The sequence below is a fragment of the Argopecten irradians genome, chromosome 14, assembly GCF_041381155.1.
Source record: "Argopecten irradians isolate NY chromosome 14, Ai_NY, whole genome shotgun sequence".
Lineage (NCBI taxonomy): Eukaryota > Metazoa > Mollusca > Bivalvia > Pectinida > Pectinidae > Argopecten > Argopecten irradians.
This window is the reverse complement of record NC_091147.1, coordinates 30,909,688-30,981,776: the sequence shown is the minus strand read 5'-3', so window position 1 is coordinate 30,981,776 and position 72,089 is coordinate 30,909,688. Positions and strand designations below refer to the sequence as shown.

General features: G+C 37.9%; 2 protein-coding genes and 2 long non-coding RNA genes across 4 annotated transcripts in view; 1 reads left to right on the top strand and 3 right to left on the bottom strand.

Moving 5' to 3' along the window:
- LOC138307158 (uncharacterized) overlaps window positions 1–23,211 on the bottom strand; it is a 24,801-nt gene extending 1,590 nt beyond the window's left edge. Inside the window, exons 1-2 of the mRNA XM_069247788.1 lie at window positions 22,764–23,211; window positions 21,379–21,524 (exon numbers count right to left, since the gene is read on the bottom strand). Coding sequence (XP_069103889.1) covers window positions 21,379–21,524; window positions 22,764–23,211 — 594 coding nt within the window. The remainder of the gene's footprint in view (window positions 1–21,378; window positions 21,525–22,763) is intronic.
- Window positions 23,212–48,854: 25,643 nt separating this feature from the next.
- On the top strand, window positions 48,855–50,189 carry LOC138307394 (uncharacterized). Its single transcript, XR_011205983.1, has 2 exons — window positions 48,855–49,558; window positions 49,927–50,189. It is a non-coding gene; the product is annotated as an uncharacterized lncRNA (long non-coding RNA).
- Window positions 50,190–56,052: 5,863 nt separating this feature from the next.
- LOC138307393 (uncharacterized) lies at window positions 56,053–59,349 on the bottom strand. Its single transcript, XR_011205982.1, has 3 exons — window positions 59,249–59,349; window positions 56,802–56,879; window positions 56,053–56,156 (listed from the first exon to the last, which is right to left on the bottom strand). It is a non-coding gene; the product is annotated as an uncharacterized lncRNA (long non-coding RNA).
- Window positions 59,350–59,767: 418 nt separating this feature from the next.
- LOC138307157 (neprilysin-4-like) lies at window positions 59,768–70,332 on the bottom strand. Its single transcript, XM_069247786.1, has 7 exons — window positions 70,296–70,332; window positions 69,675–69,880; window positions 63,356–63,529; window positions 62,713–62,796; window positions 61,516–61,655; window positions 60,412–60,505; window positions 59,768–59,953 (listed from the first exon to the last, which is right to left on the bottom strand). The coding sequence occupies exons 1-7, from the start codon at window positions 70,330–70,332 to the stop codon at window positions 59,768–59,770; spliced, it is 921 nt and encodes a 306-aa protein (XP_069103887.1).
- Window positions 70,333–72,089: the final 1,757 nt, after the last annotated feature.

Genomic DNA, 72,089 nt, shown 5'->3' with positions numbered 1-72,089 from the left:
ATGTCTATTGTCTTCATTATGTAAATTTCTATTGTCTTCATTGTGTTAATTTCTATTGTCTTCATTGTGTTAATTTCTATTGTCTTCATTGTGTTAATATCTATTGTCTTCATTGTGTTAATTTCTATTGTCTCCATTGTGTTAATTTCTATTGTCTTCATTGTGTTAATTTCTATTGTCTTCATTGTGTTAATTTCTATTGTCTCTATTGTGTTAATTTCTATTGTCTTCATTTTGTTAATTTCTATTGTCTCCATTTTGTTAATTTCTATTGTCTCCATTTTGTTAATTTCTATTGTCTTTATTGTGTTAATTTCTATTGTCTTCATTGTGTTAATTTCTATTGTCTTCATTGTGTTAATTTCTATTGTCTTCATTGTGTTAATTTCTATTGTCTCCATTTTGTTAATTTCTATTGTCTTTATTGTGTTAATTTCTATTGTCTTCATTGTGTTAATTTCTATTGTCTTCATTTTGTTAATTTCTATTGTCTTCATTGTGTTAATTTCTATTGTCTTCATTGTGTTAATTTCTATTGTCTTGATAGTGTTAATTTCTATTGTCTTCATTGTGTTAATTTCTATTGTCTTCATTCAGTTAATGTCTATTGTCTTCATTCAGTTTATGTCTATTGTCTTCATTGTGTTAATTTCTATTGTCTTCATTGAGTTAATTTCTATTGTCTTCATTGTGTTAATTTCTATTGTCTTCATTGTGTTAATTTCTATTGTCTTCATTGTGTTAATTTCTATTGTCTTCATTGTGTTAATTTCTATTGTCTTCATTGTGTTAATTTCTATTGTCTTCATTGTGTTAATTTCTATTGTCTTCATTGTGTTAATTTCTATTGTCTTCATTCAGTTAATTTCTATTGTCTTCATTGTGTTAATTTCTATTGTCTTCATTGTGTTAATTTCTATTGTCTTCATTGTGTTAATTTCTATTGTCTTCATTGTGTTAATTTCCATTGTCTATTGTATTTATATATAATGTCTTCATTGTGTTAATTTCTATAGTCTTCATTTAGTTAATGTCTATTGTCTTCATTGAGTTAGTTTCCATTGTCTTCATTGTGTGAATGTCTATTGTCTTCATAGTTTTAATTTCTATTGTCTTCATCGAGTTAGTTTCCATTGTCTTCATTGTTTTAATTTCTATTGTCTTCATTGTGTTAATTTCTAATGTCTTCATTGTGTTAATTTCTATTGTTAATTTCTGTTGTCTTTATTGTGTTAATTTCTATTGTCTTCATTGTGTTAATTTATATTGTCTTCATAGTGACAATGGAAATTAACTGAATGAAGATAATAGAAATTAACACAATGAAGACAATGAAACAATAGAAATTATCAAAATGAAGACAATAGAAATTAACACAATGAAGACAATAGAAGTTAACACAATGAAGACAACAGAAATTAACACAATGAAGACAATGGAAATTAACTGAATGAAGACAATAGACATTAACACAATGAAGACAATAGAAATTAACACTATGAAGACAATAGAAATTAACACAATAAAGACAATAGAAATTAACACAATGGAGACAATAGAAATTAACACAATGAAGACAATAGAAATTAACACAATGAAGACAATAGAAATTAACAAAATGGAGACAATAGAAATTAACAAAATGGAGACAATAGAAATTAAAACTATGAAGACAATAGACATTCACACAATGAAGACAATGGAAACTAACTCAATGAAGACAATAGAAATTAAAACTATGAAGACAATAGACATTAACTAAATGAAGACAATAGAAATTAACACAATGAAGACATTATATATAAACACAATGGAGACAATGGAAATTAACACAATGAAGACAATAGAATATTTCTATTGTCTTCATTTACTTAATGTCTTTTGTCTTCATTGTGTGAATGTCTATTGTCTTCATAGTTTTAATTTCTATTGTCTTCATTGAGTTAGTTTCCATTGTTTTCATTGTGTGAATGTCTATTGTCTTCATAGTTTTAATTTCTATTGTCTTCATGGAGTTAGGTTCCATTGTCTTAATAGTGTTAATTTCTATTGTCTTCATTGTGTTAATTTCTATATTGTCTCCATTTTGTGAATTTCTATTATCTCCATTTTGTTAATTTCTATTGTTTTCATTGTGTTAATTTCTATTGTCTTCATTGTGTTAATTTCTATTGTCTCCATTTTGTTAATTTCTATTGTCTTTATTGTGTTAATTTCTATTGTCTCCATTTTGTTAATTTCTATTGTCTTTATTGTGTTAATTTATATTGTCTTGATAGTGTTAATTTCTATTGTCTTCATTGTGTTAATTTCTATTGTCTTCATTCAGTTAATGTCTATTGTCTTCATTCAGTTTATGTCTATTGTCTTCATTGTGTTAATGTCTATTGTCTTCATTGAGTTAATTTCCATTGTCTTCATTGTGTTAATTTCTATTGTCTTCATTATTGTGTTAACTTCTATTGTCTTCATTGTGTTAATTTCTTTTGTCTTCATTTTGTTAATTTATTAAGTCTTCATAGTGTTAATTTCTATTGTCTTCATTCATTTAATTTCCATTGTTTTCATTGTGTTAACTTCTATTGTCTTCATTGTGTTAACTTCTATTGTCATCATTGTGTTTATTTCTATTGTCTACCTTGTGTTATTTTCTTTTGTCTTCATTTTGTCAATATCTATTGTCTTCATTGAGTTAGTTTCCATTGTCTTCATAGTGTTAATTTCTATTGTCCTCATTGTGTTAATTTCTATTGTCTCCAATGTGTTAATTTCCATTGTCTCCATTGTGTTTAAATATAATGTCTTCATTGTGTTAATTTCTATTGTCTTCATTTAGTTAATGTCTATTGCCTTCATTGTGTGAATGTCTATTGTCTTCATAGTTTTAATTCCTATTGTCTTCATTGAGTTAGTTTCCATTGTCTTCATAGTGTTAATTTCTATTGTCTTCATTGTGTTCATTTCTACTGTCTTCATTCAGTTAATGTCTATTGTCTTCATTCATTTAATTTCTATTGTCTTCATTGTGTTAACTTCTATTGTCTTCATTGTGTTAACTTCTATTGTCATCATTGTGTTTATTTCTATTGTCTACATAGTGTTATTTTCTTTTGTCTTCATTTTGACAATATCTATTGTCTTCATTGAGTTAGTTTCCATTGTCTTCATAGTGTTAATTTCTATTGTCTTCATTGTGTTAATTTCTATTATCTCCATTGTGTTAATTTCCATTATCTCCATTATGTTTATATATAAGGTCGTCATTGTGTTAATTTCTATTGTCTTCATTTAGTTAATATCTATTGTCTTCATTGTGTGAATGTCTATTGTCTTCATAGTTTAATTTCTATTGTCTTCATTGAGTTAGTTTCCATTGTCTTCATTGTGTGAATGTCTATTGTCTTCATAGTTTTAATTTCTATTGTCTTCATTGAGTTAGTTTCTATTGTTTTCATAGTGTTAATTTCTATTGTCTTCATTGTGTTAATTTCTATTGTCTCCGTTGTGTTTATATCTATTGTTTTCATTGTTTTAATTTCTGTTGTCTTCATTGTGTTAATTTCTATTGTCTTCATTGTGTTAATTTCTATTGTCTACATTGTTTTAATATCTATTGTCTTCATTGTGTTAATTTCTATTGTCTTCATTGTGTTAATTTCTATTGTCTTCATTGTGTTAATTTCTATTGTCTTCATTGTGTTAATTTCTATTGTCTTCTTGTGTTAATTTCTATTTCTTCATTTTGTAAATTTCTATTGTCTTCATTGTGTTAATTTCTATTGTCTCATTGTGTTAATTTCTATTGTCTTCATTGAGTTAATTTCATTGTCTTCATGTGTAAATTTCTATTGTCTTCATTATGTTAATTTCTATTGTCTTCATTGTGTTAATTCTATTGTTTTCATTGTTTTAATTTCTTTGTCTTCATTGTGTTAATTTTTATTGTCTTCATTTTGTTAATTTCTATTGTCTTCATTGTGTTAATTTCTATTGTCTTCATTGTGTTAATTTCCATTGTCTTCATTGAGTTAATTTCTATTGTCTTCATTCAGTTAATTTCCATTGTCTTCATTGTGTTAATTTCTATTGTCTTCATTGTGTTAATTTCTATTGTCTTCATTGTGTTAATTTCTATTGTCTTCATTTTTTTAATTTCTATTGTCTTCATTGAGTTAGTTTCTATTGTCTTCATTGTGTTAATTTTCTATTGTCTTCATTGTGTTAATTCTATTGTCTTCATTGTGTTAATTCTATTGTCTTCATTGTGTTAATTTCTATTGTCTTCATTGTTTAATTCTATTGTCTTCATTTGTTAATTTCTATTGTCTTCATTGTTTAATTCTTTGTATTTATATTGTGTTAATTCTATTGTCTGTTGTATTCTATTGTCTTATTGTGTTAATTTCTATTGTCTTCATTGTGTTAATTTCTATTGTCTTCATTGTGTTAATTTCTATTGTCTTCATTGAGTTAATTTCCATTGTCTTCATTGTGTTAATTTCTATTGTCTTCATTGTTTAATTTCTATTGTCTTCATTTTATTTCATTGTTTTCATTGTGTTAATTTCTATTGTCTTCATTGTGTTAATTTCTATTGTCTTCATTGTGTTAATTTCTATTGTCTTCATTGTGTTAATTTCTATTGTCTTCATTGTGTTAATTTCTATTGTCTTCATTGTGTTAATTTCTATTGTCTCCATTGTGTTAATTTCTATTGTCTTTATTGTGTTAATTTCTATTGTCTTCATTGTGTTAATTTCTATTGTCTTCATTGTGTTAATTTCTATTGTCTTCATTTTGTTAATTTCTATTGTCTTCATTGTGTTAATTTCTATTGTCTTCATTGAGTTAATTTCTATTGTCTTCATTGTGTTTAATTTCTATTGTCTTCATTGTGTTTATTTCTATTGTCTTATTGTGTTAATTTCTATTGTCTTCATTGTGTTAATTTCTATTGTCTTCATTGTGTTAATTTCTATTGTCTTCATTTGTTAATTCTATTGTCTTCATTGTGTTAATTTCTATTGTCTTCATTGTGTTAATTTCTATTGTCTTCATTGTGTTAATTTCTATTGTCTTCATTGTGTTAATTTCTATTGTCTCCATTGTGTTAATTTCTATTGTCTTCATTGTGTTAATTTCTATTGTCTTCATTGTGTTAATTTCTATTGTCTTCATTGTGTTAATTTCTATTGTCTCCATTTTGTTAATTTCTATTGTCTTTATTGTGTTAAATTCTATTGTCTTGATAGTGTTAATTTCTATTGTCTTCCTTGTGTTAATTTCTATTGTCTTCATTCAGTTAATGTCTATTGTCTTCATTCAGTTTATGTCTATTGTCTTCATTGTGTTAATATCTATTGTCTTCATTGTTTATGTCTATTGTCTTCATTGTGTTAATGTCTATTGTCTTCATTGAGTGTTAATTTCTATTGTCTTCATTGTGTTAATTTCTATTGTCTTCATTGTGTTAATTCTATTGTCTCCATTTTGTTAATTTCTATTGTCTTCATTGTGTTAATATCTATTGTCTTCATTGTGTTAATTTCTATTGTCTTCATTGTGTTAATTTCTATTGTCTTCATTGTGTTAATTTCTATTGTCTTCATTGTGTTAATTTCTATTGTCTTCATTGTGTTAATTCTATTGTCTTCATTGTGTTAATTTCTATTGTCTTCATTGTGTTTAATTCTATTGTCTTCATTGTGTTAATTTCTATTGTCTTCATTGTGTTAATTTCTATTGTCTTCATTGAGTTAATTTCCATTGTCTTCATTGTGTTAATTTCTATTGTCTTCATTTGTTAATTTCTATTGTCTTTATTGTGTTAATTTCTATTGTCTTCATTGTGTTAATTTCTATTGTCTTCATTGTGTTAATTTCTATTGTCTTCCATTTTCTATTGTCTCATTTCTATTGTCTTTATTGTGTTAATTTCTATTGTCCTCATTGTGTTAATTTCTATTGTCTCCATTTTGTTAATTTCTATTGTCTTTATTGTGTTAAATTCTATTGTCTTGATTGTGTTAATTTCTATTGTCTTTCTTGTGTTAATTTCTATTGTCTTCATTCAGTTAATGTCTATTGTCTTCATTGTGTTAATTTATATTGTCTTCATTGAGTTTATTTATATTGTCTTCATTGTGTTAATTTCTTTTGTCTTCATTGAGTTATTTCCATTGTCTTCATTGAGTTAATTTCTATTGTCTTCATTCAGTTAATGTCTATTGTCTTCATTCATTTAATTTCCATTGTTTTCATTGTGTTAACTTCTATTGTCTTCATTGTGTTAACTTCTATTGTCATCATTGTGTTTATTTCTATTGTCTACCTTGTGTTATTTTCTTTTGTCTTCATTTTGTCAATATCTTTTGTCTTCATTGAGTTAATTTCCATTGTGTTCATTGTGTTAATTTCCATTGTCTTCATTGTGTTAATTCTATTGTCTTCGTTGTGTTAATTTCTATTGTCTTCATTGAGTTAATTTCCATTGTCTTCATTGTGTTTATTTTTATTGTCTTCATTGTGTTAATTCTATTGTCTTTATTGTGTTAATTTCTAATGTCTTCATTGTGTTAATTTCTATTGTCTTCATTGTGTTAATTTCTATTGTCTCCATTTTGTTAATATCTATTGTCTTTATTGTGTTAATTTATATTGTCTCCATTTTGTTAATTTCTATTGTCTTTATTGTGTTAATTTCTAATGTCTTCATTGTGTTAATTTCTATTGTCTTCATTGTGTTAATTTCTATTGTCTCCATTTTGTTAATTTTGATTGTCTCCATTTCGTTAATTTCTATTGTCTTCATTGTGTTAATTTCTATTGTCTCCATTTTTTTAATTTTTCTATTGTCTTTATTGTGTTAAATTCTATTGTCTTGATAGTGTTAATTTCTGTTTTCTTCCTTGTGTTAATTTCTATTGTCTTCATTCAGTTAATGTCTATTGTCTTTATTCAGTTTATGTCTATTGTCTTCATTGTGTTAATGTCTATAATCTTCATTCAGTTTATGTCTATTGTCTTCATTGTGTTAATGTCTATTGTCCTCGTTGTGTTAATATCTATTGTCTCCATTGTGTTAATATCTATTGTCTTCATGTGTTAATTTCTATTGTCTTCATTGTGTTAATTTCTATTGTCTTCATTGTTTTAATATCTATTGTCTCCATTTTGTTAATTTCTATTGTTTTTATTGTGTTAAATTCTATTGTCTTGATAGTGTTAATTTCTATTGTCTTCATTCAGTTAATGTCTATTGTCTTTATTCAGTTTATGTCTATTGTTTTCATTGTGTTAATGTCTATTATCTTCATTCAGTTTATGTCTATTGTCTTCATTGTGTTAATGTCTATTGTCTTCGTTGTGTTAATATCTATTGTCTCCATTGTGTTAATATCTATTGTCTTCATGTGTTAATTTCTATTGTCTTCATTGTGTTAATTTCTATTGTCTTCATTGTGTTAATATCTATTGTCTCCATTGTGTTAATATCTATTGTTTTCATTGTTTTCTTTTCTGTTGTCTTCATTGTGTTAATTTCTATTGTCTTCATTGAGTTAATTTCCATTGTCTCCATTGTGTTAATGTCTATTGTCTTCATTGTGTTATGTCTATTTCTCATTGTGTTAATGTTCTTCTATTGTCTTCATTGTGTTAATTTCATTGTCCATTGTGTTAATTTCTATTGTCTTCATTGTGTTAATTTCTATTGTCTTCATTGTGTTAATTTCTATTGTCTTCATTGTGTTAATTTTATTGTCTCATTGTGTTAATTTCTATTGTCTTCATTCAGTTAATTTTTATTGTCTTCATTGTGTTAATTTCTATTGTCTTCATTGAGTTAATTTCTATTGTCTTCATTGTGTTAATGTCTATTGTCTTCATGTACCACCATGTCGTAACAGCGCTCTGCCACCATAATAACATGTACCACCATGTCGATACAGCGCTCTGCCACCGTAATAACATGTACCACCATGTCGATACAGCGCTCTGCCACCATAATAACATGTACCACCATGTCGATACAGCGCTCTGCCACCGTAATAACATGTACCACCATGTCGATACAGCGCTCTTGCCACCGTAATAACATGTAAACCCATGTCGATACAGCGCTCTGCCACCATAATAATAAACATGTACTCCCATGTCGATACAGCGCTCTGTCACCGTAATAACATGTACCACCATGTCGATACAGCGCTCTTTGCCACCATAATAACATGTACCACCATGTCGATACAGTGCTCTGCCACCGTAATAACATGTACAATCATGTAGATACAGCGCTCTGTCCACCGTAATAACATGTACACCATGTCGATACAGCGCTCTGCCACCGTAATAACATGTACCACCATGTCGATACAGCGCTCTGCCACCGTAATTAAACATGTACCACCCATGTCGATACATCGCTCTGTCACCATAATAACATGTACCACCATGTCGGTATAAGCGCTCTGTCACCATAATAACATGTACCACCATGTCGTTACAGCGCTCTGCCACCGTAATAACATGTACCACCATGTCGATACATCGCTCTGTCACCATAATAACATGTACCACCATGTCGGTACAGCGCTCTGCCACCGAAATAACATGTACCTCCATGTCGATACAGCGCTCTGCCACCATAATAACATGTACCACCATGTCGATACAGCGCTCTGCCACCATAATAACATGTACCACCATGTCGATACAGCGCTCTGCCACCATAATAACATGTACCACCATGTCGATACAGCGCTCTGCCACCATAATAACATGTACCACCATGTCGATACAGCGCTCTGCCACCGTAATAACATGTAACCCCATGTCGATACAGCGCTCTGCCACCATAATAACATGTACCACCATGTCGATACAGCGCTCTGCCACCGTAATAACATGTACCACCATGTCGATACAGCGCTCTGCCACCGTAATAACATGTACCACCATGTCGATACAGCGCTCTGCCACCGTAATAACATGTACCACCATGTCGGTACAGCGCTCTGCCACAGTAATAACATGTACCACCATGTCGATACAGCGCTCTGCCACCATAATAACATGTACCACCATGTCGATACAGCGCTCTGTCACCATAATAACATGTACCACCATGTCGATACAGCGCTCTGCCACCGTAATAACATGTACCACCATGTCGATACAGCGCTCTGTCACCATAATAACATGTACCACCATGTCGATACAGCGCTCTGCCACCGTAATAACATGTACCACCATGTCGATACAGCGCTCTGTCACCATAATAACATGTACCACCATGTCGATACAGCGCTCTGCCACCGTAATAACATGTACCACCATGTCGATACAGCGCTCTGTCACCGTAATAACATGTAACCCCATGTCGATACTGCGCTCTGCCACCGTAATAACATGTACCACCATGTCGATACAGCGCTCTGTCACCATAATAACATGTACCACCATGTCGATACAGCGCTCTGCCACCATAATAACATGTACCACCATGTCGATACAGCGCTCTGCCACCATAATAACATGTACCACCATGTCGGTACAGCGCTCTGTCACCGTAATAACATGTAACCCCATGTCGATACAGCGCTCTGCCACCGTAATAACATGTACCACCATGTCGATACAGCGCTCTGCCACCGTAATAACATGTACCACCATGTCGATACAGCGCTCTGCCACCGTAATAACATGTACCACCATGTCGATACAGCGCTCTGTCACCATAATAACATGTACCACCATGTCGTACAGCGCTCTGTCACCATAATAACATGTACCACCATGTCGTTACAGCGCTCTGCCACCGTAATAACATGTACCACCATGTCGATACAGCGCTTGCCACCATAATAACATGTACCACATGTCGATACAGCGCTCTGCCACCGTAATAACATGTACCACCATGTCGATACAGCGCTTTGCCACCGTAATAACATGTAACACCATGTCGATACATCGCTCTGTAACCATAATAACATGTACCACCATGTCGGTACAGCGCTCTGCCACCGTAATAACATGTAACCCCATGTCGATACATCGCTCTGTAACCATAATAACATGTACCACCATGTCGGTACAGCGCTCTGTCACCGTAATAACATGTACCACCATGTCGATACAGCGCTCTGCCACCGTAATAACATGTAACCCCATGTCGATACAGCGCTCTGTCACCGTAATAACATGTACCACCATGTCGATACAGCGCTCTGCCACCGTAATAACATGTACCACCATGTCGATACAGCGCTCTGCCACCGTAATAACATGTACCACCATGTCGATACAGCGCTATGCCACCGTAATAACATGTAACCCCCATGTCGATACAGCGCTCTGTCACCATAATAACATGTACCACCATGTCGATACAGAGCTCTGCCACCGTAATAACATGTACCACCATGTCGATACAGCGCTCTGCCACCGTAATAACATGTACCACCATGTCGATACAGCGCTCTGCCACTATAATAACATGTACCACCATGTCGATACAGCGCTCTGCCACCGTAATAACATGTACCACCATGTCGATACAGCGCTCTGCCACCTAATAACATGTACCACCATGTCGATACAGCGCTCTGCCACCATAATAACATGTACCACCATGTCGATACAGTGCTCTGTCACCGTAATAACATGTACCACCATGTCGATACAGCGCTCTTGCCACCGTAATAACATGTACCACCATGTCGATACAGCGCTCTGTCACCGTAATAACATGTACCACCATGTCGATACAGCGCTCTGTCACCTTACTAACATGTACCACAATGTCGATACAGCGCTCTGCCACAGTAATAACATGTACCACCATGTCGATACAGTGCTCTGTCACCGTAATAACATGTAACACCATGTCGATACAGCGCTCTGCCACCATAATAACATGTACCACCATGTCGATACAGCGCTCTGCCACCGTAATAACATGTACCACCATGTCGATACAGCGCTCTGCCACCGTAATAACATGTACCACCATGTCGATACAGCGCTCTGCCACCGTAATAACATGTACCACCATGTCGATACAGCGCTCTGTCACCGTAATAACATGTACCACCATGTCGATACAGCGCTCTGCCACCGTAATAACATGTACCACCATGTCGATACAGCGCTCTGTCACCATAATAACATGTACCACCATGTCGATACAGCGCTCTGCCACCGTAATAACATGTACCACCATGTCGATACAGCGCTCTGCCACCGTAATAACATGTACCACCATGTCGATACAGCGCTCTGTCACCGTAATAACATGTATCACCATGTCGATACAGCGCTCTGCCACCGTAATAACATGTACCACCATGTCGATACAGCGCTCTGCCACCATAATAACATGTACCACCATGTCGATACAGCGCTCTGTCACCATAATAACATGTACCACCATGTCGATACAGCGCTCTGCCACCGTAATAACATGTACCACCATGTCGATACAGCGCTCTGCCACCATAATAACATGTACCACCATGTCGATACAGCGCTCTGCCACCGTAATAACATGTACCACCATGTCGATACAGCGCTCTGCCACCGTAATAACATGTACCACCATGTCGATACAGCGCTCTGCCACCGTAATAACATGTACCACCATGTCGATACAGCGCTCTGTCACCAATAACATGTACCACCATGTCGATACAGCGCTCTGCCACCGTAATAACATGTAACCACCATGTCGATACATCGCTCTGTCACCATAATAACATGTACCACCATGTCGATACAGCGCTCTGCCACCATAATAACATGTACCACCATGTCGATACAGCGCTCTGCCACCATAATAACATGTACCACCATGTCGGTACAGCGCTCTGTTCACCGTAATAACATGTACCACCATGTCGATACAGCGCTCTGTAACCATAATAACATGTACCACCATGTCGATACAGCGCTCTGCCACCATAATAACATGTACCACCATGTCGATACAGCGCTCTGCCACCGTAATAACATGTAACCCCATGTCGATACATCGCTCTGTCACCATAATAACATGTACCACCATGTCGGTACAGCGCTCTGTCACCGTAATAACATGTACCACCATGTCGATACAGCGCTCTGCCACCATAATAACATGTACCACCATGTCGATACAGCGCTCTGCCACCGTAATAACATGTACCACCATGTCGATACAGCGCTCTGTCACCGTAATAACATGTACCACCATGTCGATACAGCGCTCTGCCACCGTAATAACATGTACCACCATGTCGATACAGCGCTCTGCCACCGTAATAACATGTAACCCCCCATGTCGATACATCGCTCTGCAACCGTAATAACATGTACCACCATGTCGATACAGCGCTTTGTGCCACCGTAATAACATGTACCACCATGTCGATACAGCGCTCTGCCACCGTAATAACATGTACCACCATGTCGATACAGCGCTCTGCCACCGTAATAACATGTACCACCATGTCGATACAGCGCTCTGCCACCATAATAACATGTACCACCATGTCGATACAGCGCTCTGCCACCGTAATAACATGTACCACCATGTCGATACAGCGCTCTGCCACCATAATAACATGTACCACCATGTCGATACAGCGCTCTGTCACCGTAATAACATGTACCACCATGTCGATACAGCGCTCTGCCACCGTAATAACATGTAACCCCATGTCGATACATCGCTCTGTCACCATAATAACATGTACCACCATGTCGGTACAGCGCTCTGCCACCGTAATAACATGTACCACCATGTCGATACAGCGCTCTGCCACCGTAATAACATGTACCACCATGTCGATACAGCGCTCTGCCACCATAATAACATGTACCACCATGTCGGTACAGCGCTCTGCCACCATAATAACATGTACCAGCATGTCGGTACAGCGCTCTGCCACCGTAATAACATGTACCACCATGTCGATACAGCGCTCTGCCACCGTAATAACATGTACCACCATGTCGATACAGCGCTCTGCCACCATAATAACATGTACCACCATGTCGGTACAGCGCTCTGTCACCGTAATAACATGTACCACCATGTCGATACAGCGCTCTGCCACCGTAATAACATGTACCACCATGTCGATACAGCGCTCTGTCCACCATAATAACATGTACCACCATGTCGATACAGCGCTCTGTCACCGTAATAACATGTACCACCATGTCGATACAGCGCTCTGCCACCATAATAACATGTACCACCATGTCGATACAGCGCTCTGCCACCGTAATAACATGTACCACCATGTCGATACAGCGCTCTGCCACCATAATAACATGTACCACCATGTCGATACAGCGCTCTGTCACCATAATAACATGTACCACCATGTCGATACAGCGCTCTGCCACCGTAATAACATGTACCACCATGTCGATACAGCGCTCTGTCACCATAATAACATGTACCACCATGTCGATACAGCGCTCTGCCACCGTAATAACATGTACCACCATGTCGATACAGCGCTCTGTCCACCATAATAACATGTACCACCATGTCGATACAGCGCTCTGCCACCATAATAACATGTACCACCATGTCGATACAGCGCTCTGTCACCGTAATAACATGTACCACCATGTCGATACAGCGCTCTGTCACCGTAATAACATGTACCACCATGTCGATACAGCGCTCTGCCACCGTAATAACATGTACCCCATGTCGATACAGCGCTCTGCCACCGTAATAACATGTACCCCCATGTCGATACAGCGCTCTGCCACAGTAATAACATGTACCACCATGTCGATACAGCGCTCTGCCACCGTAATAACATGTAACACCATGTCGATACAGCGCTCTGCCACCGTAATAACATGTACCACCATGTCGATACAGCGCTCTGCCACCGTAATAACATGTACCACCATGTCGATACAGCGCTCTGCCACCGTAATAACATGTACCACCATGTCGATACAGCGCTCTGCCACCGTAATAACATGTACCACCATGTCGATACAGCGCTCTGCCACCGTAATAACATGTACCACCATGTCGATACAGCGCTCTGTCACCGTAATAACATGTACCACCATGTCGATACAGCGCTCTGCCACCATAATAACATGTACCACCATGTCGATACAGCGCTCTGTCACCATAATAACATGTACCACCATGTCGGTACAGCGCTCTGTCACCATAATAACATGTACCACCATGTCGATACAGCGCTCTGCCACCGTAATAACATGTACCACCATGTCGATACAGCGCTCTGCCACCATAATAACATGTACCACCATGTCGGTACAGCGCTCTGCCACCGTAATAACATGTACCACCATGTCGATACAGCGCTCTGCCACCGTAATAACATGTAACACCATGTCGATACATCGCTCTGTAACCATAATAACATGTACCACCATGTCGATACAGCGCTCTGCCACCGTAATAACATGTACCCCCATGTCGATACAGCGCTCTGTCACCATAATAACATGTACCACCATGTCGATACAGCGCTCTGCCACCGTAATAACATGTACCACCATGTCGATACAGCGCTCTGCCACCGTAATAACATGTAACCCCATGTCGATACAGCGCTCTGTCACACCGTAATAACATGTACCACCATGTCGATACAGCGCTCTGCCACCGTAATAACATGTACCACCATGTCGATACAGCGCTCTGTCACCATAATAACATGTACCACCATGTCGATACAGCGCTCTGTCACCGTAATAACATGTACCACCATGTCGATACAGCGCTCTGTCACCATAATAACATGTATACCCATGTCGATACAGAGCTCTGTCACCGTAATAACATGTACCACCATGTCGATACAGCGCTCTGTCACCACAGTAATAACATGTACCACCAAGTCGATACAGCGCTCTGCCACCGTAATAACATGTACCACCATGTCGATACAGCGCTCTGCCACCATAATAACATGTACCACCATGTCGATACAGCGCTCTGCCACCGTAATAACATGTACCACCATGTCGATACAGCGCTCTGCCACCGTAATAACATGTACCACCATGTCGATACAGCGCTCTGCCACCATAATAACATGTACCACCATGTCGATACAGCGCTCTGCCACCGTAATAACATGTAACCACCATGTCGATACAGCGCTCTGCCACCATAATAACATGTACCACCATGTCGATACAGCGCTCTGCCACCGTAATAACATGTACCACCATGTCGATACAGCGCTCTGCCACCGTAATAACATGTACCACCATGTCGATACAGTGCTCTGTCACCATAATAACATGTACCACCATGTCGATACAGCGCTCTGCCACCGTAATAACATGTACCACCATGTCGATACAGCGCTCTGCCACCATAATAACATGTACCACCATGTCGATACAGCGCTCTGCCACCGTAATAACATGTACCACCATGTCGATACAGCGCTCTGTCACCATAATAACATGTACCACCATGTCGGTACAGCGCTCTGTCACCGTAATAACATGTACCACCATGTCGATACAGCGCTCTGCCACCGTAATAACATGTACCACCATGTCGATACAGCGCTCTGCCACCGTAATAACATGTACCACCATGTCGATACAGCGCTCTGCCACCGTAATAACATGTACCCCATGTCGATACAGCGCTCTGCCACCATAATAACATGTACCACCATGTCGATACAGCGCTCTGCCACCGTAATAACATGTACCACCATGTCGATACAGCGCTCTGTCACCGTAATAACATGTACCACCATGTCGATACAGCGCTCTGCCACCGTAATAACATGTACCACCATGTCGATACAGCGCTCTGCCACCGTAATAACATGTACCACCATGTCGATACAGCGCTCTGTCACCGTAATAACATGTACCACCATGTCGATACAGCGCTCTGCCACCGTAATAACATGTAACCCCCATGTCGATACAGCGCTCTGTCACCATAATAACATGTACCACCATGTCGATACAGCGCTCTGTCACCGTAATAACATGTACCACCATGTCGATACAGCGCTCTGCCACCGTAATAACATGTAACCCCATGTCGATACATCGCTCTGTCACCATAATAACATGTACCACCATGTCGATACAGCGCTCTGCCACCGTAATAACATGTACCACCATGTCGATACAGCGCTCTGCCACCGTAATAACATGTACCACCATGTCGATACAGCGCTCTGCCACCGTAATAACATGTACCACCATGTCGATACAGCGCTCTGCCACCATAATAACATGTACCACCATGTCGATACAGCGCTCTGCCACCGTAATAACATGTACCACCATGTCGATACAGCGCTCTGCCACCGTAATAACATGTACCCCCATGTCGATACAGCGCTCTGTCACCATAATAACATGTACCACCATGTCGATACAGCGCTCTGTCACCGTAATAACATGTACCACCATGTCGATACAGCGCTCTGCCATAGTAATAACATGTACCACCATGTCGATACAGTGCTCTGTCACCATAATAACATGTACCACCATGTCGGTACAGCGCTCTGTCACCGTAATAACATGTACCACCATGTCGATACAGCGCTCTGCCACCGTAATAACATGTACCACCATGTCGATACAGCGCTCTGCCACCGTAATAACATGTACCACCATGTCGATACAGCGCTCTGTCACCGTAATAACATGTACCACCATGTCGATACAGCGCTCTGTCACCATAATAACATGTACCACCATGTCGATACAGCGCTCTGCCACCTCATAATAACATGTACCACCATGTCGATACAGCGCTCTGCCACCATAATAACATGTACCACCATGTCGATACAGCGCTCTGCCACCGTAATAACATGTACCACCATGTCGATACAGCGCTCTGCCACCGTAATAACATGTAACCCCCATGTCGATACAGCGCTCTGTCACCATAATAACATGTACCACCATGTCGATACAGCGCTCTGCCACCGTAATAACATGTACCACCATGTCGATACAGCGCTCTGTCACCGTAATAACATGTACCACCATGTCGATACAGCGCTCTGCCACCGTAATAACATGTAACCCCCATGTCAACACAGCGCTCTGTCACCATAATAACATGTATCACCATGTCGATACAGAGCTCTGTCGCCGTAATAACATTTACCACCATGTCGGTACAGCGCTCTGCCACAGTAATAACATGTACCCCCGTGTCGATACAGCGCTCTGCCACCGTAATAACATGTACCACCATGTCGATACAAAGCTGTGCCCCCGTAATAACATGTACCACCATGTCGATACAGCGCTCTGCCACCGTAATAACATGTACCACCATGTCGATACAGCGCTGTGCCACCGTAATAACATGTACCACCATGTCGATACAGCGCTCTGCCACCGTAATAACATGTACCACCATGTCGATACAGCGCTCTGTCACCATAATAACATGTACCACCATGTCGGTACAGCGCTCTGCCACAGTAATAACATATACCACCATGTCGATACAGCGCTCCGTAACATACATATGCCACCGTAATAACATAGAACCCTATGTCGATACATCGCTCTGTCACCATAATAACATGTACCACCAAGTCGATACAGCGCTCTGTCACCATAATAACATGTACCACCATGTCGTTACAGCGCTATGCCACCGTAATAACATGTATCACCATGTCGATACAGCGCTCTGCCACCGTAATAACATGTAACCCCCCATGTCAACACAGCGCTCTGTCACCATAATAACATGTACCACCCATGTCGATACAGCGCTCTGTCACCATAATAACATGTACCACCATGTCGATACAGCGCTCTGCCACAGTAATAACATGTACCACCATGTCGATACAGCGCTCTGCCACCGTAATAACATGTACCACCATGTCGATACAGCGCTCTGCCACCGTAATAACATGTACCACCATGTCGATACAGCGCTCTGCCACCGTAATAACATGTAACCCCCCATGTCGACACAGCGCTCTGTCACCATAATAACATGTACCACCATGTCGATACAGCGCTCTGCCACCGTAATAACATGTACCACCATGTCGATACAGCGCTTTGCCACCGTAATAACATGTACCACCATGTCGATACAGCGCTCTGCCACCGTAATAACATGTACCACCATGTCGATACAGCGCTCTGTCACCATAATAACATGTACCACCATGTCGATACAGCGCTCTGCCACCGTAATAACATGTAACCCCATGTCGATACATCGCTCTGTCACCATAATAACATGTACCACCATGTCGGTACAGCGCTCTGTCACCGTAATAACATGTACCACCATGTCGATACAGCGCTCTGCCACCGTAATAACATGTAACACCATGTCGATACAGCGCTCTGCCACCATAATAACATGTACCACCATGTCGATACAGCGCTCTGCCACCGTAATAACATGTACCACCATGTCGATACAGCGCTCTGCCACCGTAATAACATGTACCACCATGTCGATACAGCGCTCTGCCACCGTAATAACATGTAACCCCATGTCGATACAGCGCTCTGTCACCATAATAACATGTACCACCATGTCGATACAGCGCTCTGCCACCGTAATAACATGTACCACCATGTCGATACAGCGCTTTGCCACCGTAATAACATGTACCACCATGTCGATACAGCGCTCTGTCACCGTAATAACATGTACCACCATGTCGATACAGTGCTCTGCCACCGTAATAACATGTACCATCATGTCGATACAGCGCTCTGCCACCATACTAACATGTACCACCATGTCGATACAGCGCTCTGCCACCGTAATAACATGTAACCCCATGTCGATACAGCGCTCTGTCACCATAATAACATGTACCACCATGTCGATACAGCGCTCTACCACCGTAATAACATGTAACCCCATGTCGATACAGCGTTCTGCCACCATAATAATATGCACTCCCAAATCGATACAGCGCTCTGCCACCGTAATAACATGTACCACCATGTCGATACAGCGCTCTGTCACCGTAATAACATGTACCGCCATGTCGATACAGCGCTCTGCCACCGTAATAACATGTAACCCCCCATGTCGATACAGCGCTCTGCCACCATAATAACATGTACCACCATGTCGATACAGCGCTCTGCCACCGTAATAACATGTACCACCATGTCGATACAGCGCTCTGCCACCGTAATAACATGTACCACCATGTCGATACAGCGCTCTGCCACCGTAATAACATGTACCACCATGTCGATACAGCGCTCTGCCACCGTAATAACATGTAACCCCATGTCGATACATCGCTCTGTCACCATAATAACATGTACCACCATGTCGGTACAGCGCTCTGCCACCGTAATAACATGTACCACCATGTCGATACAGCGCTCTGCCACCGTAATAACATGTAACCCCATGTCGATACATCGCTCTGCCACCGTAATAACATGTACCACCATGTCGATACAGCGCTCTGCCACCATAATAACATGTACCACCATGTCGATACAGCGCTCTGTCACCGTAATAACATGTACCACCATGTCGATACAGCGCTCTGCCATCGTAATAACATGTAACCCCATGTCGATACAGCGCTCTGCCACCATAATAACATGTACCACCATGTCGATACAGCGCTCTGTCACCGTAATAACATGTACCATCATGTCGATACAGCGCTCTGCCGAAGTAATAACATGTACCATCATGTCGATACAGCGCTCTGCCACCGTAATAACATGTACCACCATGTCGATACAGCGCTCTGCCATTGTAATAACATGTACCACCATGTCGATACAGCGCTCTGTCACCGTAATAACATGTACCACCATGTCGATACAGCGCTCTGCCACCGTAATAACATGTAACCCCATGTCGATACAGCGTTCTGACACCATAATAATATGTACTCCCATGTCGATACAGCGCTCTGCCACCGTAATAACATGTACCACCATGTCGATACAGCGCTCTGTCACCGTAATAACATGTACCGCCATGTCGATACAGCGCTCTGCCATCGTAATAGCATGTAACCCCCATGTCGACACGGCGCTCTACCACTGTAATAACATGTACCATTATGTCGATACAGCGCTCTGCCACCGTAATAAAATGTACCCCCATGTCGATACAGCGTTCTGCTACCGTAATAACATGTACCACCATGTCGATACAGCGCTCTGCCACCGTAATAACATGTACCACCATGTCGATACAGCGCTCTGCCACCGTAATAACATGTACCACCATGTCGATACAGCGCTCTGCCACCATAATAACATGTACCACCATGTCGATACAGCGCTCTGCCACCATAATAACATGTACCACCATGTCGATACAGCGCTCTGCCACCGTAATAACATGTACCACCATGTCGATACAGCGCTCTGTCACCATAATAACATGTACCACCATGTCGATACAGCGCTCTGCCACCGTAATAACATGTACCACCATGTCGATACAGCGCTCTGTCACCGTAATAACATGTACCACCATGTCGATACAGCGCTCTGCCACCATAATAACATGTACCACCATGTCGGTACACAGCGCTCTGCCACCATAATAACATGTACCACCATGTCGATACATCGCTCTGTCACCATAATAACATGTACCACCATGTCGGTACAGCGCTCTGTCACCATAATAACATGTACCACCATGTCGATACAGCGCTCTGTCACCATAATAACATGTACCACCATGTCGATACAGCGCTCTGTCACCATAATAACATGTACCACCATGTCGATACAGCGCTCTGTCACCATAATAACATGTACCACCATGTCGATACAGCGCTCTGTCACCATAATAACATGTACCACCATGTCGGTACAGCGCTCTGTCACCGTAATAACATGTACCACCATGTCGATACAGCGCTCTGCCACCGTAATAACATGTACCACCATGTCGATACAGCGCTCTGTCACCATAATAACATGTACCACCATGTCGGTACAGCGCTCTGTCACCATAATAACATGTACCACCATGTCGGTACAGCGCTCTGTCACCGTAATAACATGTACCACCATGTCGATACAGCGCTTTGCCACCGTAATAACATGTACCACCATGTCGATACAGCGCTCTGCCACCGTAATAACATGTAACCCAATGTCGATACAGCGCTCTGTCACCGTAATAACATGTACCATCATGTCGATACAGCGCTCTGCCACCGTAATAACATGTACCACCATGTCGATACAGCGCTCTGCCACCTTAATAACATGTACCACCATGTAGATACAGCGCTCTGCCACCGTAATAACATGTAACCCCATGTCGATACAGTGCTCTGCCACCATAATAACATGTATCACCATGTCGATACAGAGCTCTGTCGCCGTAATAACATTTACCACCATGTCGATACAGCGCTCTGCCACAGTAATAACACGTACCCCCGTGCCGATACAGCGCTCTGCCACCGTAATAACATGTACGACCATGTCGGTACAGCGCTCTGCCACAGTAATAACATGAACCCCCGTGTCGATACAGCGCTCTGAAACCGTAATAACATGTACCACCATGTCGATAGAGATGTGCCACCGTAATAACATGTACCACCATGTCGATACAGCGCTCTGCCACCATAATAACATGTACCACCATGTCGATACAGCGCTCTGCCACCGTAATAACATGTACCACCATGTCGATACAGCGCTCTGCCACCGTAATAACATGTACCACCATGTCGATACAGCGCTCTGCCACCGTAATAACATTTACCACCATGTCGATATAGTGCTCTGCACCATAATAACATATACCACCATGTCGATACAGCGCTCTGTCACCATAATAACATGTACCACCATGTCGATACAGCGCTCTGTCACCATAATAACATGTACCACCATGTCGATACAGCGCTCTGCCACCATAATAACATGTACCACCATGTCGATACAGCGCTATGCCACCGTAATAACATGTAACCCCATGTCGATACATCGCTCTGTCACCATAATAACATGTACCACCATGTCGGTACAGCGCTCTGTCACCATAATAACATGTACCACCATGTCGTTACAGCGCTCTGCCACCGTAATAACATGTACCACCATGTCGATACAGCGCTTTGCCACCGTAATAACATGTACCACCATGTCGATACAGCGCTCTGCCACCGTAATAACATGTACCACCATGTCGATACAGCGCTCTGCCACCGTAATAACATGTACCCCCATGTCGATACAGCGCTCTGTCACCGTAATAACATGTACCACCATGTCGATACAGCGCTCTGCCACCGTAATAACATGTACCACCATGTCGATACAGCGCTCTGCCACCGTAATAACATGTACCACCATGTCGATACAGCGCTCTGCCACCGTAATAACATGTAACCCCATGTCGATACATCGCTCTGTCACCATAATAACATGTACCACCATGTCGATACAGCGCTCTGTCACCGTAATAAACATGTAACCCAATGTCGATACAGCGCTCTGCCACCATAATAACATGTACCACCATGTCGATACAGCGCTCTGTCACCGTAATAACATGTACCACCATGTCGATACAGCGCTCTGCCACCGTAATAACATGTAACCCCATGTCGATACAGCGCTCTGCCACCATAATAACATGTACCACCATGTCGATACAGCGCTCTGCCACCGTAATAACATGTACCACCATGTCGATACAGCGCTCTGCCACCGTAATAACATGTACCGCCATGTCGATACAGCGCTCTGCCATCGTAATAACATGTAACCCCCCATGTCGACACAGCGCTCTGTCACCATAATAACATGTATCACCATGTCGATACAGCGCTTTGCCACCGTAATAACATGTACCACCATGTCGATACAGCGCTCTGCCACCGTAATAACATGTACCACCATGTCGATACAGCGCTCTGTCACCGTACTAACATGTACCATCATGTCGAAACAGCGCTCTGCCATCGTAATAACATGTACCATCATGTCGATACAGCGATCTGCCATTGTAATAACATGTACCACCATGTCGATACAGCGCTCTGTCACCGTAATAACATGTACCACCATGTCGGTACATCGCTCTGTCACCGTAATAACATGTACCACCATGTCGATACAGCGCTCTGTCACCGTAATAACATGTACCACCATGTCGATACAGCGCTCTGCCACCATAATAACATGTACCATCATGTCGATACAGCGATCTGCCATTGTAATAACATGTACTCCCATGTCGATACAGCACTCTGTCACCGTAATAACATGTACCACCATGTCGATACAGCGCTCTGCCACCGTAATAACATGTAACCCCCCATGTCAACACAGCGCTCTGTCACCACTGTAATGACATGTACCATCATGTCGATACAGCGCTCTGTCACCATCCTAAAAATGTACCACCATGTCGATACAGCGCTCTGCCACAGTAATAACATGTACCACCATGTCGATACAGCGCTCTGCCACCGTAATAACATGTAACCCCATGTCGATACATCGCTCTGTCACCATAATAACATGTACCACCATGTCGATACAGCGCTCTGCCACCGTAATAACATGTACCACCATGTCGATACAGCGCTCTGCCACCGTAATAACATGTACCACCATGTCGATACAGCGCTCTGCCACCGTAATAACATGTAACCCCATGTCGATACAGCGTTCTGACACCATAATAACATGTACCACCATGTCGATACAGCGCTCTGCCACCGTAATAACATGTACCACCATGTCGATACAGCGCTCTGTCACCGTAATAACATGTACCACCATGTCGATACAGCGCTCTGCCATCGTAATAACATGTAACCCCCATGTCGATACATCGCTCTGTCACCATAATAACATGTACCACCATGTCGGTACAGCGCTCTTTCACCGTAAAAACATGTACCATCATGTCGATACAGCGCTATGCCATTGAAATAACATGTACCACCAAGTCGGTACAGCGCTCTGTCACCATAATAACATGTACCACCATGTCGATACAGCGCTCTGTCACCTTTATAACATGTAAACCCATGTCGATACATCGCTCTGTCATCGTAATAACATGTACCACCATGTCGATACAGCGCTATGCCACCGTAATAACATGTAACCCCATGTCGATACAGCGCTCTGCCACCATAATAACATGTACCACCATGTCGATACAGCGCTCTGCCACCGTAATAACATGTACCACCATGTCGATACAGCGCTCTGCCACCGTAATAACATGTACCACCATGTCGATACAGCGCTCTGCCACCGTAATAACATGTACCACCATGTCGATACAGCGCTCTGCCACCGTAATAACATGTACCACCATGTCGATACATCGCTCTGTCACCATAATAACATGTACCACCATGTCGGTACAGCGCTCTGCCACCATAATAACATGTACCACCATGTCGATACAGCGCTCTGTCACCATAATAACATGTACCACCATGTCGGTACAGCGCTCTGTCACCATAATAACATGTACCACCATGTCGGTACAGCGCTCTGTCACCATAATAACATGTACCACCAAGTCGGTACAGCGCTCTGCCACCATAATAACATGTACCATCATGTCGATACAGCGCTCTGTCACCATAATAACATGTACCACCATGTCGGTACAGCGCTCTGTCACCGTAATAACATGTACCACCATGTCGATACAGCGCTCTGTCACCATAATAACATGTACCACCATGTCGATACAGCGCTCTGTCACCATAATAACATGTACCACCATGTCGGTACAGCGCTCTGTCACCGTAATAACATGTACAATCATGTAGATACAGCGCTTTGCCACCGTAATAACATGTACCACCATGTCGATACAGCGCTCTGCCACCATAATAACATGTACCACCATGTCGATACAGCGCTTTGTCATCGTACTAACATGTACCATCATGTCGAAACAGCGCTCTGCCATCGTAATAACATGTACCACCATGTCGATACAGCGCTCTGTCACCATAATAACATGTACCACCATGTCGATACAGCGCTCTGTCACCATAATAACATGTACCACCATGTCGATACAGCGCTCTGTCACCATAATAACATGTACCACCATGTCGGTACAGCGCTCTGTCACCGTAATAACATGTACCACCATGTCGATACAGCGCTTTGCCACCGTAATAACATGTACCACCATGTCGATACAGCGCTCTGCCACCGTAATAACATGTAACCCAATGTCGATACAGCGCTCTGCCACCGTAATAACATGTACCACCATGTCGATACAGCGCTCTGCCACCGTAATAACATGTACCCCATGTCGATACAGCGCTCTGTCACCGTAATAACATGTACCACCATGTCGATACAGCGCTCTGCCACCGTAATAACATGTAACACCATGTCGATACAGCGTTCTGCCACCATAATAATATGTACTCCCATGTCGATACAGCGCTCTGCCACCGTAATAACATGTATCACCATGTCGATACAGCGCTCTGCCACCGTAATAACATGTAACCCCATGTCGATACAGCGTTCTGACACCATAATAAGATGTACTCCCATGTCGATACAGCGCTCTGCCACCGTAATAACATGTACCACTATGTCGATACAGCGCTTGGCACCGTAATAACATGTACCGCCATGTCGATACAGCGCTATGCCATCGTAATAACATGTAACCCCCATGTCGACACAGCGCTCTATCACCATAATAACATGTATCACCATGTCGATACAGAACTCTGCCGCCGTAATAACATGTACCACCATGTCGATACACCGCTTTGCCACCGTAATAACATGTACCACCATGTCGATACAGCGCTCTGTCACCGTACTAACATGTACCATCATGTCGAAACAGCGCTCTGCCATCATAATAACATGTTCCATCATGTCGATACAGCGATCTGCCATTGTAATAACATGTACTCCCATGTCGATACAGCGCTCTGTCACCGTAATAACATGTAACCCCATGTCGATACATCGCTCTGTCACCATAATAACATGTACCACCATGTCGGTACAGCGCTCTGCCACCGTAATAACATGTAACCCCATGTCGATACAGCGCTCTGCCACCATAATAACATGTACCATCATGTCGATACAGCGCTCTGCCATTGTAATAACATGTACCACCATGTCGATACAGCGCTCTGTCACCGTAATAACATGTACCACCATGTCGATACAGCGCTCTGCCACCGTAATAACATGTAACCCCCCATGTCGACACAGCGCTCTGTCACCATAATAACATGTACCATTATGTCGATACAGCGCTCTGCCACCGTAATAACATGTACCACCATGTCGATACAGCGCTCTGCCACCGTAATAACATGTACCCCCATGTCGATACAGCGCTCTGCCACCGTAATACCATGTAACCCCATGTCGATACAGCGCTCTGCCACCGTAATAACATGTAACCCCATGTCGGTACAGCGCTCTGCCACCATAATAACATGTACCACCATGTCGATACAGCGCTCTGCCACCGTAATAACATGTACCACCATGTCGATACAGCGCTCTGCCACCGTAATAACATGTAACCCCATGTCGATACAGCGTTCTGACACCATAATAATATGTACTCCCATGTCGATACAGCGCTCTGCCACCGTAATAACATGTACCACCATGTCGATACAGCGCTCTGTCACCGTAATAACATGTACCACCATGTCGATACAGCGCTCTGCCACCGTAATAGCATGTAACCCCCCATGTCGACACAGCGCTCTGTCACCATAATAACATGTACCACCATGTCGATACAGCGCTCTGTCACCGTACTAACATGTACCATCATGTCGAAACAGCGCTCTGCCACTGTAATCGTAACATGTACCATCATGTCGATACAGCGATCTGCCATTGTAATAACATGTACCACCATGTCGATACAGCGCTCTGTCACCTTAATAACATGTACCCCATGTCGATACAGCGCTCTGTCACCGTAATAACATGTACCACCATGTCGATACAGCGCTCTGCCACCGTAATAACATGTAACCCCATGTCGATACAGCGTTCTGCCACCATAATAATATGTACTCCCATGTCGATACAGCGCTCTGCCACCGTAATAACATGTACCACCATGTCGATACAGCGCTCTGTCACCGTAATAACATGTACCGCCATGTCGATACAGCGCTCTGCCATCGTAATAGCATGTAACCCCCCATGTCGACACGGCGCTCTCCCACTGTAATAACATGTACCATTATGTCGATACATCGCTCTGTCACCATAATTATATGTACCACCATGTCGGTACAGCGCTCTATCACCATAATAACATGTACCACCATGTCGATACAGCGCTCTGTCACCATAATAACATGTACCACCAAGTCGGTACATCGCTCTATCACCATTATAACATGTACCACCATGTCGGTACAGCGCTCTGTCACCATAATAACATGTACCACCAAGTCGGTACAGCGCTCTATCACCATAATAACATGTACCATTATGTCGGTACAGCGCTCTGTCACCGTAATAACATGTACCACCATGTCGGTACAGCGCTCTGTCACCGTAATAACATGTACCACCATGTCGATACAGCGCTCTGTCACCATAATAACATGTACCACCAAGTTGGTACAGCGCTCTGTCACCATAAGAACATGTACCACCATGTAGGTACAGCGCTCTGTCACCGTAATAACATTTACAATCATGTAGATACAGCGCTTTGCCACCGTAATAACATGTACCACCATGTCGATACAGCGCTCTGCCACCGTAATAACATGTAACCCAATGTCGATACAGCGCTTTGTCATCGTACTAACATGTACCATCATGTCGAAACAGCGCTCTGCCATCGTAATAACATGTACCATCATGTTGATACAGCTATCTGCCACCTTAATAACATGTACCACCATGTAGATACAGCGCTCTGCCACCGTAATAACATGTAACCCCATGTCGATACAGTGCTCTGCCACCATAATAACATGTATCACCATGTCAATACAGAGCTCTGTCACCGTAATAATATTTACCACCATGTCGATTCAGTGCTCTGCCACAGTAATAACACGTACCCCCGTGCCGATACAGCGCTCTGCCACCGTAATAACATGTACGACCATGTCGGTACAGCGCTCTGCCACAGTAATAACATGAACCCCCGTGTCGATACAGCGCTCTGAAACCGTAATAACATGTACCACCATGTCGATAGAGATGTGCCACCGTAATAACATATACCACCATGTCGATACAGCGCTCTGCCACTGTAATAACATGTACCACCATGTCGATACAGCGCTCTGCCACCGTAATAACATGTACCACGAAGTCGGTACAGCGCTCTGAAACAGTAATAACATATACCACCATGTCGATAGAGATGTGCCACCGTAATAACATTTACCACCATGTCGATATAGTGTTCTGCACCATAATAACATATACCACCATGTCGATACATCGCTCTGTCACCATAATAAGATGTATCACCATGTCGGTACAGCGCTCTGTCACCATAACAACATGTACCACCATGTCGTTACAGCGCTATGCCGCCATTATAACATGTACCACCATGTCGATACAACGCTATGCCACCGTAATTACATGTACCACCATGTCGATACATCGCTCTGTCACCATAATAACATGTACCACCAAGTCGGTACAGCGCTCTGTCACCATAATAACATGTACCACCATGTCGTTACAGCGCTATGCCACCGTAATAACATGTACCACCATGTCGATACAGCGCTTTGCCACCGTAATAACATGTACCACCATGTCGATACAGCGCTTTGCCACCGTAATAACATGTACCACCATGTCGATACAGCGCTCTGCCACCGTAATAACATGTAACCCCATGTCGATACAGCGCTCTGTCATTGTAATAACATGTACCACCATGTCGATACAGCGCTCTACCACCGTTATAACATGTAACCCAATGTCGATACAGCGCTTTGCCACCGTAATAACATGTACCACCATGCCGATACAGCGCTCTGCCACCGTAATAACATGTAACCCCATGTCGATACAGCGCTCTGTCATTGTAATAACATGTACCACCATGTCGATACAGCGCTCTACCACCGTTATAATATGTAACCCAATGTCGATACAGCGTTCTGCCACCATAATAATATGTACTCCCAAGTCGATACAGCGCTCTGTCATTGTAATAACATGTAACACCATGTCGATACAGCGCTCTACCACCGTTATAACATGTAACCCAATGTCGATACAGCGTTCTGCCACCATAATAATATGTACTCCCAAGTCGATACAGCGCTCTGCCACCGTAATAACATGTAACACCAATTCGATACGGCGCTCTGCCACCGTAATAACATGTACTGCCATGTCGATACAGCGCTTTGCCATCGTAATAACATGTAACCCCCATGTCGACACGGCGCTCTTTCACCATAATAACATGTATCTCCATGTCGATACAGCGCTTTGCCACCGTAATAACGTGTACCACCATGTCGATACAGCGCTTTGCCACCGTATTAACATGTACTACCATGTCGATACAGCGCTCTGTCACCGTACTAACATGTACCATCATGTCGAAACAGCGCTCTGCCATCGAAATAAGATGTACCATCATGTCGATACAGCGATCTGCCATTGTAATAACATGTACCACCATGTCGATACAGCGCTCTGTCACCTTTATAACATGTAACCCCATGTCGATACATCGCTCTGTCATCGTAATAACATGTACCACCATGTCGATACAGCGCTCTACCACCGTAATAACATGTAACCCCATGTCGATACAGCGTTCTGCCACCATAATAATATGTACTCCCAAATCGATACAGCGCTCTGCCACCGTAATAACATGTACCACCATGTCGATACAGCGCTCTGTCACCGTAATAACATGTACCGCCATGTCGATACAGCGCTCTGCCATCGTAATAGCATGTAACCCCCCATGTCGACACGGCGCTCTGCCACTGTAATAACATGTACCATTATGTCGATACAGCGCTCTGCCACCGTAATAAAATGTACCCCCATATCGATACAGCGTTCTGCTACCGTATTAACATGTACCCCAATGTCGATACAGCACTCTGCCACCGTAATACCATGTAACCCCATGTCGATACAGCGCTCTGCCACCGTAATAACATGAAACCCCATGTCGGTACAGCGCTCTGCCACTATAATAACATGTACCACCATGTCGATACAGCGCTATGCCACAGTAATAACATGTACCACCAAGTCGATACAGCGCTCTACCACCGTAATAACATGTAACCCCATGTCGATACAGCGTTCTGCCACCATAATAATATGTACTCCCAAATCAATACAGCGCTCTGCCACTGTAATAACATGTACCACCATGTCGATACAGCGCTCTGTCACCGTAATAACATGTACCGCCATGTCAATACAGCGCTCTGCCATCGTAATAGCATGTAACCCCCCATGTCGACACGGCGCTCTCCCACTGTAATAACATGTACCACCATGTCGATACAGCGCTCTGTCACCGTACTAACATGTACCATCATGTCGAAACAGCGCTCTGCCATCGAAATAACATGTACCATCATGTCGATACAGCGATCTGCCATTGTAATAACATGTACCACCATGTCGATACAGCGCTCTGTCACCTTTATAACATGTAAACCCATGTCGATACATCGCTCTGTCATCGTAATAACATGTACCACCATGTCGATACAGCGCTCTACCACCGTAATAACATGTAACCCTATGTCGATACAGCGTTCTGCCACCATAATAATATGTACTCCCAAATCGATACAGCGCTCTGCCACCGTAATAACATGTACCACCATGTCGATACAGCGCTCTGTCACCGTAATAACATGTACCGCCATGTCGATACAGCGCTCTGCCATCGTAATAGCATGTAACCCCCATGTCGACACGGCGCTCTGCCACTGTAATAACATGTACCATTATGTCGATACAGCGCTCTGCCACCGTAATAAAATGTACCCCCATGTCGATACAGCGTTCTGCTACCGTATTAACATGTACCCCAATGTCGATACAGCACTCTGCCACCGTAATACCATGTAACCCCATGTCGATACAGCGCTCTGCCACCGTAATAACATGAAACCCCATGTCGGTACAGCGCTCTGCCACTATAATAATATGTACCACCATGTCGATACAGCGCTAGGCCACCATAATAACATGTACCACCAAGTCGATACAGCGCTCTACCACCGTAATAACATGTAACCCCATGTCGATACAGCGCTCTGCCACCGTAATAACATGAAACCCCATGTCGGTACAGCGCTCTGCCACTATAATAATATGTACCACCATGTCGATACAGCGCTAGGCCACCATAATAACATGTACCACCAAGTCGATACAGCGCTCTACCACCGTAATAACATGTAACCCCATGTCGATATAGCGTTCTGCCACCATAATAATATGTACTCCCAAATCGATACAGCGCTCTGCCACCGTAATAACATGTACCACCATGTCGATACAGCGCTCTGTCACCGTAATAACATGTACCGCCATGTCAATACAGCGCTCTGCCATCGTAATAGCATGTAACCCCCCATGTCGACACGGCGCTCTCCCACTGTAATAACATGTACCATTATGTCGATACAGCGCTCTGTCACCGTAATAACATGTACCCCCATGTCGATACAGCGTTCTGCTACCGTATTAACATGTACCCCAATGTCGATACAGCACTCTGCCACCGTAATACCATGTAACCCCATGTCGATATAGCGCTCTGCCACCGTAATAACATGAAACCCTATGTCGATACAGCGCTCTGCCACTATAATAACATGTACCACCATGTCGATACAGTGCTCTGCCAACATAATAACATGTACTACCATGTCAATACAGCGCTATGCTACCGTAATAACATGTACTGCCATGTCAATACAGCGCTCTGTCACCGTAATAACACGTACCACCATGTCGATACCGCGCTCTGCCACTATAATAACATGTACCACCATGTCGATACAGCGCTCTGCCACCATACTAACATGTACCACCATGTCGATACAGCGCTCTGCCACAGTAATAACATGTACCACCATGTCGATACAGCGCTCTGCCACCTTAATAACATGTAACCCCATATCGATATAGCGTTCTGCCATCATAAAAATATGTACTCCCATGTCGATACACCCGCTGCCACCGTAATAACATGTACCGCCATGTCGATACAGCGCTCTGCCACCGTAATAACATGTAACCCCCCATGTCAACACAGCGCTCTGTCACCATAATAACATGTATCACCATGTCGATACAGAGCTCTGTCGCCGTAATAACATTTACCACCATGTCGATACAGTGCTCTGCCACAGTAATAACACGTACCCCCGTGTCGATACAGCGCTCTGCCACCGTAATAACATGTACCACCATGTCGGTACAGCGCTCTGCCACAGTAATAACATGAACCTCCGTGTCGATACAGCGCTCTGCCAAGGTAATTACATGTACCACCTTGTCGATACAGAGATGTGCCACCGTAATAACATTTACCACCATGTCGATATAGTGCTCTGCCACCGTAATAACATATACCACCATGTCGATACAGCGCTATGCCACTGTAATAACATGTACCATTATGTCGATACAGCGCTCTGCCACCGTAATAAAATGTACCCCCATGTCGATACAGCGTTCTGCTACCGTATTAACATGTACCCCAATGTCGATACAGCACTCTGCCATCGTAATACCATGTAACCTCATGTCGATACAGCGCTCTGCCACCGTAATAACATGAAACCCCATGTCGATACAGCGCTCTGCCACTATAATAACATGTACCACCATATCGATACAGCGCTATGCCACCGTAATAACATGTTCCACCAAGTCGATACAGTGCTCTGCCACCATAATAACATGCATCACCATGTCGATACAGCGCTCTGCCACCGTAATAACATGTACCACCATGTCGATACAGTGCTCTGCCACCATAATAACATGTACCACCATGTCGATACAGCGCTATGCTACCGTAATAACATGTACTGCCATGTCAATACAGCGCTCTGTCACCGTAATAACATGTACCACCATGTCGATACCGCGCTCTGCCACTATAATAACATGTACCACCATGTCGATATACAGCGCTCTGGCACCATACTAACATGTACCACCATGTCGATACAGCGCTCTGCCACAGTTATAAAATGTATCACCATGTCGATACAGCGCTCTATCACCGTAATAACATGTACCACCATGTCGATACAGCGCTCTGCCACCGTAATAACATGTAACCCAATGTCGATACAGCGCTCTGTCACCGTACTAACATGTACCATCATGTCGAAACAGCGCTCTGCCATCGTAATAACATGTACCATCATGTCGATACAGCGATCTGCCATTGTAATAACATGTACCACCATGTCGATACAGCGCTCTGCCACCTTAATAACATGTAACCCCATGTCGATACAGCGCTCTGTCACCGTAATAACATGTACCACCATGTCGATACAGCGCTCTGCCACCGTAATAACATGTAACCCCATGTCGATACAGCGTTCTGCCACCATAATAATATGTACTCCCATGTCGATACAGCGCTCTGCCACCGTAATAACATGTACCACCATGTCGATACAGCGCTCTGTCACCGTAATAACATGTACCGCCATGTCGACACAGCACTCTGCCACCGTAATAACATGTATCACCATGTCGATACAGAGCTCTGTCGCCGTAATAACATTTACCACCATGTCGATACAGTGCTCTGCCACAGTAATAACACGTACCCCCGTGTCGATACAGCGCTCTGCCACCGTAATAACATGTACCACCATGTCGGTACAGCGCTCTGCCACAGTAATAACATGTACCCCCGTGTCGATACAGCGCTCTGCCACCGTAATAACATGTACCACCATGTCGATACAAAGATGTGCCCGCGTAATAACATTTACCACCATGTCGATATAGTGCTCTGCCACCGTAATAACATATACCACCATGTCGATACAGCGCTCTGCCACCGTAATAACATGTACCACCATGTCGATACAGCGCTCTGCCACCGTAATAACATGTACCACCATGTCGGTACAGCGCTCTGCCACAGTAATAACATATACCACCATGTCGATACAGCGCTATGCCACCGTAATAACATGTACCACCATGTCGATACATCGCTCTGTCACCATAATAACATGTACCACCATGTCGGTACAGCGCTCTGCCACCGTAATAACATGTACCACCATGTCGATACATCGCTCTGTCACCATAATAACATGTACCACCATGTCGGTACAGCGCTCTGCCACAGTAATAACATATACCACCATGTCGATACAGCGCTATGCCACCGTAATAACATGTAACCCAATGTCGATACAGCGCTCTGTCACCGTACTAACATGTACCATCATGTCGAAACAGCGCTCTGCCATCGTAATAACATGTACCATCATGTCGATACAGCGATCTGCCATTGTAATAACATGTACCACCATGTCGATACAGCGCTCTGCCACCTTAATAACATGTAACCCCTTGTCGATACAGCGCTCTGTCACCGTAATAACATGTACCACCATGTCGATACAGCGCTCTACCACCGTAATAACATGTAACCCCATGTCGATACAGCTTTCTGCCACCATAATAATATGTACTCTCAAGTCGATACAGCGCTCTGCCACCGTAATAACATGTACCACCATGTCGATACAGCGCTCTGTCACCGTAATAACATGTACCGCCATGTCGATACAGCGCTCTGCCATCGTAATAATATGTAACCCCCCCATGTCGACACAGCGCTCTGTCACCATAATAACATGTATCACCATGTCGATACAGAGCTCTGCCGCTGTAATAACAGTTACCACCATGTCGATACAGTGCTCTGCCACAGTAATAACTTGTACCCCCGTGTCGATACAGCGCTCTGCCACCGTAATAACATGTACCACCATGTCGATACAGAGATGTGCCACCGTAATAACATTTACCACCATGTCGATATAGTGCTCTGCCACCGTAATAACATATACCACCATGTCGATACAGCGCTCTGCCACTGTAATAACATGTACCATTATGTCGGTACAGCGCTCTGCCACCGTAATAAAATGTACCCCCATGTCGATACAGCGTTCTGCTACCGTATTATCATGTACCCCCAAGTCGATACAGTGCTCTGTCACCATAATAACATGTATCACCATGTCGATACAGCGCTATGCTACCGTAATAACATGTACCGCCATGTCAATATAGCGCTCTGTCACCGTAATAACATGTACCACCATGTCGATACAGCGCTCTGCCACTATAATAACATGTACCACCATGTCGATACAGCGCTCTGCCACCATACTAACATGTACCACCATGTCGATACAGCGCTCTGCCCACAGTAATAACATGTACCACCATGTCAATACAGCGCTCTGTCACCGTAATTATATTGGATGTTTATTGTTTACTTACGATATTATCGCAATGGTACTAAAGTCTTTTGTGTTTACTTTACCGTTATCATCGAATGGTACCTGGTGTTTATCTGTTTACTTACCGACTATCACGATTGGTATTGTTTTTTTATTGTTTACTTACCTGATATTTATCGAAATTGCATTGTGTTTATTGTTTACTTACAGATATTCTGATTGTTTAACTTACCGATATCATCAAATCCGAATTGGTATTCTGATGTTTATTGTTTATGGTGTTACTTACCGGGATCATCGATTGGTAATGGTTACTTGTTTTCTTACTCGATATCATCGAATGGTACAAGTTTATTGTTTACTTAACGATACTCATCGAATCGGTATGATGTTTATTGTTTTAATCTTATCCTCGATATCATCGAATGGTATTGGTGACATTTATTGTTTATCTTACCGATTATCATCGAATGGTATTGATGTTTATTGTTTACTTACCGATATCATCGAATGATTTTATTGTATATCTGATGTTTATTGTTTACTTACTTACCGATATCATCGAATGGTTACTAAAACCTTTGTTTATTGTTTACTTACTAAACCTTATTGTTTAATACCGATATCATCGAATGGTATTAATCATCGATATTTATTGTTTACATTGTTTTTTGTATAACGTTACGATATTTCGATCTCGAATTGCATTGAATGTTTATTGTTTTTCTAAACACGATGTATTGGTTTATTTACCGATATCATCGAATGGTTCGCTGATGTTTATTGTTTACTTTACTACGATATACATCGAATGGTACTAATGTTTATTGTTTACTTACCGATATCATCGAATGGTACTGATGTTTATTGTTTACTTATACTCGACGATATCATCGAAATAGGTACTGATGTTTATTGTTTACTTACCGATATCATCGAAATGGTATTGATTGTTTATTAACGTTTTTATTGTTTACTTACCGATATCATCGAATGGTACTAAATGTTTATATGTTTACTTACCGATATCATCGAATGGTTCTGATGTCTATTGTTTACTTTCCCGATATCATCGAATGGTACTAATAGTTTATTGTTTACTTACTCGATATCATCGAATCGGTATTGATGTTTATTGTTTACTTACCGATATCATCGAATGGTTCTATTGTTTTACTTGTTTACTTACCGATATCATCGAATGGTTCTTTTGGTTTATTGTTTACTTACCGATATCATCGAATGGTACTTGATCCTTATTGTTTACTTACCGATATCATCGAATGGTACTGAAACGCTTATTGTTTACTTAACCGATATCATCGAATGGTTTGTACTGGGGAAAACTGACTTATTGTTTACTTACGATCTATCATCGAATGGTATTGATTGTTATTATTGTTTACTTACCGATATCATCGAATGGTACTGAATGTTTATTGTTTACTTACCGATATCATCGAATGGTACTAATGTTATTGTTTACTTACCGATATTAATCGAATGGTACTGATGTTTATTGTTCTATTTACCGAGATCATTGTTAACTGAAACTTTACTCGATATCATCGAATGGTACTGATTGTTTATTGTTTACTTACCGATATCATCGAATGGTACTTGATGTTTATTGTTTAACTTACTGATATCATCGAATGGTTCTGAAAAGTTTATTGTTTTACTTACCGATATCATCGAATGGTACTAAAAGGTTTATTGTTTACTTACCGATATCATCGAATGGTACTAATGTTTATTGTTTACTTACCGATATCATCGAATGGTTCTGATGTTTATTGTTTACTTACCGATATCATCGAATGGTACTAAACCTTATTGTTTACTTACCGATATCATCGAATGGTACTGATGTTTATTGTTTACTTACCGATATCATCGAATCGAATGGTTCTGATGTTTTTGTATGTGTTTACTTTACCGATATCATCGAATGGTACTAATGTTTATTGTTTACTTACCGATATCATCGAATGGTACTGATGTTTATTGTTTACTTACCGATATCATCGAATGGTACTGATGTTTATTGTTTACTTACCGATATCATCGAATGGTTCTGATGTTTATTGTTTACTTACCGATATCATCGAATGGTACTAAACCTTATTGTTTACTTACCGATATCATCATCGAATGGTACTGATGTTATATTGTTTACTTTGTTTACTTACCGATATCATCGAATGTTTTACTTACCACGTTCTGGATTGTTTATTGTTTACTTACCGATATCATCGAATGGTACTTACACGATAACCGAATGGTACTATCATTATTGTTTACTTACGATATCATCGAATGGTTCTGTGTTTATTGTTTACTTACCGATATCATCGAATGGTACTGAAACCTTATTGTTTACTTAATGGTATCATATGTGTTTTTGGTTATGTGTTTACTTACCGATATCATCGAAATGGTTCTATGTATAACTAAATTGTATATTGTTTACTTACCGATATCATCGAATGGTGGTTCTGATGTTTATTGTTTTACTTACCGATATCATCGAATGGTACTAAACTTTTATTGTTTACTTACGATATATCGAATCGAATGGATACTTAATGTTTATTGTTTACTTACCGATATCATCGAATGGTACTGATGTCTATTGTTTTACTTACCGATATCGAATGGTTCTGGTTCTGAAGTTTATTGTTTACTTTACTTACCGATATCATCGAATGGTACTAATGTTTACTTTCCGATATTATTGTTTACTTACCGATATCAATGAATGGTTCTGATGTTTATTGATGGTTTATTGTTTACTTACCGATATCATCGAATGGTACTAAAATTTATTGTTTACTTACCGATATCATCGAATGGTACTGATTACCGTATTATTGATTATTTTTTTACTTACCGATATCATCGAATGGTACACGAAATCCTTATTGTTTACTTACCGATATCATCGAATGGTTCATGAATGTTTATTGTTTACTTACCGAATATCATCGAATGGTACGAAAACCTTATTGTTTACTTACCGATATCATCGAATGGTTCTGAATGTTTATTGTTTACTTACCGATATCATCGAATGGTACTAAAACCTTATTGTTTACTTTACCGATATCATCGAATGGTACTGATGTTTATTGTTTACTTACCGATATCATCGAATGGTTATTCATCTGGTTCTGATGTTTATTGTTTACTTACCGATATCATCGAATGGTACTGATGTTTATTGTTTACTTACCGATATCATCGAATGGTATGGTACTTACTGATATCAACGAATTATTTTATTGTTTACTTACCGATATCATCGAATGGTATCACTGAATGTTTTATTTTTATACTTACCGATATCATCGAATGGTACTGATGTTATATTGTTTACTTACCGATATCATCGAATGGTTCTGGTACTTACCGAAACATGTTTATTGTTTACTATCATCGAATTGTTATCCATGATGTTTATTGTTACTTACTTACCGATATCATCGAATGGTATGTTTATTGTTTACTGATATCATGAATGGTTACTGATTGTATTGTTTACTTACCGATATCATCGAAATGGTACTGATGTTTATTGTTTACTTACCGATATCATCGAATGGTACTAAACCTTATTGTTTACTTACCGATATCATCGAATGGTAATTGTAAAAAGTTTATTGTTTACTTTACCGATATCATCGAATGGTACTAAACCTTATATTGTTTACTTACCGATATCATCATCGAATTGGTTACTTACTATCATCGAATGGTACTATTGTTTTACTTACCGATATCATCGAATGGTACTAAACCGTTATTGTTTACTTACCGATATCATCGAATGGTACTGATGTTTATTGTTTACTTACCGATATCATCGAATGGTACGAAACCTTATTGTTTACTTACCGATATCATCGAATGGTTCTGATGTTTATTGTTTACTTACCGATATCATCGAATGGTACTAAACCTTATTGTTTACTTACCGATATCATCGAATGGTTCTGATGTTTATTGTTTACTTACCGATATCATCGAATGGTACTAAACCTTATTGTTTACTTACCGATATCATCGAATGGTTCTGATGTTTATTGTTTACTTACCGATATCATCGAATGGTACTAATGTTTATTGTTTACTTACCGATATCATCGAATGGTACTGATGTTTATTGTTTACTTACCGATATCATCGAATGGTACTAAACCTTATTGTTTACTTACCGATATCATCGAATGGTACTGATGTTTATTGTTTACTTACCGATATCATCGAATGGTACTAAACCTTATTGTTTACTTACCGATATCATCGAATGGTTCTGATGTTTATTGTTTACTTACCGATATCATCGAATGGTACTAATGTTTATTGTTTACTTACCGATATCATCGAATGGTTCTGATGTTTATTGTTTACTTACCGATATCATCGAATGGTACTAAACCTTAACTTACCGTGGTTCGAATTGCATTGATTTTTATTGTTTACTTACTGATATCATCGAATGGAATGGTATCCTGATGTTTTATTGTTTACTTACTTACCGATATCATCGAATGGTACTAAACCTTATTGTTGTTTAATTTACCGATATCATCGAATGGTACTGATGTTTATTGTTTACTTACCGATATCATCGAATGGTACTAATGTTTATTGTTTACTTACCGATATCATCGAATGGTTCTGATGTTTATTGTTTACTTACCGATATCATCGAATGGTACTAATGTTTATTGTTTACTTACCGATATCATCGAATGGTTCTGATGTTTATTGTTTACTTACCGATATCATCGAATGGTACTAAACCTTATTGTTTACTTACCGATATCATCGAATGGTATTGATGTTTATTGTTTACTTACCGATATCATCGAATGGTACTAATGTTTATTGTATACTTACTGATACTCGAATGGTACTGATATCATCGAATGGTTCTGATGTTTATTGTTTACTTACCGATATCATCGAATGGTTACTTGTTTATGTTTTAACTTATATCATCGAATGGTTTACTTACCGATATCATCGAATGGTACTAATGTTTATTGTTTACTTAACTGATATCATCGAATGGTTGTTGTCTGATGTTTATTGTTTATTGTTTACTTACCGATATCATCGAATGGTACTTAATGTTATCTTATTGTTTATTGTTACTTACCGATATCATCGAATGGTTCTGATGTCTATTGTTTACTTACCGATATCATCGAATGGTACTAAACCTTATTGTTTACTTACCGATATCATCGAATGGTACTAAACCTTATTGTTTACTTACCGATATCATCGAATGGCTCTGATGTCTATTGTTTACTTACCGATATCATCGAATGGTTCTGATGTTTATTGTTTACTTACCGATATCATCGAATGGTACTGATGTTTATTGTTTACTTACCGATATCATCGAATGGTACTAATGTTTATTGTTTACTTACCGATATCATCGAATGGTTCTGATGTCTATTGTTTACTTACCGATATCATCGAATGGTACTAAACCTTATTGTTTACTTACCGATATCATCGAATGGTTCTGATGTTTATTGTTTACTTACCGATATCATCGAATGGTATCTGAATGTTTATTGTTTACTTACCGTTATCGCTACTTACCGATGGTTCTGGTGTCTATTGTTTACTTAACTTATCGAATGGTACTGATGTTTATTGTTTACTTACCGATATCATCGAATGGTTCTGAAACCTATTGTTTTACTTACCGATATACATCGAATGGTACTAAACCTTATTGTTTACTTACCGATATCATCGAATGGTACTGATGTTTATTGTTTACTTACCGATATCATCGAATGGTACTGATGTTTATTGTTTACTTACCGATATCATCGAATGGTACTAATGTTTATTGTTTACTTACCGATATCATCGAATGGTTCTGATGTTTATTGTTTACTTACCGATATCATCGAATGGGGTACTGATGGTTCTTACCGATATCATCGATGTTTATCTGAATGTCTATTGTTTACTTACCGATATCATCGAATGGTAAACTAAAACCTTATTGTTTACTTACCGATATCATCGAATGGTAAACTTACCGATATCATCAGAATATCGAATAGGTTACTGATGTCTATTGTTTATTACTTACCGATATCATCGAATGGTTCTGATGTTTATTGTTTACTTACCGATATCATCGAATGGTACTAAACCTTATTGTTTACTTACCGATATCATCGAATGGTTCTGATGTTTATTGTTTACTTACCGATATCATCGAATGGTACTAAACCTTATTGTTTACTTACCGATATCATCGAATTCGAATGGTACTAAAGTTTATTGTTTACTTACCGATATCAATGAATGGTACTAAACCTTATTGTTTACTTACCGATATCATCGAATGGTACTAATGTTTATTGTTTACTTACCGATATCATCGAATTGGTACGATGTTTTATTGTTTACTTACCGATATCATCGAATGTTTTACTTGCCATTATTATCTGATGTTATTGTGTTTACTTACTGAATGGTTACTAAAAGTTTATTGTTTACTTACCGATATCATCGAATGGTACTGATGTTTATTGTTTACTTACCGATATCATCGAATGGTACTGATGTTTATTGTTTACTTACCGATATCATCGAATGGTTCTGATGTTTATTGTTTACTTACCGATATCATCGAATGGTACTAAAAGTTTATTGTTTACTTACCGATATCATCGAATGGTACTGATGTTTATTGTTTACTTACCGATATCATCGAATGGTACTAAACCTTATTGTTTACTTACCGATATCATCGAATGGTTCTGATGTCCTTATTGTTTACTTACCGATATCATCGAATGGTACTAAACCTTATTGTTTACTTACCGATATCATCGAATGGTTCTGATGTTTATTGTTTACTTACCGATATCATCGAATGTGTACTAAACCTTATTGTTTAGTACTTACCGATATCATCGAATGGTACTGACTTACCGTCATTTACTAATGTTATTGTTTACTTACCGATATCAATGAATGGTTTATTTGCCGAATGTTTATTAGTGTTTACTTACCGATATCATCGAATGGTACTAAAAGTTTATTGTTTACTAACCGATATCATCGAATGGTACTAATGTTTATTGTTTACTTACTGATATCATCGAATGGTTCTGATGTTTATTGTTTACTTACCGATATCATCGAATGGTACTAAACCTTATTGTTTACTTACCGATATCATCGAATGGTACTGATGTTTATTGTTTACTTACCGATATCATCGAATGGTACTGATGTTTATTGTTTACTTACCGATATCATCGAATGGTACTGATGTTTATTGTTTACTTACCGATATCATCGAATGGTTCTGATGTTTATTGTTTACTTACCGATATCATCGAATGGTACTGATGTTTATTGTTTACTTACCGATATCATCGAATGGTACTAAACCTTATTGTTTACTTACCGATATCATCGAATGGTACTAAACCTTATTGTTTACTTACCGATATCATCGAATGGTACTGATGTTTATTGTTTACTTACCGATATCATCGAATGGTACTGAAACCTTATTGTTTACTTACCGATATCATCGAATGGTTCTGATGTTTATTGTTTACTTACCGATATCATCTCGAATGGTAGGAATGTCTAAAGATTACCGTTTATTGTTTAAACTTACTTACCGATATCATCGAATGGTTCTGATGTTTATTGTTTACTTACCGATATCATCGAATGGTACTAAACCTTATTGTTTACTTACCGATATCATCGAATGGTACTGATGGTTTATTGTTTAAGCAGGTAACGAAATATATATCGATATATTAACCATTGTTTACTTACCGTGTAATTATCTAATGATCAGTTAATTAGATCTGAACAAAACTATGGTGTTTAATACTTACCGATATCATCGAATGGTTGAGAGAGGGCTTATATAGTTTGCCTGCTTACCAATATAATCGAATGATTTAATAAAATTATTTTGAAATGAAAATGACTTACCGATATCATCAAATGCGAATGGTTGGCATGATGGTGTCGATATCAAATGATTATACAATTACCGATATCAACGAATGGTATGTCTACAGTCATTATCAATACACACCTGATATCATTATAAGATACCAGATAAATTTGTTTATTGTAAACACTTACCAAGCATTGTAAGAATGGTACTGAAACCTATTGTTTACTTACCGATATCATATCAGATTGATTTGTTTGTACATAATAACCAAGCATTGTAAGATACCAGATTAATTTGTTTGTAAACACTTACCAAGCATTGTAAGATATCAGATTGATTTGTTTGTACATAATAACCAAGCATTGTAAGATATTTAATAAAGAAAATGTGTGTTGTTTTCAAGTTCAGTTCGGACCGTTGGTAATTATATAAATTGCAGGACACAAAACGAAGAATTCATGTGGAATTTGTTTTTCTCTTGTATTGTATTTCTTTCTCATAATTATATCAAACATATGTGGCACATTACATAGAAATAAAATGAAAGTTCACTCGTATTGGTAATCCAATATGTAGACACCGAATAAGTTGTCCGTAGATGGCGATCCACCTTATAAAGTTCTGAATTTGAATAATATTCACACACAGTTCACTATCTGGTAATCCAAGAAATATCCGTAGTGACCGCCTTTGAAGGTTGGAAATCCAACTGATGTTCATAAATCAGGCATGGGTTTTTATAATAAAATGAAATGACATTGTCCGATAGGTAAACCCGATGTAATCAAGATCAATAGCATAAAGATATTATCACAATTAAACGACTTGATAATATATCGGCAGTTTGATATGAAATATCATCTACTTAAGGTAGTTTTCTGGTGAGGATTTTGACGTGAACAAAGGGACGTTAACTCTTTAGTAACATTTCTATGGTACGTAAACCAATTTTTAAAATATTTTTGGTTATTAAGGTTTTACCGATTAAAAAGAAACTAAATATGATGTTTCCATGAAGTCACGAGTGTTTATTTATAGTTTTAGTGAAGAATAGTATCATTTTACGACATATCGTATATCGGCGAATGCAATGGCTAAATGTAAACAATGTCGGTCGAGTTTTCATGTGTGTGGTGAGAGTGACGTCTTTCAACCGTCATTAGGAGAATAATATAGAGTCAGTGCACTTGTAATGTGACACTAGAAGAAAGATAAACATGAAACACCAAGATTTAGTTTATCGTGGAACTTTAGGCCTAATTAATACTTAATAGCAAACTGACTGGTGAATAGACGGACAGACCAACTTGCAGTTGGGCAGTGAGCTCAAGATTATAAACTTGACAGCTGCCCTGGAACGTTAAAGAATGATCATGCTGATAATTTACGACAGTCATGAATTTTTGTGATACAGTTTTAAAATGACCCTGTCTTATCATCGAATTTCACTAAAACCTCTATTGTTTACTTACCGATATCATCGACACTGGTTCAGAATATCTTACAGTCTTATTAACAAGTTATTCTTACCAAGATATTCATCGAATGGCAGTAAATAAGGTACATTCTAAATGTAAGTACATTTATTGTTTTACTTAATTATAAATCGAATTATCAAATGCAATATATTAACAATGTGTTAAAATCACTTATTCTATAGTTTAAAATGTTTACATTACCGATATTCCCCATCAGCCCCTCCACACATGTACAATGTTTACTTACATATCACTTAATGATTCATTTATTGTTTACATTACCGATATCAATCGATACTAGGTTAGGGTATTAGAAAAGAATGAAAACTTGTTTTCTGTTTTTTTCTGAACTGATATCATTGAAAATGGTATGAAAGTAACAAATATTTTTTACACATGAAAGGCCTAATGATATACATCTGTAATGTATGTTCTCATATTTTTTTACTTACATAATGGCTGCAGGCACATCACAGTATTATTCGACTAGATATCCAGGAGCAAATGTGTTCAATACATGAATGTACAATTAAATGAAAATTCTGATATCATCGAATGGTTCTGAGTTTTGTACTTACTGACAATTAATTTATTGTTTAAAATTTTCTTACCGTATCATACGAATGTGAAAGAGGCATATATACCTGGTGTATGTTATCGGGTGAAAATTCTTTATGTGAAATAAATAAATCAATAATGATTGTGTTAGCTTCTTTCATGTTATGTTATATAGACATGAACTGTACAATGTGTAATATAAGAGGAGCAGACAAATACATCAAGAAAGGTTCCAATCTTGGATCTCAAGTTTATTTACAGTTAAACTACTGTACTTAATACTGATCCAGAACATATTACACATGTATAGGAATAGTCTAGATGTTTATTGTTTGCCAATGACCGATTTCTGGTGCAAAATGGTCTAATATATAGTTTACCTTTCACATACAATGTACATGGTATATAAATTTATTGTTTTATTATATATATATATAAAAAATAACAACAATGGCTAGCACTTTTGATGTCATGATTGATGGCTTTATATATATCCGATATCTTGTTAGCTGTAAGGCGGAGTAAATTAAACATGAATTGATTATTTAACTATAATAATGATGGATCGAAGTCTGAAGCAGATGTGAAATGGAATTCTAATGATTATAAACTTTTTTTACAATTACCGATATCATCGAAAATGGTATGACATGTACTATTGTTTACTTATTCCGATATCAATAAATGTTAAATACATATATGTTAAAAAAAAAGACATATTATTTTTACTTACTTATCATCGAATGGTATTGATATTTATTGTTTACTTTATAACTAAGAACTTTGTGGTTAACTATCAGTCATGTTAAAAGTGGCAAAATTTACTTACCGATTATCATATGATTCTCGATGTCCTCTATTTGTATCTGAAAAACGTTTTATATAAAATTTTGATGTTTAACTATTTACTTACTGATATCTTCGAATGGTGAAATGAAAAATGTTTTGTTGCAATTTTATCATTAAATTGGATACCCCAAAATTGAATAGCAATGTATTTGGTAAATCGTATGGGAATAACTCTGTATTTTTTGGTCTCTTTTTTTACATCATTATTTTTAAAGTTTCAACAAATAACCTATTATTTTTTTTTCAAATAAATGTTCGTTTATTTTATTGTCTCTTTTATCATATGAAAAAAAATTGGAGAAGATGTTTATTTACAACAATTTGGATAAATTTTTACTTAAATATCTAATCGAATGTATTAAATCATGCCATACATAATTCATACTTACCGATAAATAAGAAAAAGTGGCAAACATTGTTTTCATACCGAAAGATTACAATTTTTTTGCTCAAACTTTGTTCAATGACATTACCGATATCAATTTGAATGGAAATTAACCTGATTTATTTTTTTAATTATTGTTATATAATTTTTCATGGAAAATTGTTTATGAAATCATACGAAATAAGTAGTTTATTTTCAAGAAGCTATATCATGAATGCACACCAACATATATTTTTTATTGAATTTATTTGTTTGTCAATATCTTTCAAAAAAAGTCATAAGAAAAAAAAATATTTATTAAATTTTTGACCCCTCAGTACATCCTTATTTACCGATATCAGCAATGACACCATTGCCTCAAGGAAGGTTATAAACACTTACATGTGAATAAATGTTTATTGTCTTCGGTCACTTACCACAAAAATAAGACACAATGCCTTAGGGTAGATTTTAAACTTACCGATAAAATCTAAAAATATAAATTATATAACAAAATAACATTAAATTTCTCATGAAATGTTATTGTTTAAAATATCAAATGGTTAATCATTAAATTATTTGTTAAACAAGATGTGTTGATTGTTAAATACACTATGAATCAATTTATAAACGTTCATATATTGTCCATCAAATTAACACACATATCCAGATAAAATGTAATGTAAGAGATCGAATGTATTGAATTTTTAATTCTCATCAAATCTAGAAATAACAATTAGCTTAAGCATGGGTTAAGAAAACCGCTAATAATTTAAATTGTATCAATTTTATTTCCAAAATTTTCTTTCTTCGATTTGGCCAAATGGTTTGGTTATGAAAGGAGGTGCGTAATTTTGACATATTGTCGAAGGTTTGATGAATTTATATTTAAGAAAGATTCAAAATTCTGAAATGGCTTTCAAGATTAGCGATTGAAATTGTAATTGTACGATGTCTTTTTCAAGACGAATATACTTGACCTATTTATCTCGTTTAGTTTTTAATTTTTACATTTTAACGCTATGTTCACTCTTATAAATTAAAAGTTTATTGCAAAAGCTGACTCTTAACTCATTGACAAAAATTAATTCTCGTTATTGATTTTAAGATTTTCCGCTTCAAGATTTTCATTGACTTTTGAGCATTAATTTCTTGTTTTCAAAGATTTGTGCATTGTTGCTTTTGATCGAATGGTAAAATTTGCACTTGATTGATTTCTTTTGTTTAATGTCTTTAGGTCCGAAAATGAAATTTATAAAATTCATTTGTCGTAAATGAACAATGCTTTTGCGTCCCTGCTTTTTGATTTATTTTTGAATGATTTTGGTTTGATTGGTTGGCAAATTGATGGTGTCGATTTTATACAAAACATTATACAATGTTAGAAACGAAATGAGTTAAACAGTCTTAAAACAATGGAATACACACTGCTAAGCATTATAAGATACACAGATTTGTTTGTTTAACATGACATAACCATTGTAGCCGTTGTTTATGAATATCAGATAAACGTTTATAAGTACATAATAATTTGGTAAGCATTGTTTATAATGCTCTTTGGTACGATTTGTTATTGTATACATTGTATTGTAAGATATCAGATTGATTTGTTTGTACATAATAACCAAGCATTGTAAGATATTTAATAAAGAAAATGTGTGTTGTTTTCAAGTTCAGTTCGGACCGTTGGTAATTATATAAATTGCAGGACACAAAACGAAGAATTCATGTGGAATTTGTTTTTCTCTTGTATTGTATTTCTTTCTCATAATTATATCAAACATATGTGGCACATTACATAGAAATAAAATGAAAGTTCACTCGTATTGGTAATCCAATATGTAGACACCGAATAAGTTGTCCGTAGATGGCGATCCACCTTATAAAGTTCTGAATTTGAATAATATTCACACACAGTTCACTATCTGGTAATCCAAGAAATATCCGTAGTGACCGCCTTGAAGGTTGGAAATCCAACTGATGTTCATAAATCAGGCATGGGTTTTTATAATAAAATGACCATTGTCCGATAGGTAAACCCGGATGTAATCAAGATCAATAGCATAAAGATATTATCACAATTAAACGACTTGATAATATATCGGCAGTTTGATATGAAATATATCTACTTAAGGTAGTTTTCTGGTGAGGATTTTGACGTGAACAAAGGGACGTAACTCTTTAGTAACATTTCTATGACGTAAACCAATTTTTAAAATATTTTTGGTTATTAAGGTGTTTACTATTAAAAAGAAACTAAATATGATGTTTCCATGAAGTCACGAGTGTTTATTTATAGTTTTAGTGAAGAATAGTATCATTTTACGACATATCGTATATCGGCGCAATGGCTGGAAATGTAAACAATGTCGGTCGAGTTTTCATGTGTGTGGTGAGAGTGACGTCTTTCAACCGTCATTAGGAGAATAATATAGAGTCAGTGCACTTGTAATGTGACACTAGAAGAAAGATAAACATGAAACACCAAGATTTAGTTTATCGTGGAACTTTAGGCCTAATTAATACTTAATAGCAAACTGACTGGTGACTAGACGGACAGACCAACTTGCAGTTGGGCAGTCGAGCTCAAGATTATAAACTTGACAGCTGCCCTGGAATGTTGAAAGAATGATCATGCTGATAATTTACGACAGTGTGTTTGGTGATACAGTTGCGGAAAATGAGCCCTGTCTTACATCGATTTCACGTAACTGCCTCTAAGTACTAGTACGTAATACTGACTGACACTGTTCAGAATATCTTACAGTCTTAGGCTAACAAGTTATTCAAAGTGGCAAGATCTTCCAACTGACGGCAGTAAATAAGGTACATTCTAAATGTAAGTACATTTACATTTTTATTACATTAATTATAAACGCAATTATCAAATGCAATATATTAACAATGTGTAAAACACTTATTCTATAGCTAAAATGTTGTACATTGCACTCAGGTAATATTCCCATCAGCCCCTCCACACATGTACAATGTGCACACATTAATATTCATTTATCAGATTTCATGTCTATGATTTATAAATGATACTAGGTTAGGGTATTAGAAAAGAATGAAAACTTGTTCATCTCTGTTTTTTTCTGAACTGACATTGTTGTAAAATTTATGAAAGTAACAAATCATATTTCTTTGACACATGAAAGGCCTAATGATATACATCTGTACATGGATGTTCTCATATTTTTGTTACAGAATGGCTGCAGGCACATCACAGTATTATTCGACTAGGAACCACTCCAGGAGCAAATTTGTGTTCAACATGTGTGTACAAGAGGAAATGAAAATTCTGTGACCAAAAAACATTTTCAGTTTTGGTACTCTGACAATTAATTTATCATAATGGTGTAAAATTTTCTTGGACATGTGTCATACACATAATGTGAAAGAGGCATATATACCTGGTGTATGTTATCGGGTGAAATTCTATTATGTGAAATAAATAAATCAATAATGCAGTATTGTGTTAGCTTCTTTCATGTTGGATATATAGACATGAACTGTACATGTGTAATATAAGAGGAGCAGACAAATACATGACAAGACAAGTGTTCCAATCTTGGATCTCAAATTTACAGATAAACTACTGTACCTAATACTGATCCAGAACCATATTACACATGTATAGGAATAGTCTAGATTAAATTTCTTATTCATGCCAATGAAGGCAATTTCTGGTGCAAAATCTCTAATATATAGTACCTTTCACATACAATGTACATATATAAATTTATATATTATATATATATATATAAAAATAACAACAACAACATTTCTTGCTAGCACTTTTGTTGTGTCATGATTGATGGCTCTTTATATATACCTGGCATATACTTGTTAGCTGTAAGGCGGAGTAAATTAAACATGCATTGATTAATTATTTATGCATACTAATGAACTGGATACAGAAGTCTGAAGCAGATGTGAAATGGAATTCTAATGATTTATAATTTTTTTACAACTTATATTCACTATTCACATCATATCTAAAATGGATATTTCTTTTCCGACATTTACATAGTTATGGCATTACACCATTCATTCTTCTTGTGAAAACAATAAAATGTTAAATACATATAGGTGAAATTAAAAAAAAAAGACATTTTTTATTAAATTAATTTATTCAACATACTTACATAATTGTAGGTATGTAAAATAAATATGAATATTATAACTAAGACCTGTACTTTGTGGTTCTGTCAGTCATGTTAAAAGTGGCAAAATTTATTATTATATATGATTCTCGATGTCCTCTATTTGTATCTGAAAAACAATATAAATTTTGAAAAAAAATAATTAACTATATACTATTACTATTTTGGAAGAATAAAAAATGTTTGTTGCAATGTTTGCATTAAATTGGATGCACCCCAAATGAATAGCAATGTATTTGGTAAATCGGGCCAGGGGAGATAACTCTGTAATTTTTTGGTTTTCTCTTTTTTTCATCATTATTTCTAAAGTTTCAACACTAACCTATTATTTTTTTTTCAAATATTTGTTCGTTTAGGTCTCTTTTATCATATGAAAAAAATTGGAGAAGATGTATTTACAACAATTTGGATAAATTTTAGTTTAAATGCTAAAAAATGTATTTAAATCATGCCATACATAATCAATCATACCCGGATGAAAATAAGAAACAAGTGGCAACACATGTGTTTTCATTTACAATTTTTTGCTCAAACTTTGTCAATGACATAGTCATGAATCAATTTGAAGAAGAAGAAAATTAACCTGATACTTATATTTTGTTTATTTTAATAATTATTGTTCATAATTGAATTTTTCATGGAAAATTGATGAAAAAAGTTTAAATAAGTAGGCATTTTCAAGAAGCTATAGAGAAAAAAGAAGCACACCAACATATATTTTTTATTGCATTTTTTTGTTTGTCAATAACCCCTCTTTCAAAAAAGTCATAAGAAAAAAAAATGTATTTACAAGAAATTTTTGACCCCTCAGCAGAATACATCCTTAAGCTTATCAATGACACCATTGCCTCAAGGAAGGTTATAAACACTTTGACATGTGAATACTATATGTAATTGTCGGTCACTCCACAAAAATAAGACCACAATGCCTTAGGGTAGATTTTAAACTTGTCAACACATCTATAGGTAAAATATACAATTATATAACAACAAAGAACATCTCAAATTTCTCTATGACAACTTCCTTCTCGCTCAGGAAGACTCTGTCCCAGAGTCTAAATTATTTGTTAAACAAGTCAGTGTTGATAATCTAAATACACCTAGAGGCTTTTCACAACTTTATAACGTTCATTCAGTAGATTGTCCATCAAATTAACACACATATAATAAAAGTGGATACTGTTGTTTTCAAGAGACTGTCATTGAATTTCATTAACTTCTTCAAATCTAGAAGTAAAATTAGCTTAAGCATGGGTTAAGAAAAACCGCTAAAAATTTAAGAATAGCCGAATTGATTTCCAAAATTTCCTCGTCTTCGATTTGGCCGAAATGGTTGGTTATGATTGGGAGGTGCGTAATTTTGACAATTTTGTCGAGAGGTTTGAGAATTTACAAGCGAAGTTTCTCTTTCAAAATTCTGAATCTTGCTTTCAAGATTAGCGATTGTTTCCTTGTATTTTGTGATGTCTTTTTCAAGACGAACTATTTGACCAGATTTATCGTCGTTTCTTTTTAAAAAAAATGCATTCTCCCGTTTTAAACGCTCATGTTCACTCTGGTACAAATTAAAAGTTTCTGCAAAGCTGACTCTTAGCTCATTGGTATAAGTTTGATTCTCGTTCAGCTCTGATTTTAAGCGTTCATTTTCCGCTTCAAGATTTTCATTGGTGATTTTGAGCTCTTTAATTTCCAGCTCGTTTTCATTTGTGCCATTGTTGCTTTTGATCGGTGTTAAAATTTGCACTTGAATTTGATTTCTTTTGTTTATTTTGGTGAACTCTGAGTCAGAAAGGTCCGAAAATGGAAATGCATATACGATTGATTTTCGTAAGATGAACTCTGACATGCGTTTTGCGTCCCTGCTTTTGTGAAATTTACTTTTTGATTTATGATTTTGGTTTGATTGGTCCGAAATTGGGCGCTTTGAAAAACAAGCCCGTGAAAAATGTCCTAATTTGCCACATTTGAAACATTGGGCTGATTTTGCCTGACAAGAGATATTAACGTGCTCTTGAAAACAATGGAATACCCACTTACCACATCTAAAACACTGATTCCGAGGCGACGATGTTGGGCTGTTAGATGACATAGGGGGTCCCTGGTGCCTTGTAGCCGTTGTTTGACAGGCTTCGTCAGTAGAACGTGTCCATCTTCGGTTGAAAGGTAGATTTGGTAGAAACGTTGTTCGTGTCGTTGTGGGGAATGCTCTTTGGTACGACATTTCGTTTCGGTATGTGGTATCCATTGTTGAATGCGGAGCAGATTTGTGGCAACAGTACTTGTCTTGGTGCTCCAAGGTTGGGGTCTCGCTGAGGTTCCCGGGGATCTTGTGCGTAACTTGGCTTACCTGTGGCAAGTTACTCCGAATTCTCTCACCAATTTTAATAAAGAAAATGTGTGTTGTTTTCAAGTTCAGTTCGGACCGTTGGTAATTATATAAATTGCAGGACACAAAACGAAGAATTCAAGTGGAATTTGCTTTTCTCTTGTATTGTATTTCTTTCTCATATATCAAACATATGTGGCACATTACATAGAAATAAAATGAAAGTTCACTCGTATTGGTAATCCAATATGTAGACACCGAATAAGTTGTCCGTAGATGGCGATCCACCTTATAAAAGTTCCGAATTTGAATAATGTTCACACACAGTTCACTATCTGGTAATCCAAGAAATATCCGTAGTGACCGCCTTGAAGGTTGGAAATCCAACTGATGTTCATAAATCAGGCATGGGTTTTTATAATAAAATGACCATTGTCCGATAGGTAAACCCGGATGTAATCAAGATCAATAGCATAAAGATATTATCACAATTAAACGACTTGAAAATATATCGGCAGTTTGATATGAAATATATCTACTTAAGCTTATCAATGACACCATTGCCTCAAGGAAGGTTATAAACACTTTGACATGTGAATACTATATGTAATTGTCGGTCACTCCACAAAAATAAGACCACAATGCCTTAGGGTAGATTTTAAACTTGTCAACACATCTATAGGTAAAATATACAATTATATAACAACAAAGAACATCTCAAATTTCTCTATGACAGATACCAGATTAATTTGTTTGTACATAATAACCAAGCATTGTAAGATACCAGATTAATTTGTTTGTAAACACTTACCAAGCATTGTAAGATACCAGATTAATTTGTTTGTAAACACTTACCAAGCATTGTAAGATACCAGATTCTCTCATATCAGGCTATGTTATATAGAGTTTGCCCATGTAAGATAGCTATGTAAGATAAATCTATCTTACATGGCATTTCACGCGCGCGGATTAATTTGTGTTACATGGAGACAACTGTTGAAATATGCCATCTAGGCCTACCTGTTGCACAGGGGCACGTAAATGCTGTTAATATATATAATATTTTGATCATGCGTGCATCGTATCCTATTAGAATATGACGTACATGCATATCTACTACGCGTAATCATTAATGAATATGTTGCGTGCCCCTGTGTCACGTCATCCGGTTAGGCCTAAGTCCAAAAATGACCGACTATCATGTCCCTTACTGTAGCATGCATGTTTCTGTTAACTTACTGACAACACACACAATCGCTAAATGATTATAGAACTCTGAATGATAGACACAAATTTATGATTTCAAACTTGCTGTCGAACATGAAAACCCCATACTATAGTTAACGTACGATTAGCCTACCATCTGAGCGAGAACAGTCCTCCGCTTCGCTTCTAAACAAGAATCACGTTTAAATACGTACAATCCTGTATCACAACAAAGGTCGGACACTCGTATCGAAATCATGTTCGCTGGATCCCATATGAACAACTGTAAAAAATGTTGATACAACAAAACAAGCTCCAAAATCAAAACATCTTCTGATCATGGTGATCGAGAGCGACTAGGAGTAGCCTTGACCGCCAATATATGAATGGAATTCCGACGAAAGTCGTGACGTCACGTATGACGCAGTGCTTTGACTGAAGTGACAAAACAGTGAAAATTACCGCTACGTTTCTTCAAAATGACAACAATGTTGTAGTTAGAACTGAAATACATGTGCCACACAAAATCAATCTTTTCTCTTTGATTGTTTTTTTGTTTTGTACATTGGCGCTATATATTTCGCGGATGTACGCAAACGTGTACCATGTGATCGGGTACAGGAAAAAAGTCGGTCAGGCCACGAAATATTTTTCAGAGAATTATACATTCACCCAGATAAGATACAACAAAAGGATCTTATTTTGTCCGCAAACTTTCAGTTTGCCAAAAACGGGTATGCTTTTCAAGGATATCTTATTGTTTTAGCATAAAATTATGTAATAAAAAATCGGAAAAAATGAAGTAAAATGATGGACCGGCAGGTATTTTAACGGAAATTTGGTAACGATATGAGAGAAAAAGACTCTTTCATATGTACACATAGAGGATAGGGGATATTCCACCCTCGGGGTCAGAAAATGTGGTAAAACCATCGGCAAGCCTCGGGTTTTACCACATTTTCTGACCCCTCGGGTGGAATACCCCTATCCTCCATGTGTAGATATGAAAGAGTCTTATATTAATTTGTTTGTAAACACTTACCAAGCATTGTAAGATAACAGATTGATTTGTTTTAGACACTTACCAAGCATTGTAAGATACCAGATTAATTTTTACTGTTTTCACTTAAACAATGACCATTATTTCAGATAAAAATAAGGTACTTTAAGCCACTACAAATGTCATATATAATATATTCCTACAGACTCATAAAAGCTATTTCCCTTGGAAGGAAATACCGGTATGTAAACATTAACACAAAATGATCCATTCCCGTTTTCTACCCACCAAATGACTGTGTTAGTGATTCTGAGCATACCTATCACGTTGTGATCTAGATCATAGAACACGTCTCCTGCAGTGGGCGCTGGTGTTTCCCATCTATAAATACAATAAAACAACATAATTAGAAGTAATAATCTGATTATATCAATGTCATTTATTTTCATATTGACAATAAAATCCAAGAATGGCGCGAAAACAACTTGACGTTATCGTGATGTCACCATAGAGACATTTTTATTTATTATTTTCTGCATGATTAAAATGTGATATTAAAAGCCATTAACTTAAATCTTGGATTGACAACCTAAAACTTGACTTGCTAATGTTCCAGTGACAGAACGTTGACTTACTCTAACTCATTGCTTGGCGTTACAAGGTCCCGGAGGGTAGAGGCTGCCTCAGCTTTCACAGAATTTAATGTATTTTGGAAATACATATTTTGATCCATAATGTACTGGAACGAAACCATTGAGAATAAGTACGTGGATACACATTATAATGAGTTTGTTATCCAATAAATAAAATATTTATATTGTATCGTCGATTATAATTATTTTCAAAGCAATGTTTTCATAAAGTTATATAATGTGTTTTTAAAATTATCGAGTTGAACTCTGAACTCAAATTGATATGCAGTAAAAGTTAAATATGCTCCACCGCCGACAGAGCATAAATAATACCCATCAAATGAACAATAATTGGTGTTTAATCGTGTATGTATATGTCTAACAAACACAATCACTAATTATTTTTTTTTGCTTTCCGTGCATGCGCAATCAGTACTGCACATGTAGGACATAGCGACACGGAATTTGTTCGGGATTCAATTTATTATTTTTAATATTTTTATCTTGAAGCTCAGACTTGGTGGTAACGGTGTAAAGTTAGTAACTTTTGTAACTGACGAAAAATTCTAAATCGTCTGCTCCTGTTTTTGATAGAGAAAATTAACATTTGTCGGCGGTGAAGCATCTTTAATATTTTTGACAGTCACATACACTGAGGTTCTTTCTGTAAACTCGGAAGGCAGAGAGAGAAAACAATCTTTTAATGTACAGATGATTTGTTATTGATACTGAGTGTAAATGGTTGAACTCACACTGTGGTATCTGTTGTTTAGGTATGTGTTGTTCTTTATCTCCTCTGGGTAACCTACCCTGGCTTGTAGTGAGTTCAACTGGAATGTAATTATCAAGGCGACATTTTATTTTAAATACATTGTATCATCTTACACTCATTGGAAATTCTGAAATATTAAATCTGTCAAATTCGCTACATATTTGTACTAATGATGGTAACATATTAAAGTAAGTTACTCTACAGTTGAATTTCACGACGAGAAACATCGATATCTCATTATTGATACTAATTCGCGCGGAATTCCATATCTCATCATTGATACTAATTCGCGGGGAATTCCATATCTCAGCATTGATACTAATTTCCGGGGAATTCCATATCTCATCATTGATACTAATTCGTGCGGAATTCCATATCTCATCATTGATACTAATTTCAGGGGAATTCCATATCTCATCATTGATACTAATTCGCGCGGAATTCCATATCTCATCATTGATACTAATTTCAGGGGAATTCCATATCTCATCATTGATACTAATTCGCGCGGAATTCCATATCTCATCATTGATACTAATTTCCGGGTAATTCCATATCTCATCATTGATACTAATTCGCGCGGAATTCCATATCTCATCATTGATACTAATTTCCGGGAAATTCCATATCTCATCATTGATACTAATTCGCGGAGAATTCCATATATCATCATTGATACTAATTTCCGGGGAATTCCATATATCATCATTGATACTAATTTCCGGGGAATTCCATATCTCATCATTGATACTAATTCGCGCGGAATTCCATATCTCATCATTGATACTAATTTCCGGGGAATTCCATATCTCATCATTGATACTAATTCGCGGAGAATTCCATATATCATCATTGATACTAATTTCCGGGGAATTCCATATCTCATCATTGATACTAATTTCCGGGGATTTCCATATCTCATCATTGATACTAATTTCCGGGGAATTCCATATCTCATCATTGATACTAATTCGCGCGGAATTCCATATCTCATCATTGATACTAATTTCCGGGGAATTCCATATCTCATCATTGATACTAATTCGCGGATAATTCCATATTTCATCATTGATACTAATTTCCGGGGAATTCCATATCTGATCATTGATACTAATTCGCGCGGAATTCCATATCTCATCATTGATACTAATTTCCGGGGAATTCCATATCTCATCATTGATACTAATTCGCGGAAAATTCCATATATCATCATTGATACTAATTTCCGGGGAATTCCATATCTCATCATTGATACTAATTTCCGGGGATTTCCATATCTCATCATTGATACTAATTTCAGGGGAATTCCATATCTCATCATTGATACTAATTCGCGCGGAATTCCATATCTCATCATTGATACTAATTTCCGGGAAATTCCATATCTCATCATTGATACTAATTTCCGGGGATTTCCATATCTCATCATTGATACTAATTTCCGGGGAATTCCATATCTCATCATTGATACTAATTCGCGGATAATTCCATATCTCATCATTGATACTAATTTCCGGGGAATCCGATATTTCCTCATTGATACTCATTCCCGTGGAATTGGATCTTGCCTCATTGATACTAATTCTCGGGGAATTCGATATCTCCTCATAGATACTAATTCGCGGGGAATTCGATATCTCCTCATGGATACTAATTCGCGGATAATTCCATATCTTCTCATTGATACTAAATCGCGGATAATTCGATTTCTCCTCATGGATACTAATTCGTGGGGAATTTGCGGGGAATTCGATATCTTCTCATGGATACTAATTCGCGGGGAATTCAATATCTCTTTATTGATACTAATTCCTATAAGACTCTTTCATATGTGGATATGAAGGATAGGGATATTATACCCGAGGGTCACAAAATGTAGTAAAACCCGAGGCTTGCCGAGGGTTTTGCAACATTTTGTGATCCCGAGTATTTTTCTTTCATACCGCGACGTTTTACTGCAATTTTACAACTATAATATCCCGCCATTTTGAAATAAATTCGAAGAAATCCACGACTGGAAGTCAATTTCCATACATGAAAAATTACGTGATATTTTCAACACAAATTCCGTTGCTTGCATCTTTTATAGTAAAACCAGTCAATTTTGTGAAAAAAATGTTAAAATTTTACCGAGGAATAGAGATTTTGTTGACGCCGTGACGTCACGAGGCTTTATTGCATGGGTAGCCATGCAATACAGCCTCAGGCGACATGAGTGTATTGCCCTAGACCAGCCAGTATTACACGTGTAGGTATGAAAGAAAAAGGAATACTATATCTCCTCATTGATACAGTTATCGTTTTCATTGTTTTGGGGATATTTATGTGCGCGGAAATGATGTCCCACGAATAACAGCAGGTATAACGGTGTTTACTCTACATTTCTTGCTTCTTCAGCTGTATTTTATTCCTCTGTAGACCTCATACCTTTTCTAAGGCAAATGTTCTTGTTGCTAAGTCCATCCAGGTTTCTCGTTGAAGAATGTTCCGCATTGACGACTTCGTTTTGGCAAACATGTCTTGAACCTGAATAAAACATGTATAATACCACTTTATTTTGGAGAATTAAATTTAATGTTTTATTATAAAATGTATTAAATACAAAATCCATCGTCTCACAGCGGGTATTACATGCGGGTACGGATCTAATCACGAAAATAGTTTTCTGTTTGACACATTAAAATGTAGTCTTTGTGTAGTCTTAGTTTGATACCTGACAAAGTTAAGGCAGATTAACATGTCTGAAGCGCAAAAGATTTCTTCCACCTACTATGAAAAGCGAAACTTCTTACATGTATAACATTTGCAATATTTGTAGTTTTGCTTTTCTACGGAGTAGAGCTGTAAAATGTATTTATTCCACAATTTAAATATGCTACTTGGTATATTTTAAGTAGTTGCTTGATATCAGCCATATTCAGCTTGTAATTTTCTCAGAAGTTTTAGCTATTTAAAGGGTTTGCCGTATTTTCGGCCTCTCTTTCCTATAACAATAAAACTAACCTCTAGTTTGGATGCTGTGTCGAAATGCTGGTCTACAAACAGGCGGGCCACAGCCAAACTGAAAGCCTTGTTAGTCTCATCAACACACTGCTGCCATCGGGGACTTTCAGGAGTAGCGTCTGGTAATGCCTACAGAAAATACTTTGTTTCGATACAAAATACAATGGATAAAACACTTTTTTTTGCATACAAAATACAAAAGGTAAAGTACATTATATTTCTCCAAAAAAGTAGACAGTCATAAACTGAGTTTTGAGTCTAAGTAAAATAAATATAGCTGTAATAAAACATAATTTTGCAACAGATTTTTTTCAGACAAATCTACAAATACATACATCATGTGCCGAATACAGAATTTGAAATGACGATGGTGATCGAACGTAGATAGATACCATGCCGTACGAAATTGGCTCTCCCTTTTATGAAATTAATTAGAACGAAATGCAACATTATAAAGATCATCAATAGGGATGAACCTAAAAAATACCTAGTTTATTACTATAGCAAACGTAACATTTAATAATTTTCATTTCTTTGAAATACATTTTAATCTTTAAATATCATAACTGCTATTTTGAGTTCTATACCTGCGTAAAAGTCTGGTGAAGTTGTCTGATTTTCGCTGGTAACGTCATTATCAAATCTTGTAATAACATCCAGTTGATATAATTAGCTTCCGCCCTACAAGTAAAAACAGTATCTCACAATAATACAGGCAAATCGTAATATTTACTGTGTATAAAAACTACAGACTAACATATTTGAATAAAGCATACATTTATCTCAATAAACAGTAGTATACATTTCCATTGTGTCTTTGCAATATAACGTTACCAACGAATTCGGGGTTCATTTTTGTATATTTACATTTTCACTGCAGTCCCACTATGTAAGCTTACTAGCGCGCTTCATGAAATTTGCCTCTGTCCCGTTGGCATTCATTTTGGCTATGAATGCCAACTGACAAACGTTTAATACTTAAATGAACCACACTTTGACGCGTACAAATACATTGACGTTGAATGAGATCAAGGCACTGATTCGGCAAATAATTATACATCTTTTGCATCTTAATTTGAACTCTTGAAAATTAACTCATGTTTGAAATATCTGATAGGCACCGGATAAAAAGACGCCGTCATTGTAAAACAATTCCCTGTAAAATAGGGATCGACTCTTACATTATTCAGTCAGTTCCAGACATGTTCAAACCTTGCGTACAGCGTCAAACAATTAACAATCTAATTGTTAAAGGTACAGTTATCAAAAACCGGTTGGGCGTCATTTGAAATAATTCGTCAAAAAGGCGTTCATACTCCAGTGAACAACAAAAATAACAATTATTTCTTCACCTTATTTTATCTGAATACACTGTTATGACTTATTGTTGAAATTCTAAAATACAGTTTTTTTTGTCAGTGCCCAATGCAGCAAAAATATTCGTGGCAGGTGCATTCCGACAACACTAAAACTGTAGGATAATAAAGTGTTTATATCCCTTACTTCATCGTCGAAAAAAAATGAATTAAGAGCAAACTCCTTAATAGAAATGATTTAGGAATAAACTCCGTAGTAGAAACAAATTAGGAGTAAACTCGGTAGTTAAAAAGCAATCGTTGTTATTTAAGTATTAAATACTAATAAACGCTGTGATAATGTTAATTGTAAATAATGATTTGATGTTAACGAACCGTGCCGATGTGTTTTGTAGAAGACTGAAGACGTTCCGGAAGTACTCAGCATTGCTCAGGAGGACAACATCATTGGAGTGAATGGTAATTCTCACTTGATCCATATTGAAGATATTGTAGATATACTGCTTCCAGTCCAGCTTTAAATAAACACAGAAACATGAAGTCAGTTACAGAATGTGATAACAAAGTTATATAAAAAAAAATTGATGAAACCATTGTATGACACTCTATATAGCGTCAAAGTTTTACTGATACATAGTACCTACCCCGGGGAACATGTGCTGTAGTTGGTCAATGGTCAGTATACAAAGTACCTACCCCGGGAACATGTGCTGTAATTGGTCAATGGTCAGTATACAAAGTACCAACCCCGGGGAACATGTGCTGTAGTTGGTCAATGGTCAGTATACAAAGTACCTACCCCGTGGAACATGTGCTGTAGTTGGTCAATGGCCAGTATACATAGAACATACCCCGGGGAACATGTGCTGTAGTTGGTCAATGGTCAGTATACAAAGTACCTACCCCGTGGAACATGTAGTTGGTCAATGGTCAGTATACATAGTACCTACCCCGGGATCATGTGCTGTAGTTGGTCAATGGTCAGTATACAAAGTACCTACCCCGGGGAACATGTGCTGTAGTTGGTCAATGGTCAGTATACAAAGTACCTACTCCGGGGAACATGTGCTGTAGTTGGTCAATGGTCAGTATACAAAGTACCTACCCCGGGGAACATGTGCTGTAGTTGGTCAATGGTCAGTATACATAGTACCTACCCCGGGGAACATGTGCTGTAGTTGGTCAATGGTCAGTATACAAAGTACCTACCCCGGGATCATGTGCTGTAGTTGGTCAATGGTCAGTATACATAGTACCTACCCCGGGGAACATGTGCTGTAGTTGGTCAATGGTCAGTATACATAGTACCTTCCCCGGGGAACATGTGCTGTAGTTGGTCAATGTTCAGTATACAAAGTACCTACCCCGGGGAACATGTGCTGTAGTTGGTCAATACTCAGTATACATAGTACCTACCCCGGGGAACATGTGCTGTAGTTGGTCAATGATCAGTATACATAGTACCTACCCCGGGGAACATGTGCTGTAGTTGGTCAATGGTCAGTATACATAGTACCTACCCCGGGGAACATGTGCTGTAGTTGGTCAATGGCCAGTATACATAGTACCTACCCCGGGGAACATGTGCTGTAGTTGGTCAATGGTCAGTCGTTGGTCCTGGCTGTGGTCATGGTGCTCCTCCACGTTTTGTGTTAACTATCAACATACAACTTACATACAGAAAACATGTCCCGACTTCATAAAACCCATAAAGGTCAAGATATCAATTGTAAATAATTCGGTCATATACATCAATACAATTTGATTGGTATGTATCTATAGATGCAGTTTATCGCATGCAGTTCAAATGACACATATAACAAACTTCTGTACTTTCAAAAATTTTCGGAAATGACGTCATTATTATGATTAAAGTCATATAGACATTAGTCAATCATTTGCATGAATGTCTCCTTCATTCCTGAAGTTTTCATTGCAAAAGATTCTAACTGTAATATTGATGTAAAAAAACACGTTCTGTGTAACATTTAGGTACATTTACCTTCTCAAAGTTCACCTCTGAAGCAGTTTCGTCGTTGAAATAAGATATTTATTAACTACCACAATAATGTAAATCTTTGTGATCGAATGTATCTTCGTAAAGCCAGTATATCATTGTTTTAGTGATGTCATTAATGACATCATGATCTTTTATAATTGAATCCTAAAATGACGTCACAAAACGTTATAGAGACAGTTATTCCATTGTCCATACCTTCGCCAGTTGTGTCTCAAACACGACCATGTCCTTGACGTCATTTGATACTGTTGATTGATTCGCCCCAAACGCCTTGAAGACCTCGAGCATGTAAGTCACATAGGCGGCGTATGCCTTGTTCTCGGTGAGGAAAAGGTTCCGGTCAGGTAGTCCTAAGTGAGGCTGTTCTATCTGGAAAAATGTTTAAGCAAATTTTTTTTTTGGTTGAGGAAGTCACAGACAAAAAATGAAAAGACAGTCTGCATAAATACGAAGCGTCTAAAAAGAATGTCCGTCCGTATATTGTGTATGATTTCATAAACGCAAATCTATTGAGAACAACGTTAAAAATTTAATTTGAGTAGATTGAGTTTCGTGCTTTTACCTTATGTTACATGGACACAAATTTAGTTGTTTCGTAACTACGAAGCAAAACATGGCATCAAACTATTGTTCTACAAAACCTTATGACAAATTTTGCGATATTGTTAACATTCTAAATAGTATATCTATACAATTAAAGGGACTAAATTGTTAAAGATTCATGTGATAAAAGATGAAAATAATTATAAAACTAAAAATAATTGTAAAAGTTGTGTACTTTGTGTTAATAACAAAATTTAAAAGTTTGTATAACGATTTTGTTCAGAATGAAGAAAAACGGAAAATAAATAGAAACGACCTAGTCACTATTTCATATTATTATCTTTCGGCGAGTGTAAACAACCCCTATGTGCATGCGCGACGCGTAAACATTCAAAACATTCGATCGAAGGAAATCTGTCTAATGGACATATCTGCTATCGACTGAAAACACAAATTTATCGACTACAGGTTCCTGTTTACTGTGTTAATCTAATAAACGTTGAAACGTATGCAGAAGTTTTGTGAAGAGTTTCTAAGTGTAAATAATCCTATACTGTACAGGTTTTTGCAGCCATAAAGAAGATTTTTCATTATATTATATGGTTTTATGCTTTCTTTTACCATTATTTTATTTTCATTTGTCATGATATTAGGTATTATTCCGCTAAACCTGCCAATATTATTAGGCTTTTAAAATGATTGGCCTAATATATAGACTTTGTAATAAGGGAAAAATGGGAAAAAAACTTATAATATAGGCATGTTTAGCAGACTAAGTAAGTACGAGTATTTTTTATATCATTATATCAATATTTGACATTCCCTATACATTGTATATCCTTAGTTATAATGTCTATCCGTCTAATGGACATTCTCTATATATCTCTAGTTATAGTCTCTATCCGTCTAATGGACATTCCTCATATAGCCCTAGCTATAATATATATCCGTCTAATGGAAATTTCCTATATATCCTTAGTTATAGTGTCTATCCGTCTAATGGACATTCGCTATATATACCTAGTTATAGTCTCTATCCGTCTAATGGACATTCCCCTAAATGTCACTAGTTATATAACTTTTTCCATCTGATTTACTTAAAAAATCAGCCTAACTATATATTTAAATTTTATGTGTACTTTTGCCTCCCCGTTTCCCAGGACGGGGGCAAACATGTCTTTTGCCCCCTTCCCATGTTTTATAATTGCACATTTGAAAGAAAAAAGGGTCCTCCTGCACATTTTCGTGAACTAGACTAAAAATGTCAATCAAGGGATTCTACGTACTATTTTAAAAAATGCCTCTTAAAAGATTTATTTGTTTATATGACTTAGCAAGACAATTAATTAATTATTATTTTGTGTTAAACAACAATGTGCCGATGGTGTGAAGCCGGCATGTTCAGATCGAGCAGAGTTGCATAATGATATGACGGCATTCACAATTATCATTTCTAAATGAAGGTAACTTTAAATAAAAAAAAATCATGTTAAGAACCCTTTAAAATAATTAAAATACATCGTAAAACTCATCACAGCCATTCTAAATCGTAATATTTTTACCCGGGGAGACCCTCGGACCCCATCAAACACCCAAATCTCGCGCCTTCAGGCGCTCCCACATTCATCAAAATGCATCGTAAAATTCTAAATCGTAATAGTTTTCCCGGGGGGAGACCCCCGGACCCCTCAAACATCAAATTCTCGCGTCTTCGGCGCTCAAAAATTCATTAAAATGCATCGTTATACTCATCTTAGCCATTCTAAATCGTAATATTTTTTCTCGTAGGAGATTCTCGGCCCCCCAAACACCAAAATATCGCACCTTCGGCGCTCGCATGGCAATTTGCGTATTCATTAGTTTCCTTTTATCGACGCCACTGTCTATAAATGTGCACTAGGATTCTACTTAACGATATATGAAAAAAGTTTATAAAGTATAGTTGTGTGTTGAATTAAAAATTATTCTCCTCCTGTGGGTTCGGGGCGAGGGGGGGTCCAAATATTGATAACATTTGCCCCCCCCCCTCGCCCCCAATTACGTTTCATCTTCCTACGCCACTGAGCTACGCTGTAAATGTATCGGCTATTACGCTTAATCAGTCCAATGTAACCGATAAAATATAAGTTGCCTCTTAGTGGTGTTATTACATCTATATCCATTAGCCGGATGAGATTTTCAGCGACCCCGATTTCGAACTCAAAGATGCACCCGGTTCTTTCCGTAGTAAACAGTCAATGTCGACAGATACAGTTTCTTGTTGTGTTTGGCGATATTTTAACGTTGATAAACATTGCCAATAGTTCAAATTAAAGGTTGTAATTTTGAAAACTTTCTAATTTCAGGTATAAGAACGTTTGTAGGTACTCAAACACCCTAAGAAATCTATGTAAATCTAATGATTTAGTAACTTTAATTAAGCAAGCAGGGGCGTAGGAAGGGGGGGGGGGCAACTGCCCCCCCGTTCCCCAGGACAGGGGGGCAAACATGTCTTTTTGCCCCCCCCCCCCCCCCCCCCCCCCCCCCCCCCCCCCCCCCCCCCATTTTCGCCGACTGAAATTTTCTAAAAATGCTTATTTGAAAGAAAAAAGGGTCCTCCTACACATTTTTCGTACTTCATTCTAGAAAATTATCCGCTGCGCGGCGCATTTCCTAAAACGTTCAAGCACATAATGTCAAACCTTAAATAGTGAAAATTCAATACACACAAACTAGACTAAAAATGTCCATCAAGGGATTCTATGTGCTATTAAAAAAAATGTCTCTTAAAAGATCAATTTGTTCATATGTCTTAGCGGGACAATTAATTCATTTTTTTTATGTTACACAACAATGTGCCGATGGTGTGAAGCCGTTATATTCAGATCGAGTAGGGTTGCATAATGTTATGACGACACAATTATCATTTCTAAATGCAGGTAGCTTTAAATCGAAAAATTACCATGTTAAGATCGCTTTATAATCATTAAACTTTATCGTAAAACTCATCTCAGCCATTCTAAATCGTATTTTTTTCCCCGGGGGAGACCCCCGGACCCCACTAACACCAAATTCTCGCGCCTTTGGGCGCTCGCAAATTCATCAAAATGCATCGTAAAACTCATCTCAGCCATTCTAAATCGTATTTTTTTCCCGGGGGAGACCCCCGGACCCCCCTAACACCAAATTCTCACGCCTTTGGGCGCTCGCAAATTCATCAAAATGCATCGTAAAAATCATCTAAGCCATTCTAAATCGTAATTTTTTCCCGGGGGAGACCCCCGGACCCCCCAAACACCAAAATCTTGCGCTGTCGGGCTATCGCAAAATCATCAAAATACATAAAACTAATCCCGGGGGGTCACCGTCAGACCCTAATAAAACACCAAAAGGGTCACCGCCTTCGACGCTCACACACTAATTCGGCCAATTTGCGTATTCGTTAATTTCCTTTTAGCGACCCCACTGTCTATAAATGTGTACAAGGATTAAATTTAGTGATATATGAAAAATGAACATAAAGCATATATTATATGGTTGGGAGTTGAATTAATCTCCTCCTGTAGGTGTGGCGGGGGGGGGGGGGGGGGGGGGGTGTTACAAAATATTGAGGACCTTTGCCCCCCCATGACGTTTCATCTTCCTACGCCACTGGCAAGGGTTAATAAAACTATGGAGAATTGTGCTTGATGGCTCCAACTTTTATGCACTCTAAGGCTGAATTGTAGGGAGACTGGGATCCGACTCGACACTCAGGGAGATTTTATTAAAGTTATACGTACATTTTGACACTCAGAAGATTTATTTAAAGATGCTCCACCGCCGACAGAGCATAAAAAGGTCACAGAAATCACTATATTTGGAAATAAACACGCAATCACGTGATCACTAGTTACCCATAATACAACTTCATATTTCGACCAATGGCATGAATGAGGTATAAGCACGTGACTCGTTTTACTACGTTTTTACAACAAAAAACCACGTGTTTTGTACCATTTGGGGGAATATCCCCCGCGGATCGTGGTTTCATTTCCAAAGTTGGGAAACAGATTGAATTTCATAAATATATATTTGCATTTATCTTTTCACCGAAGCGTTTTGTATATAAAGGCATAACGAATTTTTCATTACGGTTTAAATGGCCGTGTACTATTAATATTGGTTCAATCTTTAGGATGAAAATCCTCCCGGGACGTGGTTTTACCTCCAAAGTCGGGAACCACATTGAATTTCAGAAATATATATTTGCATTTATCTTTTCACCGAAGCTTTCATGTATACACATACATGTACATGTATATGAATAACAGTTACACGTGTTAATCAAGTTTGAGAAAACTACCCTCGATAGTTTTTGTTCTGAAACTGTAACAAAACTATATATTACCATATTTATTCATATGGATTTTGTAATTATCTATTATGACTGTTTAAAAAGTAAGACTTTAAAAAAATTGGCACGTAACATGTGGATGATATAACTTTCATAACTGATATTGTCGATACTAAATGTTTTTATACAATTTTAAATTATATTCACGATATGTATCCCTAATAATTCAACTTTTACTGCACATGTGTTGACAAATGAACACGTACACATGTTCCTGGATTACGTTATAACACGTGTACATAATCAGAAGTCACGTTAAAACATGAAAATCGAGGTCTCACGATATCTTACGTCGCACGCGCACCAAACCTACGTGAGAAAGGTGAGTGGATTTACAGAATGAAAAGAGAGAATGTAAGGAAGGCAACGACACCACTACTCTTGTTCTTTCTTGCCGAGGTACGCGAGTATACATGTGCATGTACATTTACATGTAAATGTATCAAAATTTGATGATTCTAAATAAAAAGGCAATAAATGAAGGTACATATATATATGTTGATTCTTTTGTTAATGCAAAATCAAAGCAATTCTGATATCCTTCAAAGAAATAATTTACTCCGTTGATTGCTATTTATACAAAATCCATGCTAAAAAATGGATGTGTACCCACAGAAATCTTAGTCAATCTGGTCTCGATTTCGGAGGTAAAATCACTTCCTGGGGGGATTTTCACTCTATATGTTGAACTATCAAACTTGATTGTTGAACACGTGCACTTTGAACTGTTATTTATATGCATGTACATTTTGGTATATGTACATAATACATGAAAGCCGTAATTACAAATTCGTTAGGCCATTGCATAAAAAACGCCTCGGTGAAAAGATAGATGCAAATACATATTTATGAAATTCAATGTGGTTCCCGACTTTCGAGATATAATCACGTTCCGGGAGGATTTTAACCCAAAGATTGAACCAATATTAATAGTACACGGCCATTAAAACCGTAATGAAAAATTCGTTATGTCTTAATATACAAAACGCTTCGGTGAAAAGATAAATGCAAATATATCTTTATGAAATTCAATCTGTTTCCCAACTTTGGAAATGAAACCACGATCCGCGGGGGATATTCCCCCAAATGGTACAAAACACGTGGGTTTTTGTAGTAAAAACGTAGTAAAACGAGTCACGTGCTTATACCTCATTCATGCCATTGGCCGAAATATGAAGTTGTATTATGGGTAACTAGTGATCACGTGATTGCGTGTTTATTTCCAAATATAGTGATTTCTCTGACCTGATAAATGATATTCATCACTTGAACAATAATTGGTGTTTAATCGTGTATCTATATGTCTAATTAACACAAAAAATAACATAAAATAATTTATTTCGCCTTTGGTGCATGCGCAATCATTACTTCATTCCATATAAGATATAGTGCCACGGAATTTTTTCGGGATGCAATTAATTATTTTTCGTATATTTAACTTTAAGTAAAATTAGAAGCTCAAACTTTTCAATGGTGGTAATAGTGTAAAGTAAGTAACTTTTGTAACTGAAGAAAAATACTAAATCGTCTGCTCCTGTTTTTGATAGTGAAACAATACCATTTGTCGGCGGCGGAGCATCTTTAAGCTATACATACATGTATGATGTGTTTCTCGGGGAGGCTGGGATCTGACTCGACACTCAGGCTAATTATAGGCGTGTCGACATTGTATTTCCTAGCTGCAGCCAGCATGGTCTCCAGCTGATAATGGCGACTGCTCCAGTTAGGGTCCAGGATAGGCCATCCGCCAATGTCCTCTGCTAGAGGCCTGATGACATCTAGTCCCAGAGTTTCGATGCTACCTACACAACATAACCACGTGACGTACTGTAAACAAACTTGTTCGTGGTCGAGACAAGTATTCTCACAAAAATTTGCAAACAAAATTTATTTCATAACCCTATGAAGTTAAAAAATAGTTACATTTATACTTAAAATTAATTTTTCAGACTACTTGATAACATAAAACACCTTTAAACGTACTATTCCATTGACTTTCCAATGAATTATTTTTCTAAAACAATAAGTAACATTGACGTCTCTATTGTGACGTCATGATAACGTCGGGTTTTCGCGCCATTCTCGGATTTTTTTCTTTATAGTACATGAAGGAAAAGTATCTGCCAATCAGAAAGTCGGATTTACTATGAAAACAAATGAAAATTAAGTATTCAAATATCAAATAATATTTTTTCATTATTGCTTATGAATTTTAACCGTATTCGAGAGTTACCACTTGCGGGTAGGTATCCATTGTGATATAATTATTTTTGAACTAAATTGACGTCGTGCAGAAAACTAAGTACTTTGCAAATACGGAGTAAGTATGAGAAGAAAGGCATACTAGAAATTGAAAAATTTAACGGGCTTTTCACCAACAAGAAATTTTGGTCAAGGTCATTCATAATAAATTAGTAGCCTTTCAGTCCAATATCAGGTTTCTAGGTCTTTCACAACTTGACAAGAAGTTATTTAATGTTTTTAGGTGTTAAGCCCATGTGACCTTGAATGTAGGTCAAGGTTATTCATATTAACAAACATGGTAGCCATTTATATTAACATGCCAACTAACAGGTTTCTAGGATTCCATAAGAATACTAAATAATACTTTTTCGAATAATTACATTTTAGAACTTTGACACTTATTTCCATTGGGAGTTGACGTTTTACAGAAAGCACATTTACTTGTTTCTTTTTGTTTCAATCCAATTTTTGATTGCAGAAGTTTAATAAAAACAGAAACAAAAACAATAGTTTTTTTCCACTCATATGTGAGAAGCCCACAATATATCCTTACCTTCGTTTAAGCACGACTTGTAGAACTCAATAGCTTTTTGTTCAGCTGGTGTGTGGTGGAATTGTGCTGATTGATTAAGTAGTTCTGTATGGTAAAGAATAATGGAAAGTTTACATAGACTTCAGAGTAGAAACGTAGAAAAAGTAGCGGATTTGTAACACCCAAGACCATGGAGAGGGGAGGTAGATTGTATCTGAATATGCTACACCGCCGACGAATGGTGATTTTTATATATCAACTTTGGCTTAAACTTTGGCTAAACTTTGGCTGAACTTTGACTAAACTTTGGCTAAACTTTGGCTAAACTTCGCATCAAAGGAAGTTAGTAGTAACTTGTGGTGATGCCTCTTGATTAATTTGACTGGTTGTAGTTGCGGTTGTCCCTTAGTGGATAACTTTACAAAAGCAGGAGCAGACAAATTGTTATTGTTCTTCAGTAACAAACGTTACTTACTTTACACTACTTCCATCATTGAAAAGTTTGAGATTTTTATTTTACTTCAGAATAGAAATATCTAATGAGTAATGATAGATAATTGCATTCTGAAAGAAATCAACGGCATTATACCTTATATGGAAGAGGTACAGGTTATGGCGATAAGAAAAGCAAACCAAATATTTCGCATGTATTTTGACTTTAATTAGATATATAGATACGCGATTAAACATCGCATCCAATATCCAAATGATAAATATTGATCATTCTTTGTTGGCGTTAGAGCATCGTAAATAAACACATAAAGTACAATATCAGAAACATAAAATAACATTTTTAGGAACAATATGAATCATATGATTGAATGAAATAACCCGATGAAGACAATAGAAATTAACACAATAAAGACAATAGAAATTAACACAATGAAGACAATAGAAATTAACACAATGAAGACAATAGAAATTAACACAATGAAGACAATAGAAATTAACACAATGAAGACAATAGAAATTAACACAATGAAGACAATAGAAAATTAACACAATGAAGAGAATGGAAATTAACTCAATGAAGACAATAGAAATTACAACTATGAAGACAATAGACATTCACACAATGGAGACAATGGAAATTAACCCAATGAAGACAATAGAAAGTAACACAAATGGAAGACAATAGAAATTAACACAATGAAGACAATAGAAATTAACACAATGAAGACAATAGAAATTAACACAATGAAGACAATAGAAATTAACACAATGAAGACAATAGA

Coding starts and splice junctions, on each gene's coding strand:
- LOC138307157 (XM_069247786.1), bottom strand. CDS start 70,332: ATGGATACCTACCCGCAAGTGGTAACTCTCGAATACG. Junction 61,656..62,712: donor TACAGCACATGTTCCCCGGG/GTAGGTACTATG, acceptor GTTTATTTAAAG/CTGGACTGGAAGCAGTATAT. Junction 59,954..60,411: donor TTCACCAGACTTTTACGCAG/GTATAGAACTCA, acceptor TATTTTCTGTAG/GCATTACCAGACGCTACTCC.